Source organism: Musa acuminata, chromosome BXJ2-5, assembly GCF_036884655.1.
Source record: "Musa acuminata AAA Group cultivar baxijiao chromosome BXJ2-5, Cavendish_Baxijiao_AAA, whole genome shotgun sequence".
In the NCBI taxonomy this organism is placed as follows: domain Eukaryota; kingdom Viridiplantae; phylum Streptophyta; class Magnoliopsida; order Zingiberales; family Musaceae; genus Musa; species Musa acuminata.
The window spans coordinates 28,951,722-29,023,810 of NC_088342.1; the positions used below are offsets into that span (position 1 = coordinate 28,951,722).

The 72,089-nt window shown below is 38.7% G+C and overlaps 1 protein-coding gene across 1 annotated transcript; it reads right to left on the minus strand.

Moving 5' to 3' along the window:
* Positions 1 to 27,878: 27,878 nt before the first annotated feature.
* LOC135611743 (galactolipase DONGLE, chloroplastic-like) lies at positions 27,879 to 29,254 on the minus strand. The gene has a single exon (XM_065107388.1). It carries the CDS (start codon positions 29,252 to 29,254, stop codon positions 27,932 to 27,934), a length of 1,323 nt encoding a protein of 440 aa, XP_064963460.1. The 3' UTR covers positions 27,879 to 27,931.
* Positions 29,255 to 72,089: the final 42,835 nt, after the last annotated feature.

Sequence of the window (72,089 nt, forward strand, 5' to 3'; positions counted from 1 at the left end):
ACTATGGTTATGCCAGGATCGTCTCATCCTCTAGGAAATTCAAGCCTCAGTTGCTGGATCCCTTGCCCCGCTCATATCTTCATGTGACACTACTATCGAAGCCTGGTGCAAGTTGCAAACTACCTTGGCAAATAGTTCACGCACTCGCATGCTTAGTCTTCTATCCAGTCTCATGACAACTAGACAAGAGAGAAGTCGTGTTACTGATTATCTACACAACATAAAGGTTATCATCGATAACTTAGCCTTGATAGGTCATTCTCTCAGTGATGAAGAAATCACTATTCATATCCTCAACGGCCTTGGCAACAAGTACAAGGAATTGACAGTAGCAATACGGGCACGTGACTCACCAGTGTCTTTCGAAGAACTCTACGACAAGTTGACTGACTATGAGATATATCTAAAGCGTGAAGATAAATTGTCAATACCATCCATCATAGCTCAAGTCAGTCAAAAATCTATGACGAGGGGCAATCTGTATAATAAGACTGTCAACCAAGGTGGCTACTTCACTCCTTAGCAGCTCACCACCAACAAAAAATTGTATGCCAACTATGTGACAAAGTCGGTTACTTTGCAAAAGTCTGTCGATCTCGACCCAGACTCCCTGCTCAATCACATTGGCCTCAAGCAAATCTCACAACTACTCCAAACACTAGTGATCAAAATTGGATCGTGGACTCTAGCGCATCCCATTACATCACCTATGATCTATAGAACTTGTCCATCTACAATAATTACAGTGGAAATAAAGACATCATCATCGATGATAGTAAAGGAATTCCTATTACTCATATTGGTTCTATAATGCTTAATTCACCTACCATAATTTTTACACTCGATGATGTTTTGTGTGCACCTCACATTAAACGAAATCTCATTTTCGTTTCTTAATTTTGCAAACAAAATAATACCTCCATTGAATTCTTTCCTAACTCTTTTCTTGTCAAAGATTTGAGCACGGGGGCATCCTTGGTCCAAGGCCAGAGTAAAGATAATGTTTATGAATGGCCATCAATTTTATAAATAAAACAGCCCACTGTCTACTCCTTAGTTGCAGCTCCAATTGATGTGCATCATCACCTCAGTCATCCCTCACTCTCTATCCAAAATAAATTATTTTCTCATTGTTCTCTTCCAACTCTTAAAAATATAAGTATTATCACTCATTATGATACTTGTCTCGGTAATAAAAGTCATAGACTTCCTTTTGGCACTTCTTCCATATCATGTTCTACACCATTTGAAATTATTTATACTAATGTCTAGGGCCCTGCTCCTATCACCTCCTTTGATAAGTTTAGATTTTATGTCATTTTTATAGACTATTTTACTAAGTACACATGGACATATCCTATCTATCATAAATCAGAAGTTTTAACAATCTTTGCCAACTTTAAAAAGTTGGTCGAAAACTTCTTCTAGTCTACCATTAAAATAGTTACTCTGATGGTGGCAGTGAATATCGAGCCCTCACATCCTACCTCTCAACCTGTGGCATCCAACACCTTAAGTCACCTCCACACACTCCTTAACTAGTTGGCTCTACTGAATGCAAACATCGACATATCGTAAAAACTAGTCTCACTCTTCTACATCAAGCCTCCATGCCAGCCACTTTTTGGTCTGCAGCTTTTCAAATTGTCGTCTATCTTATTAATCGTATGCTCACTCTAGTCCTCAAATATCAATCACCATTTGAAAAACTATTTTCTAAATCCCTTAATCTTCACAAACTCAGAATATTTGGTTGTTTATGTTATCCATGGCTACGTCTCTATACACCACATAAGATCACACCAAGATCTAAGCCTTGCATTTTTATAAGATATTCTCTTGAACATAATGCCTTTCGATGCTATGATCCTAAAACTCAGAAAGTCTTTGTCTCCCACCATGTTATTTTTGTGGAGTCTGCCTTTCTATTTCAAAATCATGAGTCTCCTACCATGCAAGCTACTCCAACAAATATATATCACTGGAGTATACTATCAATCCCCTCAAACGAACCTCTCACCACACCATCCAGTCCCTTTCCTCAAGATACACACTCTTTTATTCTCCCGGTTCAATAGCTCCTCACTCCCTCCATTACTTCTCCTCTTCCTTCTTCACAAATATCACCCACTTCTGGTGTCATATCCTCAGAAACACAATAACCTTCTTTACCTAGTGCCACTATCTCAACCTAACCCAACCCATGTTAATGCCTCTCCACCACCCATACCAATACCACAACCTACAGCTCCTGGACATCCAATGACAACTCACTCAAAAAGTGGTATCTTTAAATCACGTCAGGTTTTTGACCTACATGCTCTCACACAATCCTCTCCTGAGACTAGTGAACCTACCACAATCACTCAAGCCCAAAAATCTCCATACTGGCGTAAAGCCATATGTGAAAAATATGATGCCCTACTCCATAACTCTACATGGACTCTTATGTCATTTCATCATACACAAAACATCATCAGGTGTAAATGGGTCTTTCAAATTAAGCGGAACCTAGACGGGTCTGTTGTTAGATACAAAGCTCGTTTAGTTGCCAAAGGGTTTCATCGACGACCTGGAGTTGACTTCACAAAGACTTTTAGCCCTGTAATTAAACCTATAATAATTCAACTTATACTAAGTTTGGCCATCTCCAGGAGCTGGCACTTATGCCAACTGGACGTTAATAATGCCTTTTTATAGGGGACTCTAACTGAATATGTCTTTATGTAGCAACCCCTTGGTTTCGTTCATCACCAATATCCGAGGTATGTCTGCAAACTACAAAAAGTCATTTATAGACTCCGTCAGGCTCCAAGAGCTTGGTATACTGAACTTGGATTGTTTCTGATATCAATTGGCTTCATCAACTCCAAGTCCGATACCTCTTTATTCTTACGATAACAAAATAGGAATATAATATATCTTCTAGTGTATGTAGATGATATTATTGTCACAGGCAATGATACCTTGGAGATTCAGACATTTTTAAAGCAATTAGCTGATCGATTCTCCTCAAAGATTTAGGACCCCTAAGCTATTTTTTGGGAATGGAAGCAACATTTACATCCTCAGGTCTTCTCCTATCACAAAGAAAGTATATTCAAGACTTATTATCAAAGACAAATATGCAAGATGCAAAGGAGGTTGTAACTCCTCTCTCTACTAGTGCATCACTCAAAATATGTGATAGCAGCACTCCTATAGACTCAACTCAATACCGCTAAGTACTTGGCTCTCACTAGTTCAGATATCTCATTTGTAGTCAATAAACTATCTCAATACATGCACCAGTCTTTTGCTATGCATTGGTCTGCGGTTAAACGAATTTTGTGGTATCTTAAAGGGACCCTCAATCATGGTCTCTTTCTCAGCAAACACACTCCACTTCATCTCCATGCCTTTGCGAATGCTGATTGGGTGGGAAACTTTGATGATCACACCTCCACCTCAGGGTATATCGTCTTTCTTGGGTCTAATCCAATCAGTTAGAGTTCTAAGAAGCAAAAGACAGTCATCCGGTCTACAACTGAAGCTGAATATCGTGTCATCGCTACCGCTACTACTGAACTCAATTGGGTTACAAATCCCCTCAAGGAACTCAAAGTCAGCTCTACCCTTACTCTTACAATATATTATGACAATGTTGGAGCTACCTACTGTTGGGAAATCTTGGGGGAGACATCACATGCGCAGCGGAAGAACAAGAAAATAAAATTCCCGATTCCCAAAAAGATGTTCATCGTCGTGCGAAGATTGGTGCGCAAAAATCCGTGAAACATGAAACTGCGTATAGAGTAGATTGTGTTACCTAGGGAGATCGTATATCCCTATTTCTTTGTAGATACTTAGGAGAGGGTAAAGGAGGTCAAACGTCCTCCTCTCTAGTAGTGATCCACACAACAGGGTTGCGACGACGCTCCTCAAAACTCCAGGCCTGATCTGAGGTGGAGAGGAAGACGAGAATAAGAAAGGCAAGCAAAGGCTCTAGCCTATGAGGCTTTGAATCCCTCCTATTTATAGAGGTCCCCTGTCAAACCCTAATGGGTCCTCCCCTAGTGGGTATTGGATCTGCATCCAATAAGACAAGGGCTCCGTCGGATATCTCATATCCGAACCTCTACTCATCGCAATCCCTACCATATGTGTGTGACCCTCTAGGCCCAATATCGAGCTGGCCGTGAGTCATACCTGTCAGAACTCCTTCTAACTCAGTGAATTATTATCTCTGTAATAATTCACTCGACTCATCGACTACAAACGTACTAGGCCACTACGCCGTAGTCTCCAGACAATACAGGGAAATCTAATCCATTGGACCTGTCTGTCCTCAATTACCATGTACCTATAGTCCCTCATCCATCTAATATCCTAGAGACCGTATATCGAGCATGGTGCTGTCAGACCCATACGGTTTCTACTCGAGTCTCGCTCTAATCGGATTCTCCCGGAGAACTCTTTCTCTCTCAACCCGAATGACTTTGGCTAGGGATTTGTCTGAGCAAGAACACATGGGATATTCCTCTCATGACGCCGAGAGTGGATGATCCTCTATCGACACTCAATAGCCCTCGTAAGGTCGACTACCACTCCCAATGACCAGCTGTACTAGATCTGGGACAACCAAACATATAAGTCTGGTATCAAAGAGTGGAGCACTCATATAGGACAATAAGGCATCATCAACCATCCAGCATTCCATAAGCGGATCAATTAGTGAACTCATTCTCCAATGAGCACCTGTACTGTATCCCTAGTGTCCCTACACGAGCAGCTATGAGACCAACTGCATCCATCATATGGACGGGTATACAGCACACCAGTCTATCCGGTTATCACGATGTCCCTCTCAAGTAACCTATGACCGGGATTATTTAGGATATGTGTTTAAAGGTGAATCGATCTCATTATCGTGATCTCATCACGATCCGATTCTCATTGCACAAATCCAAGGACATCACAATATATGTATGCATTTATGCAATAGTTATAAATTGATATACGCCAAAATATAATAAGCAAAAAGATTCTGTATCAAGTCACACGTACCATCACTCACGTGATTGGCTTGCTGGGCACCTATGACTAGCAATCTCCCACTTGACCTAAAGCCAATCACCTATGTGTCTGATCCCCATCAGACCCCTGTGACTCTCAAAGACAAAATGAGACAATGGCTTTGTCAGTGGATCTATAATGTTATCTTCGGATGGAACTCTTTCCACTGCTACATCTCCTCGGGTTACAATCTCTCTGATAAGCTGGAACCTCCTCAGAACACTTCTGATAAGACTCGGGTTCCCTTATTTGAGTAATCGCCCCGTTGTTGTCGCAATATAAAGAGATCGGCTCCTCGCTACCCGGCACGACTCCTAAATCTGTGATGAACTTCTTCACCCAGACTTCCTCCTTTGCAACATCTAATGCAGCAATGTACTCCGCCTTTATGGTCGAGTCAGTAGTGGTATCTTGCTTGGAACTCTTCCAGCACACTGCTTCTTCATTCAAGGTGTACACATACCCTGAATTCGACTTGCTATCATCGACATCTGACTGAAAACTTGAGTCAGTGTAGCCTTCAACCTTAAGGCTATTACCTCCATATTCTAGTAAAAGATCCTTAGTCCTTCTCAAGTACATAAGGATACACTTTACTGCTTTCCAGTGCTCCAAGCCTGGATCCGCCTGATACTTGCTCGTGACACTCAGAGCATACGCTATATCAGGCCTAGTACATAGCATGGCATACATGATAGACCATATTGCTGAGGCATAAGGTATCATATCCATGTTCACCCTTTCTTGGAATTTTCAATGCCAAACATTTTGACAATGGTTTCTATGTACCTGGACTGGGACAAGCCAAGCATCCTCTTGGATCTATCTCTATAGATTCTAATCCCCAAGATATTGGATGCTTCCCCTAAGTCCTTCATGGAGAAGTGTCTAGATAACCAAGCCTTTACCGTGGATAGCATTCCTACGTCATTCCCAATGATCAGGATGTCATCCACATATAACACCAAAAAAGTGATAGCGCTCCCACTTACCTTCATGTACACACAAGGCTCATCTTCCTTCTTAACGAAGTCATAAGATCTGATTGCCTCATCAAATCTTATGTTCCAACTTCGGGAAGCTTGCTTTAGGCCATAAATGGATCTAAGCAACCTACACACCTTATCTGGGCAGTTCTTGGACACGAATCCCTCAGGTTGCATCAAATACACCTCCTCCTCGAGGTTCCCGTTGAGGAATGTGGTTTTCACATCCATCTACCATATCTCATAATCATAGTGTGCTACAATAGCCAATAGAATTCTGATGGATTTTAGCATTGCTACAGAAGGTTGCGTCGTAGTCAACACCTTGCCTTTGACGATACCCCTTAGCCACTAGCCTTGCTTTATAGGTCTCTACCTTTCCATCTACTCCGATCTTTTTCTTAAAGATCCACTTGCAACCGATGGGTACAATACCTTCGGGCGCATCAACTAGGTTCCAAACCTTATTGGAGTACATAGAATCCATCTCAGAATTCATGGCTTCTTGCCACTTCCCGGAGTCTATACTCATAATAGCCTCCTTGTAGGTCTGAGGATCAATATCCTCAACATCCTCTCCTCTAATATGTCCCACATATCCTTCAGGAGGATGGGATACTCTATCAGACCTGCGTAAAGTTGAAACTTGTGTATTAGGTACCTGAACAGACTCGGGCTGTAGAGTGGTGCTTGAGCTTGGTTCTCCAACTTCGCTCAACTCTATCATTCTCCCACTGTCTCCGCCAAGAATGTGTTCCTTCTCAAGGAACACTGCTCTCTTAGCTACAAAGACCTTTTGGTCCTCGAGATGATAGAAATAATACCCACAAATTTCCTTGGGGTATCCCACAAATTTGCATCGCTCTGTCCTTGATTCTAACTTATCGGGGTTATGTCTTTTAACGTGGGTAGGGCAGCCCCAAATCTTAACAACCTTAAGATCAGGATTCTTCCCTTTCTATATCTCATATGGTGTAGACACTACCGACTTAGTTGGAACTCTGTTCAGAAGGTAAGCTACGGTTTCTACGACATATCCCCAGAATGAGATGGGTAGGTCAGCGAAACTCATCATAGACCGTACCATATCTAATAACGTACGATTTCTCCTTTCAGAGACACCATTGAGCTGAGGTGTGTAAGGAGGTGTCGATTGGGATAATATCCCATGGTCCTTGAGGAACTGAGTAAACTCTGTACTTAAGTACTCACCTCCTCGATTTGATCGAAGAGTTTTGATACTCTTTTCAGTCTGGTTCTCCACCTCATTCTTATACTCTCTGAATTTCTCAAAGGCCTCGGACTTGTACTTCATTAAGTACACATATCCATACCTTGAGAAATCATCAGTATATGTAATGAAGTAGGGGTAATCTCCAATAGCATGAGTTGACATGGGTCCACATACATCACTATGTATGAGTTCCAACAACTCAGTGGCTCTCTCTCCAGTTCCACTAAATGGAGAGTTGGTCAGTTTTCCACGAATGCAAGGCTCACAAGTTATATATGACACATAGTCGAATGGATCTAGATATCCATCATTTAGTAACTTTTGAATCCTTCTTTCATGGATGTGACCTAGCCTACAATGCCACAGGTATGCACTGTTCACCTCATCTCGTTTCCTCTTAGACACATTTACATTCATGATATGTGGAGTAGTGTCTAACATAAATAAATCATTATGCAATGTTCCTTTCGTGATGATCTTATCATCTAATAATATCGAACAACCATTGTTCTCAAAAACAAATTTATATCCACTAACTGTTAAACATGAAATGGAGATAATGTTTTTGATAATAGAAGAAACAAAATAACATGCATCTAATGCAATAAAAGCTCCACTAGGCAGATGTAGGGAGACCTCGCCAACAGCTAATACAACAACTTTTGCTCCATTACCCATCTTGAGGTTCATCTCGCCTCTCTCTAGTCTCCTAGGCCTTGCTAGAACCTGCAACGAATTGCATATATGATAAGCACTACCGGTATCCAATACCCATGTGTTATCATAAGAGTCTGACAAATGGAGACTGATCATGAATGTACCTGAAGCTTCATCAAGCTTTTGTTTCGCCCTTTTTGCAAGGTACTCTTTGCAGTTCCTCTTCCAGTGCCCATCTTTACCATAGTGGAAGCATTGGCCTTTGTCCTTTACTGGTTCTTTCTTAGCAACCTTTGCTTTACCTGGTCTGCCCTTGCCCTTTCCCTTCTTAAGGGACCTTTCTGCTTTCCTTTTCTTTCTGGTCTCACTAGTGGGTCTCACTAGTGTAGAGAACAGGCTTCTCTTTCTTAATAGCACTCTCTGCCTCCCTCAACATATTGAGGAGCTCTGGGAGAGTCACCTCAAGCTTGTTCATATTAAAATTTATTATGAACTGTGAAAAGGAATCTGGTAGGGACTGAAGCACAATGTCCAAACACAAGTTATCCTCTAGGACCATTCCTAGACCTGTGAGTTTCTCTATCCACTCAATTATCTTTAGGACATGATTCTAAACCGGTGTCCCCTCAGTCATCCTAGCGCGGAAAAGGCTCTTGGATATCTCATATCGTTGAGTCCTTCCTTGTTCCTCAAACAATTTGCGGACATGTAGGAGAATGGATCTGGCATCTATCTTTTCATGTTGTCTCTGTAACTCAGGAGTCATAGAGCCCAACATAAAGCACTGAGCAAGAGTGGAGTCTCGAGAGACTCGACCAACTCAACCTACACCGGGAATCGGTTCCTACTCATAACGATGGAAGGCCACGTGGGTCAATTTAATTGCCTCACGTTTACCGACTTAATATTATTGAGAGATGTTTCTATGCTTTGGTCTCCTAATATGACATGTCACACATATACATATTTAATATATATCTACATCGCATGCAAATATATATACATATCTAGTATGTGTATAAGCAATCACACCAGATGATCATGGACCACAACCTAATATGATTAGGCCCGATCCAATAGGCCTAATCACTCACATCAAGATCTATATGTGCAACGGTGCATCTCCATGCCCTATGATCGTCCATCTCGTCCTCGTCGGTTCCGTCGACATCTTGATGCATCTCCATGCAACACGATCGTCCGTCTCGTGGGTCCCGCTATCACATCCACGCTCTCACTGCGCCTCCTCATGTGATTACAACTTAATCATAGGCACGCAGGCCCGACAATAAACAAGAAATATAATGGAGGCTCGCAGACCTCAATAATAATAATCACAAGTACACACATCACACGGTTCATATCATCCGTCCACACATCATACATCACATGTATAAATAATCATCATCATGTAGGACAATAGATAATAATAAAAATAATAATCAACTAAACCTTTTAATTAATTAATATTTTCTGAAATCAGGGACATGTAGGGAATTTCTGAATTTATAGGGGTATTTTCGTAATTTAGACAAAAGACAGAAACTGGAATTTCTCAAATTCGGAGGGGCAAAAATGTCTTTTGCCCAGAAAACCCTAATGCCCTTTCCCCCTTTCGCTGCTGCCGCCGCCGCCACCATGCCGGCGGCTACCTGTGCGGGCGGCACGCCCGCTGGCGGCGATGCCGCTGCGGGTGGGCGCCCCCTTCGGGCGCCGCTGCCTCCGCAGGCGGTGCTGTCCCGCCGGGCGGCCGCCCCTGTGGGGGGGTTTCGCCCGCGGGAGCAGCGGCGGCAGGCGCCGCTGCCCTGCGGCGGCAGGCGCTGCTTCCTTGGGCTGCCAGCCCCTGCCCGTGGGCTGCCAGCCTCTGCCCGTGGGCTGCCAGCCCCGCCGGCAGCAAGCCTGCTGCAAGCAGGCCGCCGGCCGGCTACTGCAGACGCAGCCCCTGTGCTGCCCGCCTTCGGTTGCGCTTCACGCACGCAGATCGAGGGCAGCAACTGTTACTGCCCTTTCTCGCTTTTGCGTCAACGATTTTGAGGTCAATATTCTTCCTAAACACAACATCAAAACCAATCATTCGCACGAACAACCTGGCTCTGATACCACTGTTGGGAAATCTTGGGGGCGACATCACATGCGCAGCGGAAGAACAAGAAAACAAAATCCTCGATTCCCAAAAAGATGTTCGTCGTCGTGCGAAGATTGGTGCGCAAAAATTCACGAAACATGAAATTGCATATAGAGTAGATTGTGTTACCTAGGGAGATCGTATATCCCTGTTTCCTTGCAGATCCTTAGGAGAGGGTAAAGGAGGTCAAACGTCCTCCTCTCTAGCGGTGATCCACACAGCAAGGTTGCGTCGACTCTAGGCCTGATCTGAGGTGGAGAGGAAGAGGAGAATAGGAAAGGCAAGCAAAGGCTGCTCTGAATCCCTCCTATTTATAGAGGTCCCCTGTCAAACCCTAATGGGTCCTCCCCTAGTGGGTATTGGATCTGCATCCAATAAGACAAGGACTCCGTCGGATATCTCATATCCGAACCTCTACTCATCGCAATCCCTACCATATGTGTGTGACTCTATAGGCCGAATATCGAGCTGGCCGTGAGTCATACTTGTCAGAACTCCTTCTAACTCAGTGAATTATTATCTCTGTAATAATTCACTCGACTCATCGACTACGGACGTACTAGGCCACTACGCCGTAGTCCCCAGACGATACAGGGGAATCAAATACATTGGACCTGTCTGTCCTCAGTTACCGTGTACCTATAGTCCCTCATCCATCTAATATCCCAGAGATCGTATATCGAGCATGGTGCTGTCAGACCTATACGGTTTCTACTCGAGTCTCGCTCTAATCGAATTCTCCCGGAGAACTCTTTCTCTCTCAACCCGAATGACCCTGGCTAGGGATTTGTCTGAGCAAGAACACATGGGATATTCCTCTCATGACGCCGAGAGTGGATGATCATCTATCGACACTCAATAGCCCTCGTAAGGTCAACTACCACTCCCAATGACCAGCTGTACTAGATCTGGGATAGCCAAACCTATAAGTCTGGTATCAAAGAGTGGAGCACTCATACAGGACATCCTTGGTGTCTCAAGTCTAAGGACCAGATACACCACTAGGACTACAGAATCGCTGTTTGACAATAAGGCATCATCAACCATCCAGCATTCCGTAAGCGGATCAATCAGTGAACTCATTCTCCAATGAGCACCTGTACTATATCCCTAGTGTCCCTACACGAGCAGCTATGAGACCAGCTGCATCCATCATATGGACGGGTATACAGCACACCAGTCTATCCGGTTATCACGATGTCCCTCTCGAGTAACCTATGACCGGGATTATTTAGGATATGTGTTTAAAGGTGAATCGATCTCATTATCGTGATCTCATCACGATCCGATTCTCATTGCACAAATCCAATGACATCACAATATATGTATGCATTTATGCAATAGTTATAAAGTGATATACGCCAAAATATAATAAGCAAAAAGATTCTGTATCAAGTCACACGTGCCATCACTCACGTGATTGGCTTGCTGGGCACCTATGACTAGCACCTACCTATGCGTCAATCTAGTGTTCCACTCATACATGAAATACATTGCTATCGACTTTCACTTCATGCGAGATCAAGTTGTCAGATGTCAACTTCATATCTTATGTTCATATGGTTGATCAACTAGCAGACTCACTCACGAAGCCTCTAGCCTGAAAACTATATTTGTTGCATCGGTCCAAGATCGGTCCAAGATCGATATCCTTCACAAGAGCTTGATCTTGCGGGGGCATGATAACAGAGAGATTTTCTCAACTGCATTGCAGATGAGAGATTTCGCTGCTTAGTTGAGAAAAATCCTCTCTTTCACTATATAAATAGACATTATATGTTACTAATTGAGATGTGTGTTCTCTTTATCTTTACGATTTCACTCTTCATTCTATATCTATAAGGTCTAATACTAAAGTCATAGAGCACATATTATCCTTATTCAAATCTGACTTAACACCAGCATTAGATTTCAACTTATCACTAATTCTAAGAGGATTGAAACACTGATTAATAATTGTATCATACAAACTCATCATCATCATCCATTGCTATAATATCACCATCTTCATCAATATAAGTAAGGTTAATTTTTAGATATATCATAATCTAGTCATTTCATAATCTATATTTCTATAAACATTGAACCGTTTTGAGTTCATTTTCCTACTTCACCTTAATTATAAAATCTCATTTATTTTGTATAGCATTGGTAGATTGACATGTAAAAAGTTAATTTTTAGATTTATCAACCCTTCGTACAAAATTAGCTTGCAGATGTTGTGTTCCTAAATAATAAAATCCTTTAATATGATCATACTTTTTATAATAATAACATTGAATATTCATCTTATAATAACTTTGACTATTATCTTGGATGTTTCTTTGATTTTGATCATCAAGTTTATTGTTTGATTACCTCTCGCATCATTTTTTTTTTCCTTCCTCCTTGAAAACATTTAATTTACTTTGCAAGACATGCTCAATATAAGAAATTTGAAATCTGTTCAATATATACTCATATGATTCTAAGAAACTAAGCATTTCACTAACATATAACTTAGATAAATTTTTTGATTCTTCAATAGCAACAACTGCATGATCATATCTATCCGAGAGACTTTTTTAAATTTTTAATATTTTTTTGATAAAAAAATTAATTCATCATATCTTTTCATCTCTTCATAACTCTTGAAAAATAAGCTTGCATAGTTTCACTTTCACTCGTAAATAAACTTTCAAAATTTCTTCAAAAAGTTTGGAGCTTAATAGTCAATACCTTAGAGTTGTCATTGATATTTTTGCTCCAAGACTCGTCAACTACTTGTGGAAGGGAATAAAGGACATGTACATCTTTTATTTGATCTGGTTCTAGTTACATCATAACTTTCTTCAATAATCTCTCGTAGATCTTGTCATCTAAATTAAATTTTCATCTTTGCACTCCAAATCAAATAATTATCTCCTCTAAATATTGGGACTGCTAAGGACAAATATCGCATGACAACACTTGTACTATTCCTTTAATCAGAAACAAAAAAAAATTATTATGGTTCTAATACTATTTATTGGGAATTAGGATAAAAAAAAAAGATGTGTTAAAAAGCCAAGCACCAATAGAAAAAAAAAATAACTAAAAACATAAAAAAAATTCACTAAAGAAACCTAATTACAATCCTAAACCTATACTTTTGCAGCTCATTTATTGCTCCCCCGATTTGGTACTCGTTAAAAAGAGATCACACTCCTATTTATAGTCTAGATTATATTTTAAAATATATCATAATCTTATCTAAAATATGTTAGGACTCTAGTTAGGAGAGTCCTAATTGAGAGGGACATTCATGTAAAACCTACCTAAGCCGACCCCTATTAAAGAGGTGAAGAGGCTGGCTAGGGTTAGGAGGTTGTTTCTTAAAGAAGAATAAGGAATTGTAAAGGAATAGGAGTCTTGAGTAGGAGTCCTATTAGGAGTTAGGGTTTAGAAGCCCTATAAATAGTCATGTATTCCTCCTCTTTTGATAAGCAATAGATTAATCTTTTCTGCAGCCTTTGAGTAGCAACTTGGAGGGAGGAACCCCTATAGAGTTCCAAGGAGGTTGATCCCCTAAAGAGATCAACCCCAAGTTTAGAATCTGTAAGGGTTCTAACACCTAGTATCAGAGCAGCATTCTTGGCATCTCACTGCCCTTCCACAGCCATCTATCAACCCTCCACAACCATCCAAAGCAATTCTCATAATTGCTTAAAAGATCGTCGCCGAATTCCGCCATCATCTCCACCACCACGGATCATCCTTTGATCTCCCCGTGAATTACAACAGGTTTTGGTTTCCTCCCTTACTGCTGCTGCAATTTAGTTATCCTTATTCAAAAATCAAAAAAAAAATAAAAATTATTCCTATATTGCTGCATAAACTTTTTGTCACAAAGTTTTCATCTCTATGACGAAAGATACATTGTAGAATTCCAACCGCATAGCATCATCTGTTTGATCTTGCTAGATTTCCCTTTGGTTTCATTAAAAAATTCTCAATATAAACTACTGATATTTTATGTCCAATCTGCTACACTTGAAAATCTATGCTATAGAAAATTTCAACCGCATATTATTGCCTTAACCCATCTATTTGTAATCTTTTTTGAATGAAATTTCTTATACACTTCATAGATCATCTTAGCTTCCATCTAAGATTAATTTATTAAGAAATTTATCTCTAAAAATGATTTTTTGTTGCTGCAAATTTTCATCGTATACTGCTAAAATTTTTCGACGAGAATTCTACAATCGCAACTTGCACCAATTTCCTTGCTGTTATACTGCCAAAATTTTCTTAATTAAATTAGACATCCATTCTGTCATATAAACTATAATTTTGCTATCAATTCCCTCCTCGATTCTCTCAAGTTTTTGGTAGAAATTATGTCGAGAAACCGTTATTTCTTCGACGACAATTCTACTCTTACAAGACAGCACATACTTGCTGCAACTTCCACTTATTTCTATCAAACCTTTGCTACCATCTACCATAGATCCAAAACTTTCATCCATAGCCCTAAAACTCTACTAAACCACACCCTCAAACTACACCCAAAATAGCCACAAAACAAGCCTAAACCGCAGCCTACATCTACCAATCCACCAACCCTTTTGACCATCACCTCTCTCAACCTATACACGCCTTTAACCCAATAACAAAAGAGAGATCATAACATCACATATTTGGAGGCATATACTATGGCATCTGAGGAGACAATCAATGCTAAATTCGAAGCCTTTGAGGCACGAATGGAGGATACGATTTGGACACTCTTTACTGAACTCAGATTGGGCCGACCACTAAGCCCGAAGAAATCACATCAAGGAGAGAGCTCTGCCCAATCGCACCAAGCCCGAAGAGATGACTTCCAAAAGAGGGGAGGTTCTATGATCGATCCCAACTATCCACGCATGAGGGTGGACTTCCCTAGATGGGAAGAAGGAGACCCGATTGGTTGGATTTCGCGTGCGGAGCGATATTTTTGGTACCACAAAACCGCGGACGCATCTAAGGTGAAAATTACAGCTATAAATCTTGAAAGGGATGCCATACAGTGGTTTGACTAGTTTGAATATACTTATGGAGTCCTTTCATGGCGACAATTCAAAGAAGGACTGCTGATCCGCTTCAAACCAACCGATTACGAGAATATTGACGGACAACTAGCAAAGATCCGACAAACCTCTACCATTCAGGAGTACCAAACTAGGTTTGAAAGGTTATCTAATCAAACTCATAATTAGTCTCAAAAACAGCTATTGAGGACCTTAATTGAGGGCTTGAAGCCAGAGATCCGAGGAGAAGTTAAAGCGCAACAACCATATGTTGGGAAATCTTGGGGGCAACATCATATGCGCAGCGGAAGAACAAGAAAATAAAATCCCCGATTCCCAAAGAAATGTTCGTCGTCGTGCGAAGATTGGTGCGCAAAATCCGCGAAACTTAAAACTACGTATAGAGTAGATTGTGTTACCTAGGGAGATCGTATATCCCTGTTTCCTTGCAGATCCTTAGGAGAGGGTGAAGGAGGTCAAGCGTCCTCCTCTCTAGAGGTGATCCACACAGCAGGGTTGCAATGACGCTCCTCAAAACTCCAGGCCTGCTCTGAGGTGGAGAGGGAGAGGAGAATAGGAAAGGCAAGCAAAGGCTCTAGCCTATGAGGCTCTGAATCCCTCCTATTTATAGAGGTCCCCTGTCAAACCCTAATGGGTATTGGATCTGCATCTAATAAGACAAGGGCTCCGTCGGATATCTCATATCTGAACCTCTACTCATCGCAATGCCTACCATATGTGTGTGACCCTCTAGGCCCAATATCGAGCTGGCTGTGAGTCATACCTGTCAGAACTCCTTCTAACTCAGTAAATTATTATCTCTGTAATAATTCACTTGACTCATCGACTACGGACGTACTAGGCCACTACGCCATAGTCCCCAGACGATACAGGGGAATCAAATCCATTGGACCTGTCTGTCCTCAGTTACCGTGTACCTATAGTCCCTCATCCATCTAATATCTCAGAGACCGTATATTGAGCATGGTGCTGTCAGACCCATACGGTTTCTACTCGAGTCTCGCTCTAATCGGATTCTCCCGGAGAACTCTTTCTCTCTCAACCCGAATGACCCTGGCCATGGATTTGTCTGAGCAAGAACACATGGGATATTCCTCTCATGACGCCGAGAGTGGATGATCCTCTATCGATACTCAATAGCCCTCGTAAGGTCGACTACCACTCCCAATGACCAGCTGTACAAGATCTGGGACAGCCAAACCTATAAGTCTGGTATCAAAGAGTGGAGCACTCATACAGGACATCCTTGGTGTCTCAAGTCTAAGGACCAGATATACCACTAGGACTACGGAATCGCTATCTCACAATAAGGCATCATCAACCATCCAGCATTCCATAAGCGGATTAATCAGTGAACTCATTCTCCAATGAGCACCTGTATTGTATCCCTAGTGTCCCTACACGAGCAGCTTTGAGACCAGCTGCATCCATCATATGGACGGGTATACAGCACACCAGTTTATCCAGTTATCACGATGTCCCTCTTGAGTAACCTATGACCGGGATTATTTAGGATATGTGTTTAAAGGTGAATTGATCTCATTATCGTGATCTCATCACGATCCGATTCCCATTGCACAAATCCAAGGACATCACAATATATATGCACATATGCAATAGTTATAAAGTGATATACGCCAAAATTTAATAAGCAAAAAGATTCTGTATCAAGTCACACATGCCATCACTCACGTGATTGGCTTTCTAGGCACCTATGACTAGCAATCTCCCACTTGACCTAAAGCCAATCACCTATGTGTCTGATCCTCATCAGACCCCTGTGACGCTCAAAGACAATCTGAGACAATGGCTTTGTCAATGGATCTGCAATGTTATCTTCGGATGGAACTCTTTCCACTACTACATCTCCTCGGGTTATGATCTCTTTGATAAGCTAGAACCTACTCAGAACACTTTTGATAAGACCCGGGTTCCCTTATTTGAGGAATTGCCCCATAGTTGTCGCAATATAAGGAAGTCGGCTCCTCGCTACTCGGCACGACTCTCAAATCTATGACGAACTTATTCACCCAGACTCCCTCCTTTGCTACATCTGATGCAGCAATGTACTCCGCCTCTGTGGTCGAGTCAGTAGTAGTATCTTGTTTGGAACTCTTCCAACACACTGCTCCTCCATTCAAGGTGTACAAATACCCTGAATTCGACTTGCTATAATCGACATGAGACTGAAAACTTGAGTCTGTGTAGCCTTCAACCTTAAGGCTATTACCTCCATATACTAGTAAAAAATCCTTAGTCCTTCTCAAGTACTTAAGGATACACTTTACTACTTTTCAGTGCTCCAAGCCTGGATTCGCTTGATACTTGCTCGTGACACTCAGAGCATGGGCTATATCAGGCCTAGTATATAGCATGACATACATGATAGACCCTATTGCTGAGGCATAAGGTATCATATCCATGTTCACCCTTTCTTCTGGAGTCTTTGGGGACATACTCGTAGAAAGCGATATCCCATGTCTCATTGGTATGAGACCTCTCTTGGAATTTTCCATGCCAAACCTTTTAACAATGGTTTCTATGTACCTGGACTGGGACAAGCCAAGCATCCTCTTGGATCTATCTCTATATATTCTAATCCCCAAGATATTGGATGCTTCCCCTAAGTCCTTCATGGAGAAGTGTCTAGATAACCAAGCCTTTACTGTGGATAGCATTCCTACGTCATTCCCAATGATTAGGATGTCATCCACATATAACACCAAAAAGGTGATAGTGCTCCCACTTACCTTCTTGTACACACAAGGCTCATCTTCGTTCTTAACGAAGTCATAAGATCTGATTGCCTCATTAAATCTTATGTTCCAACTTCGGGAAGCTTGCTTTAGTCAATAAATGGATCTAAGCAACCTACACACCTTATCTGGGCAATTCTTGGACACGAATCCCTCAGGTTGCATCATATACACCTTTTCCTCGAGGTTCCCATTGAGGAATGCGGTTTTCACATCCATCTGTCAGATCTTATAATCATAGTGTGCTGCAATAGCCAATAGAATTCTGATGGATTTTAGCATTGCTACGGGTGAGAAGGTTTCGTTGTAGTCAACACCTTGCCTTTGACGATACCCCTTAGCCACTAGCCTTGCTTTATAGGTCTCTACCTTTCCATCTACTCCGATCTTTTTCTTAAAGATCCACTTGCAACCGATGGGTACAATACCTTCGGGCACATCAATTAGGTTCCAAACCTTATTGGAGTACATAGAATCCATCTCAGAATTCATGACTTCTTGCCACTTTCCGGAGTCTATACTCATAATAGCCTCCTCGTAGGTCTAAGGATCAATATCCTCAACATCCTCTCCTCTAATATGTCCCACATATCTCTCAGGATGATGGGATACTCTATCAGACCTGCGTAAAGTTGAAACTTGTGTATTAGGTACCTGAACAGACTCGGGCTGTAGAGTGGTACTTGAGCTTGGTTCTCCAACCTCGCTCAACTCTATCATTCTCCCACTGTCTCCACCAAGAATGTGTTTTTTCTTAAGGAACATTGCTCTCTTAGCTACAAAGACTTTTGGTCCTCGAGATGATAGAAATAATACCCACAAGTTTCCTTGGGATATCCCACAAATTTGCATTGCTCTGTCCTTGATTCTAACTTATCGAGGTTGTATCTTTTAACGTGGGCAGGGCAGCCCCAAATCTTAACAACCTTAAGATCAGGCTTCTTCCCTTTCCATATCTCATATGGTGTAGACACTACCAACTTAGTTGAAACTCTGTTCAGAAGGTAAGCTGCGGTATCTAGGGCATATCCCTAGAATAAGATGGGTAGGTCAGCGAAACTCATCATGGACCGTACCATATCTAATAGCGTACGATTCCTCCTTCCAAAGACATCATTGAGCTGATATGTATAAGGAGGTGTCCATTGGGATAATATCCCATGGTCCTTGAGGAACTAAGTAAACTATGTACTTAAGTACTCACCTCCTCGATCTGATCGAAGAGTTTTGATACTCTTTCCAGTCTGGTTCTCCACCTCATTCTTATACTCTCTAAATTTCTCAAAGGCCTCGGACTTGTACTTCATTAAGTACATATATCCATACCTTGAGAAATCATCAGTAAATGTAATGAAGTAGGAGTAACCACCAATGGCATGAGTTGACATTGGTCCACATACATCACTATGTATGAGTTCCAACAGCTCAGTGGCTCTCTCTCCATTTCCACTAAATAAAGAATTGGTCAGTTTTCCACGAAGGCAAGGCTCACAAGTTGCATATGACACATAGTCGAATGGATCTAGAGATCCATCTTTTAGCAACTTTTGAATCCTTCTTTCATGGATGTGACCTAGCCTACAATGCCATAGGTATGCACTGTTCATCTCATCTCGTTTCCTCTTGGACATATTTACATTCATGAATGTACCTGAAGCTTTATCAAGCTTTTGTTTCGCCCTTTCTGCAAGGTACTCTTTGAAGTTTCTCTTCCAATGCCCATCTTTACCACAGTGAAAGCACTGTCCTTTGTCCTTTGCTAGGTCTTTCTTAGCAACCATTGCTTTACCCGGTTTGCCCTTGCCCTTTCCCTTCTTAAGAGACCTTTCTACTTTCCTTTTCTTTCTGGTCTCACCAGTGTAGAGAACTGGCTTCTCTTTCTTAATAGTACTCTCTGCCTCCCTCAACATATTGAGGAGCTCTGGGAGAGTCACTTCAAGCTTGTTTATATTAAAATTCATTATGAACTGTGAAAAGGAATCTGGTAGGGACTGAAGCACAATGTCCACACACAAGTTATCCTCTAGGATCATTCTTAGACTTGTGAGTTTCTCTATCCACTCAATCATCTTTAGGACATGGTTCTGAACCGGTGTCCCCTAAGTCATCCTAGCACGGAAGAGGCTCTTGGATATCTCATATCGCTGAGTCCTTCCCTGTTCCTCAAACAATTTGCGGACATGTAGGAGAATGAATCTGGCATCCATCTTTTCATGTTGTCTTTGTAACTCAAGAGTCATAGAGCCCAACATATAGCACTGAGCAAGATGGAGTCATCAATGTACTTCACGTAGCGAGCGATCTCATCCTCGCTTGCCCCTTCTTCGGGCGTAGGCATCACTGTATCAAGGACGTACACGATTTTCTCCGCTGTGAGAACAATTCTCAAGTTACGGAGCCAATCCGTATAATTTGGACCAGTGAGGCGGTTGACATCAAGTATGCCACGTAAGGGATTTGAAAGCGACATTTTCTGAAAATAAAGATGCAGCAGAAATGAATAACATGCAGATTTTGCAAGAAATAAACTATCAAGATATGGACTTCTATCTTAATATGCTCCCACTATTTTACTAACGAGTCACGCGACACCCTCAACACGTGAAACGGAAGTCTCCGGCAGACTTCTAGTGGGGATCAGGATCCAATCAGCGTCTTAGTATAACCTCGAGGGACTCGACCAATCACACTATGCCTAAAAGGTAGGCAACTCTTGCAGACCACAACTCCTTGTGATTCCCGTCCTGTTCGGCCTCCGAATCACTATGGCCTCGAGGGACTCGACCAACCATGATGCTCGGTTAAGTCAACACCTTCGTTACAAGATGAGTCTGATTTGATGATATACCCTCGAGGGACTGGACCAAGTATACCATGCCCTTAGGTCACCGGTGACATCTCTATGTCGTAAGCAAGATAGCGAATCGTGATATAGGTGAGTCTCGAGGGACTCGACCAACTCAACCTACACCGGGAATCGGTTCCTACTTATAACGATGGAAGGCCACGTGGGTCAATCTAATTGCCTCACGTTTACCGACTTAATATTATCGAGAGATGTTTCTATGATTTGGTCTCCTAATATGACATGTCACACATATACATATTTAATATATATCTACATCGCATGTAAATATATATACATATCTAGTATGTGTATAAGCAATCACACTAGATGATCATGGACCACAACCTAATATGATTAGGCCCAAGCCAGTAGGCCTAATCACTCACATCAAGATATATGTGTGCAACGGTGCATCTCCATGCCCTATGATCGTCCATCTCGTCCTCGTCGGTTCCGTCGACATCTTGATGCATCTTCATGCATCACGATCGTCCGTCTCGTGGGTCCCGCTATCGCATCCACACTCCCGCTGTGCCTCCTCATGTGATTATAACTTAATCATAGGCACGCAGGCCCGACAATAAATGAGAAATATAATGGAGGCTCGTAGACCTCAATAATAATAATCACAAGTACACACATAACACAGTTCATGATCATCCGTCCACACATCATACATCACATGTATAAATAATCATCATCATGTAGGACTACTAGATAATAATAAAAATAATAATCAACTAAACCTTTTAATTAATTAATATTTTCTGAAATCAGGGACATGTAGGGAATTTCCCAACTCCTAAGGGTATTTTCATAATTTGGACAAAAGACAGAAACTGAAATTTCTCAAATTCACAAAGGCAAAACTATCATTTTGCTCAAAACCCTAATTCCCTCTTACTGCTGCCGCCGCCGCCACCATATGCGCAGCGGAAGAACAAGAAAACAAAATCCCCGATTCCCAAAGAGATGTTCGTCGTCGTGCGAAGATTGGTGTGCAAAATCCACGAAACTTAAAACTGCGTATAAAGTAGATTGTGTTACCTAAGGAGATCGTATATCCTTGTTTCCTTGTAGATCTTTAGGAGAGGGTGAAGGAGGTCAAGCGTCCTCCTCTCTAGCGGTGATCCACACAGCAGGGTTGCGACGACGCTCCTCAAAACTCTAGGTCTGCTCTGAGGTAGAGAGGGAGAGGAGAATAGAAAAGGCAAGCAAAGGCTCTAGCCTATGAGGCTCTGAATCCCTCCTATTTATAGAGGTCCCCTGTCAAACCCTAATGGGTCCTCCCCTAGTGGGTATTGGATCTGCATCTAATAAGACAAGGGCTCCGTCGGATATCTTATATCCGAACCTCTACTTATCGCAATGCCTACCATATGTATGTGACCCTCTAGGCTCAATATCAAGCTGGTCGTAAGTCATACCTTTCAGAACTCCTTCTAACTCGGTGAATTATTATCTCTGTAATAATTCACTTGACTCATCGACTACGGACGTATTAGGCCACTACGTCGTAGTCCCTAGACGATACAGGGGAATCCCATCCATTGGACCTGTCTATCCTCAGTTACCGTGTACCTATAGTCCCTCATCCATCTAATATCCCAGAGACCGTATATCGAGCATGGTGCTGTCAGACCCATAGGTTTCTACTCGAGTCTCGCTCTAATCGGATTCTCCTGGAGAACTCTTTCTTTCTCAACCCGAATGACCCTGGCTAGGGATTTGTCTGAGCAAGAACACATATGATATTCCTCTCATGACGCTGAGAGTAGATGATCCTCTATCGACACTCAATAGCCCTCGTAAGGTCGACTACCACTCCCAATGACCAGTTGTACTAGATCTGGGACAGCCAAACCTATAAGTCTGGTATCAAAGAGTGGATCACTCATACAGGACATCCTTGGTGTCTCAAGTCTAAGGACCAGATATACCACTAGGACTACGGAATCGCTGTCTGACAATAAGGCATCATCAACCATCCAACATTCCATAAGCGGATCAATCAGTGAACTCATTCTCCAATGAGCACCTATACTGTATCCCTAGTGTCCCTACACGAGCAGCTATGAGACCAACTGCATCCATCATATGGATGGGTATACAGCACACCAGTCTGTCCAGTTATCACGATGTCCCTCTCGAGTAACCTATGACCGGGATTATTTAGGATATGTGTTTAAAGGTGAATCGATCTCATTATCGTGATCTCATCACGATCCGATTCCCTTTGTACAAATCCAAGGTCATCACAATATATATGCATATATGCAATAGTTATAAAGTGATATATGCCAAAATTTAATAAGCAAAAAGATTCTGTATCAAGTCACATGTGTCATCACTCACGTGATTGGCTTGCTAGGCACCTATGACTAGCACAATATACGCTTATGGCAGCCATCTCTTTCGCACGACATCAAGAGGAGCAATTGAACCATGAAGCTCAGAGGACTAGGGTCACTCCTCAACCAGTAATATTGAAGCCCTCAGCCCCCGCTACTGTCGATCGAGTCCCTGCACCAAAGAAGTTGACAAGAGAAGAGCTTCGGGAGCAATCTACGAAGCGGTTATATTGGCATTGCGACGAGCCGTGGAGTTACAAGCATTGTTGTAGAAAAGGGAGACTTCTTTTGATTGAACCAGTAGAAGAAGAGGTCATTGAGCATTTAAAAGAGAGCCTTAAACATAACGAAGAAGATGCGAAAGAAGAGCCACAATCGACCGACGTTACAGTACATACACTAGCTGGCTACTCAAACCCGCAAACGATGAAAGAGAGACTTCTAATGATTGAACCAATAAAAGAAGAGATCATTGAACATTTAGAAGAGAACCTTGAACATAAAGAATATGCGGAAGAAGAGCCACAACCGACTGACGTTATAATACACGCACTAGCCGGCTACTCAAACCCGCAAATGATGAAAGTTGGAGGCCTTCTCAAACAACAACCGATCACTGTTCTCATCGACACGGGCAGTACTACTAACTTCTTAAATAATAAGCTTGCTGTTCGGATAGCATTACCTATCAAGAATCGCTGCAGGTTTGATGTTAAGGTCATCGGCGGACGGATTTTGAATTGTGATCGTAAGCGCCCGTAGGAGAAACTATTGCTATAGGACCAAGAGATAATTACAGATTTCTTCCTTCTCCCTCTTAACAATCATGAGGTCATGCTCAGAATTAAATGGTTGACGACATTAGGTGATATTTCCTGGAATTTTATGAAACTAATTATGAAATTTTACATTAAGAAGAAATAGGTGACATTGCACAGGAAACGTGGGGGCGACATAACAACGATTTGCACACAACAAATGGAGAAGGTTTTGCATAAAGCATGCAGCGGCTTTTTGGTACAACTTGAGCAACAAACTAAGGGAGAACCAACATAATTTGAAGATCCAAATCTACTTCCTTTGCTTGCTGAATTTTCAAATATATTTGACGAACCGCGCAACCTACCTCTTACTCGTCGGCATGATCATTGTATAACGATCCTTCCAAGCAAATCTTTAGCAAATGCTCAGCCATATCAGTATCCACATCTCCAGAAGGATGAAATAGAAAGGATTGTAAAAGAAATGCTCGAAACAGGAGTTATTCGGTCAAGTTGCAACCTCTACTCTTCACCGGTGCTACTTGTACGCAAGAAGGACGGAACAAGGCAAATATGTATTGATTACCGAGCTCTCAATGGCATAACCATCAAGGACAAATACCTTATTCCAATAGTAGATGAATTGCTAGATGAAAGGGAGCACAAATCTTTACAAAGCTGGACCTTTGATCTGGGTATCATCAAATACGAGGGTGCGAAGAAGGCATACCGAAAACCACCTTTTGAACACACAACAACCACTATGAATTTTTGCTTTCTTCAACAGAAGGTGGAATATCTTGGGCATAACATATCAGAGGAAGGTGTACCAGTGGACCCCTTCAAAATTGGAGCAATGCAAAACTAGCCGACCCCGAGAAACATAAAATTGCTACATGGCTTTCTGGGTTTAATAGGCTACTACTGCAAGTTCATGAAAAACTATGAAAAGATCAATGCACCACTTACTTACTGGAAAAAGATGTCTTCCAATGGTTGGACAGAGCCTCCGCTTCCTTCGACAAACTTAAGGTAGCCATGATGACGACGCCGGTGCTAACACTACCAGATTTCAACCGACCCTTCATTATTGAGGCCGACGCATCTGGGTCGGAATTGGAGCCATTCTCATGCAAGATGGTCGACCATTCGCATACACTAGCAAGATATTATCTCCCTCATATCAAAATAAGTCAATATATGATAAGACGATGCTCGCCATTGTGCGCGCAGCAACGAGGTGGAGACCCTACTTGATTGGTCGATGATTTCAAATTAAAACCGACCATAAAAGCCTCAAGTACTTTGTGGAGTGAAAGATATCATCCCCTGAGTAGCAAAAATAGGTAACAAAACTTCTTGGATTTGATTATGAAATAACTTACAAAAAGGAGAAAGAGAATATTCTTGTAGATGCGCTTTCGCAGCTACCCGAGCAAGCTGAAGTTTCGACCATTTCACTTCCGACCAGCGACTTCCTTGAGGATATTAAGATGGAATGGCAGGAAGATTCAGAGACTAGTAAGATTATAAAAAATTTGGAGGAAGCACCAAGCTCCGTGGCTCATTATAATTGGGACTCAAAAAAATTACACTATAAGGGACGCATTGTGCTTATGATAAATTCTACTTGCATCTTCACGAGCAGATTTTGGATAAAATTATTCTATATGCAGGGTACTAAATTGAAAAGGAGTATGGCATATCACCCACAAATCGACGGCGAGACAGAAGTTGTAAATAAGTGCTTGGAGACAGCCCAAAGCCACCCGCCAAATATGACTATCCAAGGAGAACTCCAGACCCAACCAAGTACTAAAGTGCTAATACAGTGGGTGAACCTACCAACAGTGGGTGAACCTACCAACAGAAGATGCCACTTGAGAGAACTATGACGACTTGAAGATCAAATTCCCAAAATTCATGAATCGTCAGCCTCGAAGACAAGGCTGATTTGAAGAGGGCGGGTCTGTTAGGACTCTAGCTAGGAGAATCCTAATTAAGAGGGACATTCATGTAAAACCTACTTGAGCCGACTAGGGTTAGGAGGTTGTTTCTTAGAGAAGAATAAGGAGTTATAAAGGAATATGAGTCTTGAGTAGGAGTCCTATTAGGAGTTGATTAGAAGTAGGAGTATTGAGTAGGAGTCCTATTAGGAGTTAGGGTTTAGAAGCCCTATAAATAGTCATATATTCCTCCTCTTTTGATAAGCAATAGATGAATCTTTTCTATAGTCTTTGAGCAGCAACTTGGAGGGAGGAACCCCTACAGAGTTCCAAGGAGGTTGATCCCCTAAAGAGATCAATCCTAAGTTTAAAACCTGTAATGATTCTAACAAAATGATAAGAGAAGAATGATATCACATATTAGCATTATTTTAACACTCAAGCTCAAATTAGTCCTAGCGAATTCTCTAGCACAACACACGCTAAAGTATAGTTCGTACCGTCAAACGTATCCACGTGGTTAGATGTTCATTGCAATGACAAGAACTTATCAGTCTCACTTTATTTCCTAGTATAACCCATAATAATACTCTCAACGAAAACCCAAACTTATCTGCACCGCTACACGCATAGTGTTCTCTTCCGTATCCAATGCATCTAAAAGAAAAGGAAAAGGAAAAGGAAAAGGAAAAGGAAAAGGAAAAGAGGAGGAGGAGATCCTATATGGATTGCCAGATCAGACACTGGAGTTTCAACACCTCCTTTTTGCCACTGCAAAAAGTGCTGCGCTTTAATTAAGGCTTTCTTTAATAAAGCGGCGTGGGGTTTGACCTTCGTCCCAGTTTACTCGATACGCGACGCCACGACGCCAAGGACGTAAAACACGTCCTCGTCATCGTGTGATAGAACGGTCAACCCTGCCATTTCACGTGTTATTATTTTATGTGGTCGGTACCCACCGAACACACCCCTTACGGTCGCCATCTAACAGCACTACCGGTCCATTGAGAGATATCCTATTGGTGCACAGAGTGGTGGCCCAAACACTAGAATGTCCCCCAACGCGGCCGCAAAGATTGTATTGGCTAAAACCAAACCCAAACATGTGGAGTTTTGTCGTCAGCACCCTACTCGGAGATCGTTGAAGAACCTAAGTGAAGGAAACTACTGGGCGACAGTTGAGACTGTGTGTACTCAAGTGTGAATAAGATATATATATATATATATATATATATAGAGAGAGAGAGAGAGAGAGAGAGAGAGAGAGAGAGGGAAGAGTTCCCACTTATGAACAGGAAGACATGTTTCTGTTGGCAACATGAGTTGCATGCATGAGCATATTGGTCAGCAGAGAAAGTTGACAAAGCTAAGGATGCGTAGACTCAGAAGATGACCTGCGTGTTTTTGTGGGAAGAAGGTGTTAAGAAGCTCCATTACAGGACAATTTTAGCATTTAATACTGCTTATTCACTGTGTAGACAAAATCATGAGATTGGAGGATAGCAAGCAATAGAAGATTAAGAAAACCCTTGCCGTAAGGTTTTATGATACTTTCTTTCTTGGGATTTTCTGGAAATAATGTTTTTATCATGCATCCTTCACGTCCATTATCAGAATTAATAAATGAGAGTGTTGAACTCTTCACGTCTAATTTTAAAGAGAAAGATTCAAAAACATTAAACCAAAAGCCATGCTTATTTTATGTAAAGTTCTAAAGCTTAAGAATATTTTGGTGACAATTCAAAAGCTTAAGATTCAATATAGGTAATGGAAGACTTGTGGTATGAAAACACAGACCAGAAGTTTGATGGCGTGAACACTAATCCATCTTTTTCTCTTCTTTGCTGTGTAAAAGATCGACACTCAGGTTGAGTGCCGAGCAAGACAGTGATTTATACAGTTGAATGCACCAAATCCGATGAGAAGCTAGCTTGTTAATATGTGTTAGGAATTTGAGCTTGAACGAGAAGAATGCTGTTCGCTGAATTCATGTGAAGATACGGCATGCATGATATCCCATTCTGTCTATCAAAAAACTACAGAATATACAACATATCAAAGAATGTATATGTGTAATCTTATACGCCTCCTAATCCTATCAAATATTCTAGGGTTAGAGTGTCATCTTCTCTATATGGATTCATGGTCCCTCCAGGCCTCAGATTCTTAAGGATTGCACCAGGTTGCCCACCTGCATGGCTGCGTCCTGCCATCGCCATGTGTCGAAGCTTTGTTCGCTTAGAAACCGCCTTGCCTTGCTGAGGAGATCAGCGCCATTCTTCTTCACTTGCGCCACCTTTGGGCACTTCAACAGCCCTATGTAAGCATCCAAGTCATGGACGCACACAGGGTTCTTCATCTTGAAGAAGTCCAGTGCTAGCTCAACCCCTACATGAGCGTAACATGAGCTGCTCCATGGCAGCTCGTATCTCTCCGCCAACACCTTGAAGTTCTCGTTGAGAAACACTCCCGGGAGCTTGGTGACGGGGTCGTTGACGTTCACCACCCTCAGGACCTTCACCCCGAGCTCCTCGCACCGATCCTTGAATCCCGAGTTCCCCACCCTCGGGCCTCCGAAGGAGTACACCGTGATGGGCACCTCCTGCCGCAGTCCGTCCCGGTTCAGACCGAGCTCCGCGAGATCGTACCCAAGGAGGAGAGCCAGGGAGCTCCCCATGCTGTGCCCGGCCAATGTAATGCTCAGCTCCTCATCTTTGTACTTGTGGATGAGCCGCGAGACCTCGGAGAGCAGCTGCTCCCTGCAGCTGCCGCTGCTAAACTTGCTGCTGCTGTCGTCGGAGGTGTAGAGGCTGAGGAAGCCGGACTCGACCTTGACGTCGGGGCGGGGGTCGTGGGGGTCCAACCGCGCCTGGGTGAGCGAGCTCATGAAGTTAGCGATCCACTCGGTGTTGGTGACTGTCCCTCGGAAGGAGACCAGAATATCCCTTCGCCCCAGACGCCGCACCGCCTCGTCGGACGGCACTGCGACGTACCCGATCCACCGGCTGCAGCAGGTACCGCTCTGCGTCGGGATGCTGATGTCCGGCGTCGCATACACGTACTTGGTGATCTCATAGCCGGAATCCACCATGCCCACCTCCCGTAGCATGCTCCGCTTCCCGTACTTGCAGTTCAAGTAGCGCCGCGAGGCGGGGTCGAGGTCGAAGGCCTTGTAGCATGCGACGACGAGCTCTCCATACCGCACGATCTCGTCGCGCATCAAGGGATTGAGGGGCTCCACGAGGTCCTCCCAGTCGTCGGCGCCTTGGATCTCCCTCCACATACTAGCGAGCGCGGGCCTGCTGGGAGCGGCGGCGACCGCCGTGTGCTGCTTGATCCCAACGCTAGGCGCGGCCACGGCGCCTGCAGGCCGCATCGCCACGGTGGATGCGGCGACAGACTTGGCCGACACCCGACGCCGGCGCCCGCTAACGTCGTGTGACAAGAGACCAGGTCTCGGTGCCGGTAAGCTCGACGCCATGCCGTGATCGCAGCGCCGCGAGAGAGGGAGGGATGGAGGAGGAGATCAGGCTGAAGAAGAGCGGTTCGTTGTGGAGTAGGAGGTGGAAGGGGCGTACATATATATCCGGGACGCGGTTGTGGGAGGTGAGACAAACGAGTGAATTGGATCGCATGGTCTCCATTTGTCGCAAAAAAGCGTTGAATTCTGGCGAGTCTGCAATCAACTTTTCCTCATCCTTCTTTTCCTTGGAAGTGGTCGGTTTGCCTTCAAGATCTCGTGGTGTGCGGCTGATGGCACGAATCTTAAAGAAGAAAAAAAGAAAACGCAAATGTTTGCTGACACAAAATAATTGTTTCTCATAAACATATATACGTATGTGTATTGAAAACGCTGATTTGATTTCGACTTTTGATGACGATGATGATTGCTGATGTCTTTGTTACGGTGGTGTATTCAACACGGATAAAAAAGGCAAGGGAAGACTTCATTTAATTGAGGCCTTTGGATTGGATGTAAAACGTGGGACGTGGAACATTTGACGGTGGTCAGTGGGGTGGCCCTCCTCTCCCATGGTCTCCTCTCCGCCGTCCATACGTCCCTTTCGTCCCGACAATGGAGAAGCTATATAGTTTGTAATGGGAATGGTTATATTACAATGGGAAATCACCTTTTGATGTCTCGTCTCACAGCACCCTTGGCCTTTTTCCATTATTAAACGGAATAATAGCCAGGGAAAAGCCCCAAAAATAATTTAAAATATTTTATATGTAAAAATATCTCTAATATTAATTATAAGTGCAGATGTTTGGCTATTTGCATGTAATATATATATATATATATATATATATATATATATGTAGTACAGTGGGTAACGGATGAATATATCAGTTGCTTCAACGGTTAAAAGACTTTAACTCAGATTCTTGACAGTAAAATCTTAGAATTAATTTAAAAATAAAAAAAAACACATAGAAATTTAGTTGCATTCATAAATTTTGTAAATGAATGGCCTAGTTATAAAACATCTATAAGCAACTTATTTACATGCAACATACCCAAATGATATGACAGTGACCTAAGCATAATAATAATGATGAATCCAAACGAAAATATTTTACTCATATTATAAAATATATATATATATATTTAATCTAATCTATTATAAAATTTATTAATTTACTATTACCAATATCAGTTATTTACTATTCATCCATAACTTTACTTCAACACTCACCCCACTCTGTCTTTTTACGAATACCTGAACCATCTTCTCAACATCTTTAGACTCCTTCATATGTAGCCCAAAATCAAATCTGATAAAGACATTATCAACAATCATATCATCATAATCAAATTATTAAAAACATCATATTTAGGTTGCCATTTTTTAATGGGGCTAAAAAATATAGAGAGAGGTTAAAAAATAATTAAATTACAAGAAACATAATTAAAGTGGCATATATGTTTCAACAATAGATACAAAACCTAGATTTTGATGCAATTTTAATAGGTAAAAAGATTTAATATGCAAGTTACCCTCCAACAGGTTGTGTCATATGCCTTCGAGGCTAAAGAGATCGATCTAGCTCTAATGTATACTTACGTTTATTGGAATTTTTTTTTGCGAAAAAGTATTTTGTTTTTTTGTGTACATTGAGATAACTTATTTAAGAGTAGGGAGATAGCTCTAATGTATACTTACCTTTAGTATCAAAATCAGTTTCATATCTGCCTCAAAACAAATATCACTGCTGAATTTAAAATAATGCAAAATATTTATTCATTATTTACTTCCTATATTAAAGATATTTCTGTTATACGCAAACGAGTTCACGCGAAAGACTTAAAGATGAGAGGTCCATATCGAACCAAATGGAAGGCAAGCAAGTGTTGCTGTGGCGGTAGATTTTTGTTCACAAAGAAACCTGTTGATGTGAACAATGATGGAGAAAGAACGTTCTTTCAATCACTTGATGCAAAAAAAATTGCTATTAGTCTCTTCCTCATCAATAAATAAAATGTCCAAGGAAATCAATGTCAGAAGGACCGATAGGAACAATAAAATTCCAATGCAATGTTTTGTTGACAGATATATATATATATATATATATATAGTACTGAGGCATGATGAGTTCCACCCAAGAAGAAAAGTAACTGTGTTCCCGTTGCTCACTCTCACCAGCTGACATCTGAAATAACTCGGTTTCTTTGAACGCTGGTAGTCAACTGAACAAAACATGTCCCATGCTCGATTCAAACATATAAGTCTGGTCAACCTTAATACAAGAAATCTTTGTTTCCAACGTTGAAGCCACTCTTTACTGCCTTCTTTGGTCGGAGATAATTGAGTATGAATTCTCATCGAGCATCGTTGAGTCGCCGTCATTCTAATAGCTGAGTTGAAGAATGGTTAATCTCGTCACATGGCCTACAACAGGAGGACCCATGGTGCAAGGACTTGTAGAAAAGAGAGATGAGGGAACGATCATATGGAAAATCTAGAGGATTCCCATAGTTTTGTCAACGGATTTGAGTCTGTGGATAAAGATGACCAAGGAAGGTGCGTTTTATTGCGAAACAGTTCAAATTCTTCCTTTTGGTCGATGCTCGAAGATGGAGATTTGTTCACATATCAAGTCCAATTAACCCGCAAAGAATCGAGTGTGGGTTTTCACAAATGCACTCTTGTTTGCAGACACTATATTGTGAGAGAGAACAATCTTAGTTTGTCTTCTCGGGTGTGATTGAGAGGTACAGGTGGAAAACTCCGTTGCCACTCTTGTGGTGACATTTGCCGCTCGGACTTGACTGTGCTAACGTTTTGTTCATTTGCTGCTGCTACTCGTGGCTGCAGCAAAGTCTTCCAAGGGAGAAGGAAAACGCTGGCGTGGATTTGATGGGTGTGTGGGTGTGGCACCGAGGGATCATGCCGGAAGAAGAGGAAGAAGAAGAAGAAGAAGAATGACAAGAGAACGACACGAATCAGCTACATAATTTTCCCTGTCCAAATCTCGTTTCCTACATCTTTCTCGAGATGTCCATCGCAGTCTGGTCGTCGATGAGGGGCGTTTCTTGACAACTTGGCTTCCACAAGGAGGGAATGTGTGTAATTCACATCTCTCTCTGGTCGCTATTTCTATCACAAAATCTTCGCCATGTATGGATAAAAGGTTCAATTTGCATGGATCACATGCTATCATATCATATCTGTCGTATCTGAACATTTGGAAGTACATATAAAAGACATATAAGACGGAGGGAGGAACAGTTGGAAGTTGGCAACGCGTGCGGGGATTTAGGAAGAGACGGCGCTGGTTCGTGGTCGGCGTAACCGGCCACGGCCGCAGGGTCGCCTGTCTCGGAGGAGCCAGGGAACAGGGAATGCCTCCCGGGACCATTCCGGAACCTACGATTATAGTTGACGGTGGGCCATAGAGGCAAATTGCATGTATTCATGCACATAAATTATTTTCATATTTGCCTTTCTAAAGCATGTCTATCATTATGGTTAATCTTTAGCAAGCCACAATTAAAATTTTTAATGACATTCATCATACCTTTAAATATATAGTTCATGGGTTTTTTTTTAATTGTGTGTGTGTGTGTGTGTATTCTTAATTGTAAATATGTAATTTATAAACTTTAAAAATTTAACATTGTAAATAACTTTGTATCCTATTATAATGAATAATGAATTCAATTAGTCATTTTAAAATTTCATTCTAATGATATAATAAAAAAATTACATATTCAAGGATCACATCATCATCATCATCATCAATCTAATCAAAAATTATAAAATTAAGATATGACGTCAACGCATGATGATTTTTTACTTCATAGAACATATATGTTTTGGTAAAAGTATCAATTATAGAATATCTATCCACGAAATATTGATAATTAAATAAATCACCTATATAGAGATCCCAAATATGTTCATTAAGCTCTCTAGCACTAGCTCATACTTCGCCATCCAATATGTTGTGCATGAATGCTGTCGGTGAAGGTATAAATTAATTTAATCAGTAAAATTTTTTGATAATTTATCGTAAGATTGTGAATTTAGTATTGTTTTCGTTATTTAAAAAAAAAGAAAATTCGAGTCCATCATCATCATCAAAAGTGTGAATCATGAGAAGCATTGTTCGAGGAAAGTAAAAGTACACGAAACATAGTAGTGGTTCGCACGTGTCGGAACAGTGAATGATCCATTGTCACGTACGTAATCGAAAAGGCCAAATTGCGGCACTCAAAAGTAAGATTCCCAGTTGGGAAGGTTGTTTGCAGCCGCCGCTCCTTTACTTCGCTTGCCAAAACCCATAATCTCAATTATTTTATTCAGTCTCTTTTTATCCATCATGATTTGAGCTAATTAAAATGCTACAAAATAACGCCAAATGATCGTTTACGTTTTGTTTTGATTATTTTAGCAATAATTTCTTAAATTTTGAATGTGTGTTTTTCTCTTTTTTTCCTTTAAATTTACTGTAATTTCATCATTTGAATGTAGCATTATATTATCCAGCAAAATAGTTTGACTTCAATATCCATTTGCAACTCCTCCTCCAAAACAAAAAAAATGATGATAGAGCAATTTTTTCTAAATAAATATCTTTTTATTTTTTGATTTTTCTAAATAAATATCTTTCTAAATGGTGACATATCGTGAGCAATGATAAGATCCAATGAGAGGAAGAAAAAGGAAACGATCACAATAGGATACATGTGATGGGATTGAATAGCGACGAAGTAAAAGACTATAGATTTTGGATAGAAATAATAAAGGATGAAGAGTACATTGATAAGAGAGCCGTACAAAATAACGACGAAGTAAAAGACTGGATTTTGAATAAAAATGATAAAGGATGAAGAATACATCGATATGAGAGCCGTATAGACAATAAATATTGAGAGACATATAATGATGTCCAAGGAGAGGGTGGCAATCAAGAATGTTATTATCACGACAAATGAAGAAAAAGATATAACAACGAGGAATACTTAGGGTATTAAAGAAAACTAAAATTATCAAATAAAAAAATCTAAAAAAATGAAGGGTATCATTTGGAAAAAACCCAAAAGCAAGAATGTTTTGATGAAAATTATCTTATATATATATATATATATATATATATATATATATATATATATATATATAAACGGATGATGTCTCACGTGTTAGTCGTGGACTGGGTGGGGCTACGAGTGTGGTAGACACGCCATGGTCACGGGTTTCACGTGATGCTATGGGTTCCCGTTTCCGACCATGCTGACGACACAGAACATTTGGTTGCTGTCATTTAAACAAGGAAACGTTGGGGAGCTTATCACAAGAAAACAAGCGCAGATGGAGCTAATTGAATGACTCCGGTATCAACCCAAAAGTGCATCCTGCCGAGGAAAAGATGACACCCGGAAGAGACAAAGGTTGATTTTGAGCTGGTCATGCGTTGGGTTAGCCTGGGCTGCTGTAACATTGGTGATACTGTCCTATTGGATCGGGTCGGATCACACAGATCCATTAGCCACCTGGAGGCCCACATAAATTGAAGGATTATTTATATTTTCTTTGGAAGAAAATAAGAGTATTTATTTATATTGATGGGTTTCCCACTGGATATAGATCGTTCATCCATATAGATATGCATAAAGCCAAATGAATTTATAATGGAAGAGATGAATTTTTGAATAATATCCTTTTACTATTTTCTTTGTATGCATTTCTCTCATTGGGGTGAAGGTTTTTTTTTTTTTTGGTGTTAGAAGTCTTTTTTTTATAAGGAGGTAAGTGAATTAGGTGTTAAAAGAGTCGTAGAGTACGATCTGAGGAGATTCTCAACAGTCATTTTCATTACCTTTATACGATTCATTTCATTTCGATTTGAAGCAATCCTCGATGATAAAATGGATCTACAATAGGAAAAGAATGACCAAATTCCTTCAAGATCATGAGCCTAAGCTAGCAAGATTCTATTACTAATATATATGTATATATATATATATATATATATATATATATATATATATATATTAATAGATCATGAGGGATTACTGTTAGATTATATGATTTTATTTAATTAATAATATATATATATATATATATATATATATATATATATATATAAAATAGATCATGAGGGGTTACCGTTAGATTATATGATTTTATTTAATTAATAATATATATATATTAATTGAATTTTCATGAAAGTTATAATCAATAAAATGAAAGTTTATATTAAGGTAGTATTCCTTAACATATGCCATTGACGAGAGGAATTCTTTTAATTACTTATCCTAATTATTGAGAGATTATGATTCCTCTCTCACCCTCCTTATCTCATTCCCTAATCCATCAATCAAAGTGATTTTGTAAAAAGATAAAAAACGAGAAAAAGGAGAGTCTACTTCTCCTTGCATATCGATAGAGGTTTTCGAATCTGAAGATGGTGCCCTTTTAGATCTCATAAAGTTCTTTCCAAATTACATTGAAAGGTACATGTCGTAAATTTGATTTATTGTTATTTGATTTTAGTCATAACATAAAAGTTTTTTCATATTACATATAGCATAACATAAAAGTTTTTGAGCCTAGATTCTTGAGATTAAATACCTTAGATATGTTATTTTTGTTTATGGTGTTTTAATAATTCGTATATTTTATCGATCTAAATTTCTTTCCAGTCCGTCTTCTCGTTTACGAGTGATATTAGATTTGCTTTTTGTATCGTAATCTTCAATGATCGTATAGCGATGATGGTGGCTGTGCAGCACTACAACTGCACTGATTATGGTAGACGGTTACATAGGGCAACATGCGTACTGCAACAACAACATTGGTCGCTGGCGGCCACAAGGAGGTGAGTCGTGCGCTACGATTGACCACGCTTCACTAGACCACGGTGACGATGGCTCGGGCTGAGCGCTAGGTTGGTCGCACAAGTAGTGTGCAAACGACAGCCACATAGGAGACAATGCACACATGCGATGACCGCATAGCGATGACACCGCATGGGCAGAGGTCGTGTCCAAGCAATGCCAATACGTGGGTAAAGGCATATTACATTTTAACCTTTTTTTGAGATTAGAGTTTCTTTAATCAAATTATAGTTATTACCTTATGACTTGTATTAATTTCATTTTAACTTTTTCTATAGTTTTGCCCTTTATAAATGTCATAATTTCACCTTACATCCTTTAGCAAAATTATAGTTTTATCCTTATGCAAATGAGAAATTTTAATTTATATCCTCAATTATAAAATTGATCAACATGATTTATTTTAATTATAATTAAATATAATCATTATTATATTTTGATTATTTGATTAGATTTAGTTTTGATCAAATGTGTGGGAAAAATTAAAATTTTGATCAATTTTTATTTTTTGACTTGCTTAATTAGGCTAATGTTTAGCCCAATTATGGGTTTACCCAATCAAATAAAATTGATTTATTTAATTTAAGATTTTATGTGAAAATAAAAAAAATAAATTATGATATTCTTTTATAGTTTTCTCGTATGACTTATTGATTATATTTTACATATGGTAAATAAAATCTAATTATTATTTTTGGATATTTATTTAGTTATTCACATGTATATGTTTGTAGTTATGAAATAATATTTTATCTTTCACATAAAGGCATGATTTATATTTCATCATGATTATAATTATCATATGAGTAATTTTTTTACTGATTAAAGTTTAATAATTATTATAGTTATTATTTTATTATTAAACTATTTTAACATAAATTAGAATGAAAAATTTTGATAAATATTATTTATAACTTATCTCCCTATGTTTTATTTGACTCGTAGTTGCCAAAGTGACATGGATGATGGCTTATGAGATTTAAATTATAATAAAGTCTTATCATTTATATGATATTTTAAATTATATTTTATATTATTATATTGATCTTGCAGCCACTAAACTAACCTAGACCAATAATTTATAAAATGACATTAAGGAATTAGTCTTAAATAACATCAAGGAAATAATATTCATAATGACATACATCATTAAGAGATTTATATAATCTCAAAGGAGAATCTACTTTAAATAATTATGTGATGGGGTATGATCATACTATTTTAGATTTTCTTGTAGTTTATGGTTGTATACTCAAATGTAATAATACTATTCCATAAGGATGGTATCAGTCCTCTATAGATAATCTTGAGTGAACACTATATATGTTAATATTTCACCCAAAGGTGAAATATGAAAAAATCAATAGTTCATCGTATCTTAGAAACTTAAAGCATTAATGTTATTTTATATGTTATAATAGTACTTCCTTCTATACATTTTCATGCTTCCAATGTCCCTACACTCTCTAGATCAAATTATTTAGAATAGTTATAGCATGTGTAATTTACAAGATCTTGACATAGGATTACACGATAAAAGGCCCATAGACTTGATTGATGAAAGTACTATAGAATAGATTAATAAAATGAATGCTTGAGAAAGATTTAATAGACTTAGTTTAATATTTATAAAAATGACAATTGCAAATAATATAAAGACTTTATTATTAACTATAACTAGCGCATGAGAATATTTAAGGACTATTGAATATAGATTTAAATCTATTGATAAGTCATTGACTAGTACATTAATAAAAGAACTAATTACAGTTCGGTATGATGACACTCGAGGGATTCAGAATCACATCATCAACATGGCTGACAAAGCTGCAAAACTTAAAACATTAGGTTATGAATGTTGATGTGTCTTTCCTCGTGCAGTTTATTCTTAATTCTCTTTCTCATCAATTTTGCTTATTCAAGATTCACTATAATATAAATAAGGATAAGTGAGACTTGAATAAATTAACTAGTATATATGTTCAGGAAGAATTAAGATTAAGATAGGAAAGTGTTAGGATCAAGAGCGGTACTAAGAGGGGGGTGAATTAGTATAGCGAAAAATTCTTTGATTTTTGTATAAAATATTTCATACGTTCGATGAGAACTGAATAGGAAGGATAGCAACTTGAAACGTATGAGAGCGTAAGCAAGATGAGGAGGAGAAGCAGTTTGCTATAAAATAAATTGCAGTTAAAGTAAATTGCACTAATGAAAAGCAAACCATAATTTAGAGTGGTTCGGTCAACGTGACCTACATTCACTTTCGGATTCCTCCTCCGACGAGGTTTCCGGCATCTGCTAAAGGCCTTCCTTTAATAGGTGAAGACCGAACACCTCTTTACAGCACTTTCTTCTTTTCCCGAGTTTAGAAGATGAACCCTTATAAGTCTCACTCCTCTTTCTTGGATGGTTACAAGGCTAAGAGATGAAGGAGGAGATCTCTAACTTTTACAATACTTTAAGACTCAAGAACTCAAGATTATGCCAATAGGTTTCGTGCCCTTTCATGCAGAAAAGGGTGAAGTTTTTATAGGCCCTAATGACTTCAAAAATTGAGCCAAAAAGTTTCTAATCTCGGATTTTCGGGGTCCTGGCGGTACCACCGCCATTATTGGGTGGTACCACTGCTTGACACCTGACATTGGGAGATACTACCGCTTAGTCTAGGCGGTACCACCGCTTGACAGAGCTCGGAGACCGAGCTCTGGCGGTACCACCGCCTGATAGGGGTGGTACCACTGCTGGCAGCAATAACTGCCGGTGGTACCACCGTCTAGACCACCTGGGAGACTGGGTCTTCTAAGCCGTGCCACCGTCGGCCATGTTTTCAGGGGCTGATTGGGCTATTCAATCCGGCCCAAATCAACCTTGTTAAGGCCCTAGTTGGCCCCTAATTAAGTTAATGGGATTACCTCCCAATCTTAACTTAATTTATACTTTAATTATGATAATTAAGATATGATCATAGCTCTTCTTGTTCTGGTGTGTCAATTACTCTTCCAACGAGCTTCCAGCGTACTTCCGGCGAACATCCGATGAACTCTCGGTAATACTCCGGTGGACTCCCGGCAAGCTCCTGGACTTCATGATGATCTTCTTGGCAAGTTCCGATGAGCTTCTATGGCAAGCTCCTAGGCTTCTCGGTTGGTTCCGACAGAACTTCCGACGAATGTTTGGACTTTCGACGAACTCTCGAACTCCCAATGTGATCTCGATCTTGACTCCGACACAACACCTGCTTTATGTCTTACTGCTATAGTAGTTAATCTTGCACACTTTTCTCAACATATAGATTAGATCAAACAAATTACAATTGACTTCATCATTAAAATTTGAGATTCAATAATCTCCCCCTTTTTATGATGACAATCAATTGATGACGGAGTTAACCTTAACTCCCCCTATCTATATACCATACTTGAGAAAAGACATTCTTGAATTCAAGAAACAAATTAATAAGTTAAGTTCATTTAAACTTATCAATACACACTTCATGATTCCTATCATGATCTAACATTCTCAAAATGATGTCAAGGCATGACATCAATTTTCAAGTATGATATTTCAAATATGAAAGATGACAAAGATAGCAATTCATCATTCTATGGTAAGATATCAATTTGTAAAAATAGCAAGTTAAGCTCTAGATATCTTATGAAAGAAATTTATGAAGCAAACATTTCAAGTATCTACGATGAAATACATTACATACATTTGTCATCAATTTACCACATTTTGGTATTATTTCTCCCCCTTTGTCATCAACAAAAAGGAGAACAATTCAACAATGCAAGTTTGATAAAAATTCATGCCATATTTTAATTTATATACCAATCATATTTCAAGCATTCATGACATGGTATCATTCAAAATTTCTCACATTAAAAGTTATAAATATTAAAGAGATAGCTTCCATCAACTTCTCCCTTTTTATTTTTTATCAAAACTTCGCATGAAGGAGAGTAAAGAGGAAAATCCATTGAGAACCAACTTTGTGAAATGATTTGAATCAAGTCAAAAATGATAAAAGAGTTTCATTAAATTATGCTTCGATTTTCACAAGGATCAAGATATTCATGTGAAATCAAATCCTCACTCTTGCAAGTGTTCATCTCATACTAAAAAAAATTCATAAAAGTTCTTCCTTCGTTAAGAAAGAATTCATGTGAAAGAATCATTATATGAAGGATAAAAGAAATTCCATGAATAAACCTTCATAATGAGAGGAGCATCATATCAAATCCATTTCTCAATAAAAATTCACAAGAGATAAATCCGAGAGATACATTTGTCAATGAAATCCATGAAGTGATTGAGTGTATCAAACATCATTAAGTGATGGAGCAAGGGTATGAAGTGAACTTGATATGGCATAAACTCATGAAAGCTCCATTCAAGAAGATAGTTCGAAAAAAAAATTTAACAACTCATGCATTCGGACAAATTAATATTCCTAACTCCGCAAATGATCATAATACATCAAGTCATAGATACCAACAGTTAAATATATCAAGGAATTTATTCATTCAAAAGATATATCAAGTCTAATTCTTAGAGTGATATATTCATTAAAGTAAGCTTAGAATTTAACCATCAAAGTAGTTAGTGCAGAATTTTACTATGAAAGTAAGTAGCATTTTAGGCATCAAAGCATAACATTATGATTATCAAAGTAAGTAGCATTTTAAGTTTGCAACATTAAGGTAAACAACATATGATTACAACATAACAAAGAGAAATTATATCCACTTCTCCTCAAATACATACACAGCTTATTCAAGTGGTGGAAAGTTCAAATGTCTAAACAAAGTTTTAAACTGTTAATGAACTTGCTGCAACTTAATTAAGATTTGATCTTGGCATTGTTCAAGTCGATCTTGTCGTTGTTCAAAACGATCCATCCGAGTCTTTATGTTGTCGATAGATGAGGGAGGTGCTTGTTCTACTGGATGTGATTCCTCAAAGGGACCAGTTTGTCACGGACAAACTTCTAAACAAGATGTTTGATGTAATGCTTATGTATGTCCGTGTCTTTTGGTATGTTCATGCTTTGTACAGCATGTAGAGGGACGGCCGAAAGCTTAATAGTCCCATTTTAGTTAGGTTGGTAGCCGCTTTAGGCTTGTAAATAAATGTTGTGTCATGTGGACACGTGTGAGAGATTTTCGGTCTATAATGGACCATTTTACCCTTTGTTGTGCAACTGTTCAGAGCTTGTAAAGTCTGTTTGTAATTTGCTTTGTCTATGAAGTGTTTTTGGAAATGTTTGCTTGTGGATCCCGAATGAGGTATTTTCTCTAACCCGTTCTCTCTTTTGTGGGTCTTGAGGGACATGGGAGGCTTCGGGGAGGCTGACATTTGCGGACGGACACGCAAGTATGCCGCACGACTTAAGCAAAACCAACTAAGTCCGTGACAGATGGTATCAGAGCGGGACAAGCACTCATAGAAACACTTAGCATGCAAACGTGGGGGACCTAGCGGGGCTGCGTTGAGGGCAGTCACCACACGAGCGACCGTTTGGGGGAAAACGGGCATGGAGATGTAGGGAAAAAGAGTCGCTCGGAGGAGCGGGCATCTGAGATTGGCATTCAGAGGAATGGCTAACCCTTCGCGCAAGAGGCACCACGAGAACAGATAAGCTTGGAAGAATGCAGAGCGCACAAAGGTTGGGATGGCTGAGTTTGAGCTACGACTCAACGTTGACAACCATACTTGATGGTGCTCAAGGCAAGCGAGGCGCTTGGTAAAGGGATGAGACCATGTAAGGTGGAATGAGTTGCTCAACGACCGAAAGAGTTATGCAAAGCTCACAGAGGTGAGGAGAATTGCTAACTCGAAGAATTTGGTACTCATGCATGGGCTTGTATGTGGGCGATGGAATGTTTGTGGCCATCCCAAGGCGATCGAAACTCAGCGCCATGGAGCATTGAAACTTTCTCTTCGGCATGTGAAGGATACGTCCGTAGGAGGCTGAAGTATGCAACGAGTTCAGCATGTTGCTAGGCCTTGAGTGGTGCAGCGGGGGCTGTATTGACGTGGAGTCGTAATCTAGCAAGTTCGTTTGCAGGAGGCAGAACAATGCACAATTTGTTCAGCGGATCGGAGTAGTCCAAGGGGATGGTGGTCTCCGAAACGAAGAGAGATGTTGCTCCAACGGGACAATTATCCAGGAGGGATAAGTCCCGGCTCTCCATAGGGAGAATCATATGGGACGAACCTCACAAGTTGAGGAGGAGTACCTCAACAAATAACAACTCCATGAAGCTCAAGGGACCGAGCAAGCGGCGAGGAGTTGTCGTATGATCTCGCTCGAGAGAATGCATTGATGGATGCATTGCAAGATCAAGTGGGGGAGCGACCCAAAGTAACACAAATAAAGGCACATTTTGAGTCGATATGGAGATCAGACTCAAGGGAGGGCTACCCGTGGAATGGTGGGCGCGAGGGCCACCATCAACTTAATGCAAAAATGAGAAGCGGAGCAACTTGGGTGTAACTTGGCGAAGTACCCAAGCCGCATGAAGGGAGCCAGTATAGAAGATGGAACATGGAGCGGAGGCATAGTGCTTTCCTTGGACAGAGGTCAAGGACATGAACTCTTGCAGAGGCAAGAGCAGGATCATGTTGTTCTATGGGTCATTCATTCTGATGGAGCGAACTCATCTTGTGTCACGCCCCCCGAATTTAATTCTCATTTAGGAGGTGTGAACCTAATTCAAGATTGATAATATTTAATTCAACAAATAATCCAGGATCCAATCACACCTTTGAGGTCACTAAGAAAAACATTCAAGTCATTCACCTCTACAATCCACAATTCACAAAACCTGTGCAGTTTATAATCATACATCATGTCACTAGATGATTCTTAAAATCCAAAAGCAACTTAACTAAACCATAACTATATCATAAATTCATAAGCGCGGTAATTAACGCAATCACAAAACCAACATGTACTACATGTTTATATCAGTACACAGTTTAGACTTAACATTTCCAAAATCCTGACGTAAGAGGTACTTTTCAAATATTTACAAGATACATCAATCTAGATTTGTCATTGATATTTCATTACACCCAAAAAGAACTTATACAACATCAACCTATCAAGTACAAAATATTTGCCCCAAAATCTTCTAGTCTTCCATTGCCTCAACCCAATTTACACATTTTAGTGAGCGATAAGCTATCCTGAAAAATTTATATAGCAACGGGGTGAGCATATAAAGCTCAGCAAATGACTAACATATCCATAGCAAAGAGAACAGTTTTCAAACAAATGAGGTATCAAAATACAAAGCAGAGATACAAGATGAAACAGTAGCATGTTTTGTTTGAATGCAGAATTACAATATCATATCGTTCGAAGCACATTTTATTCATATAATCGAGGAAAGGTAATTGGAGCATATCATTAGCATAAGGAGCATATCGATGACATATGGTAATTTCAAGGCATAACAAAGACGTAAGGAGCATTTTGGATACCATGAATGCAGAATTACGATGTCATTTCGTTCGAAGCACGTTTTGTTTATACAATCGAGGAAAGATAATTGGAGCATATCATTGGAATAAGGAGCATATGATGACATATGGTAGTTTTCAAGGTATAACAAAGTCTTATAACATTTCGGATATATATCAAAGAACAAAACATGAATAGAAGCTCAAATGTCACATAACGATGCATTCATTTCATTCTTATCCAAAGCATGCATAGAAACATAGCCAAAGCTTTGGATATCATATCAAACACATAGAAGGTGAAGTGGGATCATAACATAATATGGTCCATCCATTTCTGAATGACCAACAAACATAAGTCTCCCACGTCTGGGAGCTCCATCCACCCACGTCTGAGTGAAGTCATAGGGGGCCGACAGAGCATCGCGGGCTCTAAGCATAACTCCCTTTACCATTTCTGGCAAAGGTTCACATTTATCCCACAAACACCAGAGTATAAAGGGACAGTATGAATAATGAAATTAGCATATATTGGAAGCACATGCGGAACAACGAAATATACATATGCCTTTCGAGTCAATACGATACAAACATAATCTTTCACAATGTATTCAGATTTGAAAGGAAACAAAAGCAAGAGTATACAAGGATTTCAAGAAATCACATATGACTCAATTGAAATAAAAAAGTTAAATGAATTCAATGTCCAAAGAAATAAAACTGGAAAAGGCACATATCGAAAGCAAATGCGGAACAATGGGATGCATGCGCCGAATCATCACGATGCAAACATGAACTTTAGATGATAGCTGCAGATGTACAAATAAATAAAGGACAAAAGTATACAGGAATTTAAGGTAATAATGTAAAGCTTAACTGAAGAGTGTTTGCCGAAATCGATTTCCAAAGAGAAGAAACAAGGAAAGCCGAAATCGACCAAAGCTCGATTCTGGCAGAATTTGATAGGAACATTGTATGAACTATTTGGATAACCAATTATGCTCCAATTTATACAAAATAGGTGTCATTGGAAAGCTTTGTCAATCTAGTTTTAGGCAAATCAAGTTTTACAAGATTTGAAATTTACAGCAGGGAGTTACAGATACTTTCGTAGTGAAAGGTCTGAAAATATTAGCTCTGTTTTACTGAATCCATAGGGTCGATGAAAGCAGATGTTTTAGTTACAAATTCTAATCCAAAAATTTCAAATCAGGTATATACAGAAAGCATTTTGAGTCTATCTTCGAATAAATAATACGTTGTATGAATCTGAGTTCACAGCAGAAAGTTATAAGTAGTTAAGCAACAAGAGGTCAGAAATTTCAGTCTGTGTTTTGCAGAATCTGTAGGGTTAATTTAGACAGAAGTCTTAGTAGGCATTTAAATTCCAAATCATTCGATCTTTATATCAAAATAAAGATTTTCTTGTCTACTTTCAAATGGAATAGGTTTTGTCTAAATCATAGTTTATTACAAAATGTTATGATCGAAACATTGCATAGAGGTCAGATTACCGAAAAATTACAGATTCATAGCTTTATATCAAAACGAAAGAAGGTCTGGTTCTCAGTTGAAATCTTTCAAATTTTACAGAATAAAAATGGAAACAGAGATTAAGGTTACTGTGGGATTGGGTTAGAACACTTGCCTTAAAATTATTTGAATCCCAAAGGTGAGAAAATTGGTGAAAAACCTCAAGCTCTTCTTCTTCTTCTTCTTCTTCCCTTCTCTTCTCAAACTCACGTTGGCTGCAACTCTTCAAGTTTGTTTTCTTTAACCTTTCATCTAATTATTTAGGTTTTGGTTAATGCAAAAGTTGCAAGGTGTCATGCATGCATGAAAGGGGCTAGGTGTCATCTTTAGAGCAAAGATAAGTGGCACTCTTAGGTTAGCTAGTGACACATGTCCACTATATATATATATATATATATATATATATATATATATATATATATATATATATATATATATATAAACTTAAATCTGAATCTTTCATAAATTATATCAAACTTCTAATATTTACTCTTAGGTCCCTAGTCATAAACTTTTAATATAATATCATTTAATATAAAATAATTATTAAACAATCCTTATTTTTACAAACAAACTTTTTACTAAATTTTCAAAAATGGGGGATGTTACACTCTCCCCTCTTTAAAGAAAAATTTAGTCCTCTAAATTTATCATACCTCATTCAACGAAAAGATGAGGATAAGCTTTCATCATTTTTTCGTAAGCTCCCAAGTTGTTTCCTCTTCAGAATGATATCTCTAGATCACTTTAACTAGAGGGATGACCCGATTCCTCAAGATATATATATATATTTTTTATCAATAATCTGAGTGGGCTCTTCCACATAAGACAAGTCTTTATCAATCATCATCGGCTCATACTTAATGATATGAGAGGGATCAGGTATATACTTTCTGATCATTGAAACATGAAATATATCATGGATATGGCACAATGATGGTGGCAAGGCAATCCTGTAAGCGACAGAACCAACCCTCTCAAGAATCTCAAAAGGTCCAATAAATCTTGGGCTTAACTTTCCTTTCTTCCCAAATCTTACAATACCTTTAGAAGGGGAGACCTTCAGGAATACAAAATCCCCGATTTAAAACTCAATATTTCACCTTCTCTTATCAGCATAACTCTTTTGACGACTCTGAGCAGTCTTTAACCTTTTTCTTATAAGTTGAATTTTCTCAGTAGTCTCTTGTACTTTTTCTGGTGCTAATAACTTTCTGTCGCCAATTTCTTCCCAACATATAGGCGTCCTGCACTTTCGCCCATATAAAGCTTCATAAGGAGCCATATGAATACTTGAATGATAACTATTATTGTAAGTGAACTCAATAAGAGAGATATCTTTATCCCATTCACCTTTCCAATCCATAACATAGGCTCGAAGCAAATCCTCAAGTGTTTGAATGGTTCTTTCTGATTGACCATCAGTTTGAGGGTGATAAGCAGTGCTAAACTTGACTTTAGTGCCAATAGATTCCTGTAACCTTCTCCAAAATCTAGATAGAAATCTGGAGTCTCTGTCAGAGATTATCTCCTTTGGAACACCATGAAGTCTTACTATTTCATTTATATATAAATCTGCAAGCCTATCAAGAGAATAAGTCATATTGATCGGTAGAAAATGTGCAGATTTCGTTAACCTATCAATGATAACCCAAATAGCATCATGCTTTCTAGAAGTTCGGGGTAGTCCTGAAATAAAGTCCATGGTAATACATTCCCATTTCCATTCAGGAATATCTAAAGGTTGCAACAAATCTCTAGGTCTTTGATGTTCTGCTTTGATTTGCTAACAAGTCAAACACTTTGAAACATATATTGCAATCTCCTTCTTCATGCCTTCCCACCAATAATGGCTTCGGAGATCTCTATACATATTAGTGCTACTAGGATGCATGGTGTACTTTGAATTATGACATTCCCTCAGGATTTGATTTTTTTGATGTCATTGTCATTTGGAACCCATATTCTATCTCCAAATCTTAATAGGCCATCCTCTAAAACTCAAAAATTCAGTTTCAATCCCTTTTCTACTTTATTCCTTAAGCAGATCAAGCGTCGATCTCGTAGTTGTCCTTCTTTAATTTGTTGAATGAGATCAGATTGCACTTGGATGGAGGCCATTAATATCATTGAGTCTTGCCCTTTTCTCATAACATTCAAATCATAATTCTCTTCTAATAACTTTCATTGCTTCATAACCAAAGTCGCCATAAAACTTGTAGATTTTCTACTAGGGCATCTGCTACAACATTAGCTTTACCCGGGTGATAACGAATGGTACAATCATAATCTTTTAGAAGTTCTATCCATCTTCTTAACTAACACCGGAGCACCCCATGATGAAACACTAGCACCGGAGCACCCTTATCTAATAGTCATTGTAGTTGCTTTTTTTTTTTTTTTTTCAATTCCACTTACTCAAATGGTGTCATTCTATAAAGAGGCTTAGATATTGGAATTGTCCCAAGGACCAAATCAAAAGCAAATTCATCCTCTCTATCTAGAGATAATCTAGGCAAGTCATTTGGAAATACATCAAGCAAGGAGGTAAATCTTGCCCAATACTCTCAAAATAAAAGATGGGATGATCTACTATGCAAAAAGCAATCATTTTGTATAACAATCTATACTGGTATGATTGGAAGATAGTCAATCCATACTTAGTATAATATCAAAACTCTAAATATCTAGGAGAACCAAATCAGCAAGAAGTTCGTGTTCTCCGATAGAAATCAAACAAGATGACCAAATCGAGTTTGTTATCAAACAATCCCCAATAGCAGTATTTACGTATAGCATATAATCCAGTGGCTTAGGTTGAATACCCATGTGATACGCAAAATATTGCGAATCAAATCATAAATGAGACACATGGTCAAACAAATATTTGCATTCTTTCAGAAACATGAATAGTACCTTCGACCACTAATTCAGAAGTTTTAGAATCATATTCCGTGATAACATACACTCTGGCATGGGCTGATGATTTATGAGGCAGTGATTCTTTCTTCTTGTCCAAAGGGCAGTCTTTTATTTTATGATCCAAATTTCCACAAGCAAAATAGGCTCCAGTCACCTACAAATACAAACTTATTTCATAATTTAACTCACATCGTACACAGGATTGAATCTTTTGTGGTGACTTCCCTTGTTAAATCGATGATGTCTTGACCCTCTTGTTATCACAATCTAATTCATTTCTAATATATATATATTTTTTTGTTAGTAAACTTGTCCTTGCTATTCCTGTTCTTGATCTCTAGAAATTCTTTTGATCATCAGAACAATTTCGTACATCAAATATCTTCTCCAATCGCATCATCTATTTTTTTCTGCTACAAATGTATTAGGTTCACCACGCTTTTATTGCGCCACTCTAATTTAATATCCCCGATCAACCCTTTTATCGCACTTAATTAATCAAAATAGATAAAGTAGGAGGACTAAATGTCCTCGTCATCCTAGATTCCTAAAATGCATCAAAGAAAATTTACACCAATCACTATAGTTCACTAGACCTCAATATATTTTACACGTCAACATATCAAATATTTCAGTGATCCTAAAACCATGCTCTGATACCACTCTGTCACGCCCCCCGAATTTAATTCTCATTTAGGAGGAGTGAACCTAATTCAAGATTGATAATATTTAATTCAACAAACAATCCAGGATCCAATCACACCTTTGAGGTCACTAAGAAAAACATTCAAGTCATTCACCTCTACAATCCACAATTCACAAAACCTATGCAGTTTATAATCATACATCATGTCACTAGATGATTCTTAAAATCCAAAAGCAACTTAACTAAACCATAACTATATCATAAATCCATAAGCGCGGTAATTAACGCAATCACAAAACCAACATGTACTACATGTTTATATCAGTACACAGTTTAGACTTAACATTTCCAAAATTCTGACGTAAGAGGTACTTTTCAAATATTTACAAGATACATCAATCTAGATTTGTCATTGATATTTCATTACACCCAAAAAGAACTTATACAACATCAACCTATCAAGTACAAAATATTTGCCCCAAAATCTTCTAGTCTTCCACTGCCTCAACCCAATTTACACATTTTAGTGAGCGATAAGCTATCCTGAAAAATTTATATAGCAACGGGGTGAGTATATAAAGCTCAGCAAATGACTAACATATCCATAGCAAAGAGAACAGTTTTCAAACAAATGAGATATCAAAATACAAAGCAGAGATACAAGATGAAACAGTAGCATGTTTTGTTTGAATGCAGAATTACAATATCATATCGTTCGAAGCACGTTTTATTCATATAATCGAGGAAAGGTAATTGGAGCATATCATTGGCATAAGGAGTATATCGATGACATATGGTAATTTCAAGGCATAACAAAGACGTAAGGAGCATTTTGGATACCATGAATGCAGAATTACGATGTCATTTCGTTCGAAGCACGTTTTGTTTATACAATCGAGGAAAGATAATTGGAGCATATCATTGGCATAAGGAGCATACAATGACATATAGTAGCTTTCAAGGTATAATAGAGTCTTATAACATTTCGGAAATATATCAAAGAACAAAACATGAATAGAAGCTCAAATATCACATAACGATGCATTCATTTCATTCTTATCCAAAGCATGCATAGTAACATAGCCAAAGCTTTGGATATCATATCAAACACATAGAAGGTGAAGTGGGATCATAACATAATATGGCCCATCCATTTCTGAATGACCAACAAACATAAGTCTCCCACGTTTGGGAGCTCCATCCACCCACGTCTGAGTGAAGTCATAGGGGGCCGGCAGAGCATCGCGGGCTCTAAGCATAACTCCCTTTACCATTTCTGGCAAAGGTTCACATTTATCCCACAAACACCAGAGTACAAAGGGACAGTATGAATAATGAAATTAGCATATATTGGAAGCACATGCGGAACAACGAAATATACATATGCCTTTCGAGTCAATACGATACAAACATAATCTTTCACAATGTATTCAGATTTGAAAGGAAACAAAAGCAAGAGTATACAAGGATTTCAAGAAATCACATATGGCTCAATTGAAATAAAAAAGTTAGATGAATTCAATGTCCAAAGAAATAAAACTGGAAGAGGCACATATCGAAAGCAAATGCGGAACAATGGGATGCATGTGCCGAATCATTACGATGCAAACATGAACTTTAGATGATAGCTGCAGATGTACAAATAAATAAAGGACAAAAGTATAGAGGAATTTAAGGTAATAATGTAAAGCTTAACTGAAGAGTGTTTGCCGAAATCGATTTCCAAAGAGAAGAAACAAGGAAAGCCGAAATCGACCAAAGCTCGATTCTGGCAGAATTTGATAGGAACATTGTATAAACTATTTGGATAATCAATTATGCTCCAATTTATACAAAATAGGTGTCATTAGAAAGCTTTGTCAATCTAGTTTTAGGCAAATCAAGTTTTACAAGATTTGGAATTTACAACAGGGAGTTACAGATAATTTCGTAGTGAAAGGTCTGAAAATATTAGCTCTGTTTTACTGAATCCATAGGGTCGATGAAAGCAGATGTTTTAGTTAGCAATTCTAATCCAAAAATTTCAAATCAGGTATATACAGAAAGCATTTTGAGTCTATCTTCGAATAAATCATACTTTGTATGAATCTGAGTTCACAGCAGAAAGTTATAAGTTGTTAAGCAACAAGAGGTCAGAAATTTCAGTCCCTGTTTTACAGAATCTGTAGGGTTAATTTATACAGAAGTCTTAGTAGCATTTAAACTCCAAATCATTCGATCTTTATATCAAAATAAATATTTTCTTGTCTACTTTCAAATGGAATAGGTTTTGTCTAAATCAGAGTTTATTACAAAATGTTATAATCGAAACATTGCATAGAGGTCAGATTACCGAAAAATTACAGATTCATAGCTTTATATCAAAACGAAAGAAGGTCTGGTTCTCAGTTGAAATCTTTCAAATTTTGCAGAATAAAAATGGAAACAGAGATTAAGGTTACTGTGGGATTGGGTTAGAACACTTGCCTTAAAATTATTTGAATCCCAAAGGTGAGAAAATTGGTGAAAAACCTCAAGCTCTTCTTCTTCTTCTTCTTCTTCTTCTTCTTCTTCTTCTTCTTCTTCTTCCCTTCTCTTCTCAAACTCACGTTGGCTGCAACTCTTCATGTTTGTTTTCTTTAACCTTTCATCTAATTATTTGGGTTTTGGCTAATGCAAAAGTTGCAAGGTGTCATGCATGCATGAAAGGGGCTAGGTGTCATCTTTAGAGCAAAGATAAGTGGCACTCTTAGGTTAGCTAGTGACACATGTCCACTATATATATATATATATATATATATATATATATATATATATATATATATATATATATATATATATATATATATATATAAACTTAAATCTGAATCTTTCATAAATTATATCAAACTTCTAATATTTACTCTTAGGTCCCTAGTCATAAACTTTTAATATAATATCATTTAATATAAAATAATTATTAAACAATCCTTATTTTTACAAACAAACTTTTTACTAAATTTTTAAAAATGGGGGATGTTACATCTTGCATGGTGCCAAAGACGAAGGGAGCTTCTGGGCACATGCATCTTATCTCGGAGGAGCATTTGATGGAGGAACTAAGGCGACTCAATTTACGGAGGCGAAGTTGGGTTCAGAAGGCCTTAACACGGGGTAAGAGGATGCAGAGGCAGGTACTCTTGAAGAATATACCCCAGTGTTGCCATTCGAGTTACTATGAAGGAAGCGGTGCGCAGCGAAGATTGTGCTGGTAGGGGTAGAGGCCCAGGATCCAAACAATGGTGCTCTAATTGCAGTGAAGTCGAGGGACTTCGGGAGCTACTAGGCGATGGACTGTCCTAGAGCGGTGCTTCATCTAGGTGTGACCCAAGAGTGGGTGGATAAAGGTCGATTGCCAAAGGAGCGAATAAAATCGAAGGTAGAAGAGACCCTGCGATGTATTGGCAGAGGCCACACATGAAGGGTTCACAATTCGAGTTCATCCCACAAGGATCAGAATGCAATAGAGATGTCACCAGGAGGCGACATAGTGCAGCGGATCGTGGTGGAACAGTTCGTGGCAATGCGATACACACAACCTAGTCCCATGAGGGACTAGATCATATAGAGGTATGATCGGAAGCTACTGGAAGCTCCACTTCGGTGAACAACACGACATCAGAAAGGGCTATGGATTCAAGGATTGAAGGCCATGGTACCGCGGAGGCGGGTCTTCCGTGCGTGCATCGAATTTTGCATCGGATGAAAACCTTGGTCATCAGCATATGGGGGTTGTGTTCCACCAAGGGAAAAGTTCGAATACAAGTACCAGTGAGTCCCATGGGAGGGACTTGATCATGCAGATGTATGATCGAAGCAGCTGGAGAGTTGGACTGCTCTATAGCTCATATTCGCTTAAGGGAGCCCGGCAAGTCAGAGGACAAGGTCGAGTAAGCGAACGTTGCTACCAAGGAAGCTAAGGAGAATAGAATCGGTGCAAACCCTACAACGTGATGGCAGAGGCCATGCATGGGAGTTGTAGTCTGTCTTTCTATCGACCAAAAGGGAGCTGCTTGGAGAACACAGAGGTGTTGAAGCAAGGGGTCGAAATGGGTGAGGAAGCGACGACGAGTCCAGAGGGACTTAGCTACCCAAAGTCAAGCATCAGTTAGAATGGATGTGGACTTGGAGAAGTGCCATAGAGGCATATCTACTGATTGTGAAGAAAAGGGATGCAGATGCGAGGCGACGGATAGTAGTGCCATGGGCATGGCCACGCCATGGTACCGTAGAGGTGGGACTTCCGTGAAAGTCATTGATCCCTTGCTCTCATGGAGGGAGAGCGTTTGGTCGTGAAAGGGGCCGAGGAGGTAGAGCATGCAGAGGCAAACTCCAAGTACCATGAGAAGGCTGAAGGGCAGAGGCCAAGGAACTTCGTAAGACTGGTTTCAACGAGTTTCTCATCAAGATAGCCGAAAGTGAAGGACTTCGGGTCATGCAAGAGTGCACGACCAAGGAACGAAGCAGGCAGTACGCGGTGCTGTACCTTCGCTACTCAGGGGAGTAGGCGGCAGGGTTGATGGAGAAGACGGTACAATCCCAAAGGCGACCAAATCTATTAGAGAATTACTCCAAGTTGGGGTGAAAACTTCTTGCATTCCAGAAGTTCGATGGCATTGAGAAGGTGAATCACAATAGCTAACTCAACACAAGGAGTACAAACACTTCAAATGCTTCAGAAGTGTGAGCAAAGAGCAAGCGAATGCTAGTAACCATCTCGATGCATAGAGGAGAACCTCGAGGAGGCGGGTGAAGTCAAGTAACCTTTGCCTTCTCAACTCTTAAGAGAATGGGCGAAACCGAGTACCCCAATTCTGTTATCTATCCAGTAGAGGAGCTCTGCATATGTTCAAAGACCCTTCGAAGATAATGGAAGATAATAGTTGTCAAATCCTCACCAACGGTGATCAGTACTACTGAGAGTAGATTGTCCGCTTCATTTCCTAATGAAATATCAATCGAAAGCGGGGGTGATGCGAACCTACTTAGAAGTGACAACTAAGTGAAAGAAGAGTCAATGGGCAAATTTTATGGAGGAAGGACCCAAAACTTCAGAAGTTTGCGAGACGATGCTCGTTAAAAGCTCCAACAAGCATCCACCCAGTTCAAACAACATGAGGCATTTGAGAGACTAGCGTAGTAAGGATGGTCTTTTCCTTCATTTAGAGGATCCGTGGGAATCAACAAGGATCAACACAACTCAGCCAACCCCACACCAGAGTCAGAGTCATTGGCGAGTTGAAGCAGCATGGCGGATCAAAGGTTCGACTACTCAAAAATAGCAGCGGAAAGCAACTAGGAGCCAAGAGGTGCATTGCAGCTAGAGCAGAAGATTAAAGACTCAGAAAAGGCGAGAAGTTGTAGTGTCGACAAAGGCTTCGACGAGGACGTTGAAGGAATAAGTGGGGGAGAATATCACGGACAAACTTCTAAACAAGATGTTCGATGTAATGCTTATGTATGTCCGTGTCTTTTGGTATGTTCATGCTTTGTACAACATGTAGAGGGACGGCCGAAGGCTTAATAGTCCCATTTTAGTTAGATTGGTAGCCGCTTTAGGCTTGTAAATAAAGGTTGTGTCATGTGGACACGTGTGAGAGAGTTTCGATCTGTAATGGACCATTTTACCCTTTGTTGTGCAACTGTTCAGAGCTTGTAAAGTCTGTTTGTAATTTGCTTTGTCTATAAAGTGTTTTTGGAAATATTTGCTTATGGATCCCGAATGAGGCATTTTCTCTAACCCGTTCTCTCTTTTGTGGGTTCTGAGGGACATGGGAAGCTTCGGGGAGGCTAACCTTTGCGGACGGACACGCAAGGGTGCCGCACGACTTAGGCAAAACCAGCTAAGTCCGTGACAAGTTGGAGGAGATAGATTACCCCTAAAAATTGGTGTTTTAGGTTTTGGTTCAGGTTAGAGGGGATCAATCCTTCTAGGGAGTCTAGTCCATATACCATTTCTGAATGTACATCTTATCCGTCGAAGTAGATTTTTATTGATGATACCAAATTTGTCTAATTTTATAACTTCTTCGTCGGGTGGAATGGCAATATCATAGGCATGGAGTAGTCTTGTGATTAAGCCACCATATAGAAGCATCATGTCCTTTTTTGATATTTCAATCATGTTTTGTTGGATTAGGTAACCAAAACAATTGTTATGTCCCTTCATAATCCAATACATGGTACCTAGTTCCATTTGACTTACTTCATCATGATGATATTGCTTAGAGAGAATTATACTTATCAAGATGTGATGAAGTATTTTGGTGCTTAAAGCTAGTAAATGTTCACAGCTTTTTGGAAGAATCGTTAAGTTAGGATTGCCAAAAATTGTTCCTAAGGCATCAACATAAGTAGTCCCAACTGTTTCATTATCCCATTGTCCTCTAAAATAACACCCTCTTTCTTTTACCGGAATTCCCATAATGTTGCAAATGGTTCTATCCATAATGAGTATATGATGTCCTAATAGATAGGTATATACTCTTTCATCTTCATCTACATGTAAATTATTGTAAAATAGCCTAACAAATCTAGGGTAGATAGGTTCACTTATTTGAAGGATTAGGAGAATGTCTAGATTAGCAAACCATTGAAAAGGTTCTAAATCACTTAATTCATCTAAATCAACATATTTACTCTTATGAACAATGCTAGACTCTATTGAAGAAAATTTTAAGACATGTTGATTAGTATCGAAAAATAGGGAGTCATAATTTGTATCTAATCTCCTCTTCCTTTTGTCCCTAGAGTATCTTCTAGAAGCCATGAGTCTAAACACATAAATGATACCAAGAACTATATATAAGATGCAAGATCTATTAATAAATTGAGAGAAGAGGTTTGATAATTACCCTTGCAGTAATCTTCTTGAAAGGTTGAGATTGATCCTTGAATTTGAAGAAGAGGAGGGTTTCCTTGAGTTTCTAAAGGAGGATCAAGGAGAATGAGGGGTGGAGAGGTGTTTAGAGGTGTTTGGAGGAATGTAGGAGGGCTTGGGATCGGTTATATTGCCGGCCCCAAGTGCCTTTTTATAGGGCAGAGGTTACGGGCGATGGCACCACTAGCTGGGCGGTGCTACCGCCTACCACCCGAGACAACTAGGCAGTGTTACCGCTTGCCACCCGAGACAATTGGCGGTGCTACCGCCAATTGGGCGGTGCCACCGCCTACGGGCAGTGAGCATTGCTCACATTGGTGTGTAGTGCTATCACAAGTGACTCCAATTTTACAAGATTTTTATTGTTGTGAATCATATAACCTTATTTACTTCATAATGTAAAAATTCGCATCATAAGAGAAGAAAATTCGTATTGAAGACTCTACGTTCATGATTCATTATATAAAATGCACACTATACTCAAACATTATATTGAACTCGTATTGTAAAATGCATACCATAAGTTCATCATATAAAATTTGTACGCAAGCATCGTAAAAATTCGTATGGAAAAATGCATATAGTTCATTGCGCACACTATAAGATCATGATTCAAGTGAGTGATCAAGAAAGTCTGAAAACTAAAATTAACAAATTCATGCATTCGGATAGTTTAACATCCTTAATTCCCTTCTTGTAATGAAAGATAGTAGCAAATGAAGACTCATTTTTCAAATGTCAAGAAATCCAAAAATCCGAAAACTATGAGAAAGGAATTCATGCATAAAAATTCTCATGTTTCAGATATTGAGAGATCATGATCAAGTGTTTATCACTTAATATTTCAAATAATGATTGCATCATCAAGTTATCAAACATGATCTTATTTTAATTCTAATGATCTTCTCTTTGTGTTTTCTTTTTTTGGCTAGAGAGCTTTATGAGTTACTTTGGATCTCCGGTCGTAAGCATCCACTATCAATGTACCATCTCTTACTCCTAGCTTGTGATGGTAAATATTTCTACAAAAAAGGATGATTTTTATGTATCCATTTGACCTTGGGTGCCTCAAAAATCGATCTACATTGCTTATCATATTGCATTGAGTTATTTGAGGTTCTTTTAGAAATCAAAATCAATTTATGTGGACCACATTTCTTAAATGGACAATGATAAGCTATATACGTAAATTTACAACAAAAGTTACATTTCTTTCGGGGTGAAACATGCAAAATAGGACCTTTAACAAAGGTGGTTGGATTTTGGTGAGAGCTACTCACAAATCCAATTCCGCCTTTTCTATGAACGTGACCCTTGTTAGCAAGGATTATGTTTAAGGACTTGCTACCAACCTCAAATTTTCTTAAGGTTTCCTTTAGTAACAAATTTTCTTTTTGAAGTATTTCTAGTTCATCACATTTCATACATGGAGCTAAACTATCATTGTACTTAACTTTTAATCTATCGAAATCACTAACAAGAGAAGCATGCTCCTTTTTTAATAATTTATATTTTCTATTAATTAATTTACATTCATCAAATAGATCATTAAAAGCATTTAATAGTTCATCAAAGGATAAATTTACGTCAAATGAACTTATTACCTCATCTCCAATGGCCATTAGTGCATAGTGAGTAACTTGCTCAATGATGGTAGGCTCCTCTTCTTCGGATGCACTTGAGTCGTCCCATGTAACTTTGAGAGCCTTCTTCCTTGGTTGCCTCATCTTTGGTTGTGGACATTCACTCTTGAAGTGTCCTGACTTCTTGCATTCATAACTTATTACTTGTTCTTTCTTAAGTTCAAATTTATTTTTAGTATCATTTTTAAATTTATTTCTTTTTATGAATCTTTTGAACTTCATTGTTAAGAGTGTCAAGTCATCATCAAAGTCCTCATTACTTGAGTTTTCTTTCAAGTGGTCTTCTTGTGTTCTCAGTGCTATGTCCTTCCTGTTATTTGGAAGGGTGTTCTCAAGCTCTTCATGAGCTTTACATGTCATTTCATAGGTCATTAGTGATCCAATTAGTTCTTCAAGAGGAAAATTATTTAAATCTTTGGCCTATTGAATGACCATGACTTTAGGGTCCCAACACTTTAGAAGGGATCTTAAAACTTTATTAACGAGTTCAAGATCTGAGAAACCTTTACCAAGTCCTTTTAGACCATTAATGACATCCGTAAATCGGGTGTACATGTCTCCAATGGTCTCACTCGGTTTCATCTGAAATAACTCATAAGTGTGTACTAAAAGATTAATTTTTGACTTCTTTACTCTACTAGTACCTTCATCAGTCACTTCGAGTATGTGCCAAATATCAAAAGCTGTTTCACAAATCGACACTCGATTAAACTCATTTTTATCTAATGCACAAAACAAGGCATTCATAGCCTTAGTATTTAAAGTGAAAGTCTTCTTCTCCAACTCATTCCAATCGTTTATTGAAAGAGAAGACATTTGAAAACCGTTTTCGACAACGTTCCAAAGCTCAAAATCTATAGAAATTAGGAAAATCTTCATTCTAGTCTTCCAATATGTATAATCCGTTCCATTAAATATGGGTGGACGCGTAATTGAATGACTCTCTAGGTTGCTGGCAAATGCCATCTCTCTTAGGTTTAAAACCAAATGAGAGTGAACCTTGCTCTGATACCAATCGTTAGGATCAAGAGTGGCACTAAGAGGGGGGGGGGGAGGGGTGAATTAGTACAGCAAAAAATTCTTTGATTTTTGTATAAAATATTTCGTACATTTGATGAAAATCGAATCAGAAGGATGGCAACTTGAAACATACGAGAGCGTAAGCAAGATAAGGAGGAGAAGCAGTTTGCTATGAAATAAATTATAGTTAAAGAAAAGTGCACTAATGAAAAGCAAACCAGAATTTAGAGTGGTTCGGTCAACGTGACCTACATCCACTTTCGGATTCCTCCTCCGATGAGGTCTCCGGCATCCACTAAAGGCCTTCCTTCAATAGGTGAAGACCGAACACCTCTTTACAGCACTTTCTCCTTTTCCCGGGTTTAGGAGATGAACCCTTACAAGTCTCACTCCTCTTTCTTGGATGGTTACAAGGCTAAGAGATGAAGGAAGAGAACTCTAACTTTTACAATACTTTGAGACTCAAGAACTTAAGATTATGCCAATAGGTTTCATGCCCTTTCATGCAGAAAAGGGTGGGGTTTTTATAAGCCCTAATGACTTCAAAAATGGGCAGTACCACTGCTTGACACCTGACATTAGATTGTACTACCGCTCAGTCTGGGTGGTACCACCGCCTGACAAAGCTCAGAGACCAAGCTCTGGCAGAACCACCGCCTGACAAGGGTGGTACCACCGTTGGCAGTAATAACTATTGGTGGTACCACTGCCCAGACCACTTGGGAGACTGAGTCTTCTAGGTGGTGCCACCACTGGCCATGTTTTCATGGGCTAATTGGGCTATTTAATCCAGCCCAAATCAGCCCTATTAAGGGCCTAGTTGGCTCCTAATTAAGTTAGTGGGATTACCTCCCAATCCTCACTTAATTTATGTTCTAACTACGATAATTAAGACATGATCACAGCTCTTCTTGTTTCTGTATGTCAATTGCTCTTCCGACGAGCTTCCAGCGTACTTCCGACGAACATCCGATGAACTCTCGATAATGCTTCGGCGGACTCCCAACAAACTCCTGGACTTTACGACAATCTTCTTGGCAAGTTCTAATGAGCTTCTTTGGCAAGCTCCTGGACTTATCGGTTGCTTCCGGTAGAACTTCCGACGAACGTTTGGACTTCTGACGAACTCTCGAACTCCCAACGTGATCTCAATCTTGACTCTGGCACAACACCTGCTTTATGTCTTACTGCTATCGTAGTTAATCCTGCACACTTTTCTCAACATATAGATTAGATCAAACAAATTACAATTGACTTCATCATCAAAATCTAAGATTCAACAGAAAGTTCTCATAATATTATAATTACTACTCAAGGAGCTAGTAACAAGAAAAAAAAGTTGAAGAGTCATCCATAAAAACAAATTTGTTGGATTTGAAAATATTAAACAAACAAATGAAAAAAAAAAGCTTGCATAATAAAATGCTTCTTTTGTGGTAAGAAAGGATATTTGAAGAAGGACTGCATTAAATGCAAGACTTTGTTCGGAAAGAGTATACACTTGACCTTTGTATGTTTTGAATAAAACATTATAGAAGTTCCTTCTACTACTTAATAGATTGATTATAGTGCTTCAACTTATGTTACCAATAATATATATAGATTTTTTTAACTTAAAAATCAAAAGAATATAAAAGATTCATCATTATGAGAAATGATCTCAAAGCGAAAGTGATATTAGTGGGAACTTATCGCCTATGCCTAAAGATGGTCATCTGATGGATTTTGCTAACACAAGTTATGTTCCTACTATTTCTTGAAATTTAATTTCTCTATCTACAAATTGTGAGTTAGAATATTATCTTTCTTTTGGTAATGGTAAACTCAATATATTTTATAATTTAATAAAAATTAGTTTTAAAATTTTATATGATGGTTTTTATAAAATTAATTTGTATCTTATGTTTGCACAAACACTATTGACCCTGCAATCAAATATTGGATTGAAATATAGTTTTAATAATAAAAGATCTTCTATATTGTGGTATAAATAATTGAGGTATATCTTCACGGAAAAAATTAAAAGATTAGTGAAGGATAATATTTTGAAAGATTTAGACTTCACTAATTTTGATATTTGTATAGATTAAATTAAGGAAAAGCAAACTAAGCATACAAATAAAATATATAAGAAGTAAAGAACTTCTTAAGATTATTCATACTGATATCTTCGGACCACTCCATATTTTCTATTTCAGTGGAGAAAGGTATTTCATCATATTTATAGATATGTATATCTTAGGATTGCTATGTATATCTTAAATAGGGTTCCTAATAAATCAGTTTTATTAACTCCATTTGAGTTATGGACCGGTAGAAAACTTAAGTTGAGACATTTGGGAGGTATCCTGTAGAGATAAAAGTCTTTAATCCATATGAAAAGAAATTGGATCCAAGAACTGTTTCTGGATATTTTATTGGTTATCTAAAAAAATTAGGGGATACAAATTTTATTACACTAATTATAGTATGAGGATAGTAGAATATAGTAATACAATATTCCTATAAAATGACGAAATGAAGTAAAAAATCTCAAAGGATTAATTTTGATATTGAGGAAATACAAGTTTATTCTCCTTTATCATATTTTATTTGAGATGTTGTAGTTCCTCAAATCACTGAGAGAATTGATGAGAGTAAATAACAAAATAACATTGATAAACTCTTACATGATATTGATGTCATCGTAAATGATCTTTTAGAACAATCATAATCCATAGTTTTAAGAATATGTCAAAGGAATAAGAGACATACTATTTCTGATGATTATGTGATATATCTACAAGAATCAGATTATGACATATGAATGAAAAGGGACCCCTTATCATTTTCACAAGCCATAGAAATAATAATTTTAAAAAGTGGTCTGATGCCATGGAAAAAGAGTTAAAATTGATAGACCAGAATAGTGTTTGGGAACTCATTGAATTGTCCAACAATTATAAATGAGTCAGTTATAAATGAGTCTTTAAGATAAAACATAACTCAATGTGTTATATCAAATAATATAAAGCTAAACTTATGGCTAAAGATTTTTCTCAAAAGGAAGACATCGACTACAATGAGACATTTTCTCTAGTTTTTAAAAAAGACTCGTTAAGGATCGTCATGACATTAGTAGCTTATTATAATCTTGAGTTACATCAAATGGATGTGAAAATAATATTTCTGAATGAGGATCTAGATGAGGAAATATATATGGACCAACCTAAAGGATTCATAGATAAGGGAAGGAAAAGTTAACTTACGAACTTAGGAAATATATTTATGGCCTTAAACAAGCTTCAAGACAATTGTATATAAAGTTTCATGATATAATTACTTCCTTTGAATTTAAAGTAAATACTATTGATTAATGAATATATGTGAAGGTTAGTGAGAGTAAGTTTATTATAGTGGGAGTAAGGTTAATGGCCAGTATTAATCTTGGCTTATTGCATAAAACTAAGATGTTTCTCAATAAAATTTTTAAGATGATTGATATGGATGAGACAACCTATATTATTGGCATTGAGATATTTAGAGATAGATTCCAAGGATTAGTAGGAGTATCTTAGAAAGGATATATTGATCGAGTCTTGGAGAAATTTAATATGCAGCTTTATTCAACCAATGATACACCTATTACTAGAGGTAAAAAATTTAGTCAAAACCAGTGTCTAAAAAATAACTCAGAAAAGAATCAAATGAAGGATATTTCTTATGCTTGCATAGTTTTACAATTGTAATACTAGGTAGATATCAGAGCAACCCAAAAATGAAATATTGAAAGTCGCAAAGAAAGTAATAAGATATCCATAGGGGATAAAAGATTATATCCTTACATATAGGAGATCATATCAGCTTGAAGTGATAAGATATTCAGATGTTGATTTTATAAATTACCTCGACAGTAGGAAGTCAACTTCAGGATTTATATTCATGTTAGCTAGAGAGTCAATTTCTTAAAAAAATGTAACACGATCACTTGTTGCATCATCAATAATGGAAGCTGAATTTGTGGCATGCTTTGAGGCCATAAATCATGCTTTCTGGCTGCGAAATTTCATCTCAGGTTTGGTGTAGTCGACTCAATTGTCAAATCGCTAAAGATATTTTATGATAATACCATAATAGTTTTCTTCTCTAAGAATGACAAGTACTCTAATGGTTCCAAACATATCGAGATAAAGCACTTCATAGTTAGAGAAAGAGTCTAAGTGTTAATTGAGAACTTAAGCACTACCATAATGATTGCTAATCTACTTACTAAAGTTTTACAGTCTAAAATATTTAAAGAACATGTTCTTAGAATAGGGCTTATGAGCAAGTAAAAAAAGATTGGGACAGGATTCCATAGTCTTTGAGGAATTGGATAAACTATGTACTTAAGTACTCACCTTCTTAATCTGATCGAAGAGTTTTGATACTATTTCCAGTCTGGTTTTCTACCTCATTCTTATATTCCCTAAATTTCTTAAGACCTTGGGCTTTTACTTCATCAAGTACATAAGTCCAAACCTAGAGAAGTCATCAATTAATGTAATGAAGTAAGAATAATTGCCTATGGCTTGAGTTAATATATGACCACATATATCACTATGTATGAGTTGTAGTAACTCAGTGGTTCACTCTCTAGTTCCACTAAATGAAGAGTTGATCAATTTCCCTTAAAGGCAAGACTCGCAGATTGCATATGATTTATAATAAAATAGATTTAAGTATCCATCCTTTATCAATATTTAAATTATTCTTTCATGGCTATGACCCAGCTTACAATGTCATATATATGCATTGCTTATCTCATCTCGCTTCTTCTTAGATATACTTACATTTATGATATATGGAGCATCATCTAATATGAAGAAACCATTATTTAATGTTCCTCTACCGATAATCTCATCATCTAAAATCAATGAACAACTATTATTTTTAAAACTAATATATATCCATTATTTGTTAAATAAAAAATAAAAATAATATTTTTGATAATTGAAGGAATAAAATAGCAAGCATCTAATTTAAAGGGCCCTACTAGGCAACTGTAGTGTGACCTCCCTAATGGCAACAACGACAACCTTTATGCCATTCTTTATCCTGAGGTCCATCTCGCATCTTGCTAATCACATAGGTTTTGCTAGAACCTACAACAAATTACATATATGAGATATACTGTTGGTATTCAATACCCATACACTATCATAATTTTACGACAAATGGAGATCAATCATGAATGTACCCGAAGCTTCTCTAACTTCTGTTTTATCTTTTTCTACAATAAACTCTTTGTAGTTTTTTTTTCCAATGCTTGAATTTACCGTAGTAGATGTTGAATCCTGAATTTTGATGATGAAATCAATTGATGAGTTTATGAACTAATGAGCACTTGAGATAAGTGACACAAGAGAAACTTTGATCATGAAAAGACAAATCATTGAAGTAGGAGAATCAGTCGTCAGGCCGAAGTGCATCATATAAAAGATCGAGCATCGAGCTAGAAGGATCGGGTATTACGCTAAGAAGATTGGATGTTGCAAGAGGCCAATATGTTGATGGATTGGGCAATACACTGAAGGAGAGGACGATGCAAAGGAAGTTTGGACGAAGTACAGGATGAACTGATGATATGCCAGACAATGTAGGCTTCATGATTGTAGTTGTTTGAGTCTTGATCGAAGTAGTTTAAGTGTCTAATTGAGTTGGTTTGGGTGTAACCATGCTAACTTGATTAAGAGTCCATTGGGCCTAAATCAGGATTAAATTGGGCCTATTGGAAGTCCAATTTAGTAACTTGAGGTTGGGCTAGGCGGTGGTACTACTTGTCACTTGGAAAATATGAATTATACTTTTTTTGGAAAATCCGACCATAGTATAGTTAGGGTCACTGGTAGTACCGCCCAATATCAAGCAATGGTACCACCTAGATTAGCGGTGGTACCACCAGAACACAGTCTCCCAAACTATGTTAGGCGGTGGTACCGCTAGTGCCCAAGATGTCAGGTGGTGGTACCACCCAATGCAGGTAGTGATACTGCTAGTATCCCAAAAACCCAAGGATTTAAATTTTTAGCTCTATTTCTAAAGTCATTTGGGGTATATAATTATCTCTCTCATACTTGCTTGACAAAGCAATGAAAAATTTTAAGTTTAAAGTGTTATAAACTCTTGAAAAGTGTTGAGTCTCTTCCTCCTTGAATCTAGAAGTTATTCTAAGGGAGGTGAGAGGTCTTTCGCAAAGGAGAGGTGTAAGGGTTCTCTCTTAAACCTATGAAAAGAAGAAAGAGTTATAACAAATGTAGTTGATCTTTGCCCATTAAAAGAAGATCGGTAGTAAAGGCCGGTGGCCTCGAAGGAAGAGGAATCAGGAGTGGACATAGGTCGGGACGACTAAACCACTATAAATTTGGTTTGTATTTCTCTTTATGCTTCTACTTCCTATTACTAACTGATTTAGTTGTTTACTACATTTACTCACATTCTAAGTTAAATGTATTTCCTATATGGGTTTCATCGATTGAAACTTTCAAACCAAAATTTTTTTTAAAGCACTAATTTACAAACCCCCCCCCTAGTGCTTTTACAATCCTGACAATTGGTATCACAGCCAAGTTCTCTTAGTTGATTTAACACCCAAGAGAGATTAAATGACTTTTTCTGACAATCAAGAGGGTTACTCTGTCACTCATCCTCTTATGTTTAGTGGGACGAACTATACTTATTGGAAGATATGAATACATATTTTCTTGATTTCTATGGATTTTGATTTATGGAATGTTATTGAATGTGATTTTCAAAAATCCTCCAGACCAATGAATGAATGAAAAATATTTTCTTTAAATGCTAAAGTCATAAATGCTTTATTTTATATTTTAGACAAATATAAGTTTAATCATGTTTCTACATGTGAAACTGTATATGATATTTGACACATACTTGAAGTTACTCATAAAGGCACAATCATAATAAAAGAATCTAATATTAATCTCTTGGTGCATAGTTATGAATTATTTAGAAATAAGATAAGTGAAATCATTGGTGACATATACAATCATTTGATAGATGTTGTCAATGATTTGAAAGCTCTTGGTAAATGTTATACTAATATTGAATTGGTTAATAAAATTTTAAGATCTCTTCTAAAACGTTGGGATCCAAAAGTAATTGTAATTGAAGAAGCAAAGGACTTAAAAAACTTTCCTCTTGAAGAACTCATAGGATTATTAATGATTTATGAAATGAATTGTAATGCACATGAAGAAGAAAATCTTCCAAAAAATAGAAAAGATATTACACCTAGAACCAAAAAAGACTACTTGAGTGAAAGCTTAAGCTTAGCACTCCTCTTAAGAAAATTTAAAATGTTCATGAAAAGGAACAAAACAAACTTTGTAAAACAAAAATCTACGAATGAAAATAAATTTAAAAAGGATATAATAATCTGCTATGTATGCCAAATACCAGGGTACTTAAAAAATGAGTGTCTATAACTAAAGAAGAAGGTACTAGCATAAAAGAAAAAGAAAGCACTCGAAATAATATGGGGTGAATCAAGTATATCAGAAGACGAAGAATAAACCCAATGAAGGCGAAGTAGCAAACTACTCGTATATAGCTTTCAGCAATAAGATTCATGACTCAATTGAAATATCTTTACCTTATAATGAATTACTTGATGCATTTCATAATTTGTATGATGAACTTAAAATAGTTGGTAAGAAATATAAATTACTAAAAAAGGATCATATATCTCTCTCTAATGAATTTGGTAAATTAAAAAATAAATATGATAAATGCTTGCTAAAATCTTATACTAAATGTAAAGAGTTAGATTCATTCAAAAACGAAAATATGTTATTACAACAAATATTAAAAAAATTTAAAATTAGTAACAAATCATTAAATATGATTTTTGCTAATAAAGGTTATGCATATAAAAAAGAAGGAATCATCTTCGTGAGTAGAAGACACTCAACAAAAGCCAACCATATTTGTTAAATGACCCACATTACATGTTTCCTCTAAAGTTAAATATAATTTCTGTGGTAGATGTGGTCATTATGCTTATATATATTCGTTTAAAAAATATAGCTCATATAAATTAGTTTGAGTTCCTAAATGAACTATAAATGACTTAATACTAAAAGTCAAGATAGGTAGATCTAACCATGAGGGACCCAAAGCTAAATGGGTACCTAAAGCAAACCCTTATTTCTTGTAAATACATCTACAATCGAAAGCTAGGAGCAAGAGATAGTATCTTGATAATGGATACTCAAGGTACATGACCGGAGATCTAACACATTTTTTTAAACTCACTAGTCAAGACGAATAATATGTTACATTTGAAGACAACAATAAAGAAAAAATTATTTGCAAAGAAAATATAGGTAACAAATCAAACCTCTTGATTGAAGATGTTCTGTTAGTAGATGATTTAGAAATAACTTACTAAGTATTAGTCTCTGTTATTAGATGATTTAGAAATAACTTACTAAGTATTAATCAATTGTCTGCTAAAGGCTTCATGAGTAGTTAAGTTTTGATTGAAGTAGCTTGGAGTCTAATTAAATTGGTTTTGGACTGTAACTATGCAAACTTAATTAAAAATCCATTGAGCCTGAACCAGAGCTGAATTGGGCCTGTTGAAAGGCCAATTCAGTGACTTGGGATTGGGGTGGGTGGTGGTACCACCAAGCCCAAGCGATGGTGCCACCTATGAGCTGAAAAGCACAGACTGTGCTTTTTCGAGAATCCCGATGGTAATACTGCCAGTGTCAGTGATAATACCCCTAGGTCCATGGTAGTATCACCCAGCCAAGAGGTGGTGTCACTAGAGCCTAGGTTTACAGGCTTTGTCAAGCGAGAGTACTACTAGTACCCTAAAAATCTGGGGATTTAAATTTTTAGCTTCATTTTTTAAGCCATTTAGGGTCTATAAATACCCCATTAATGTTTGCTTGATAAAGTAAGAAAAGAGTAAAAATTCTGAAGGATAAAAGTGTTGTAAACTCTCTTGAAAAGTTTTAGGTCTCTTCCTCCGTAAGTTTAGAGGTCATTCTAAGGGAGGTGTGAGGTTTCTTGTAAAAGAGATGTGTAAAGGTTCTCTCTTAAACTTGTGAAAGGGAAAAAGGGTTGTAACAAGGGTGGTTGATCTTCGCCCATTGAAAAGAAGATTAGTAGTAAAAGCCAGTGGCCTCGAGGGAAGAGGAATCGGGAGTGGACGTAGGTCGGGATGATCGAACCATTATAAATCGGTTTATATTTCTCTTTATACTTTTTCTTACTATTACTAATTGATTTAGTTGCCACTACCCTTACTCACATTTTAAGTTAAATATATTTTCGATGTAGTTTATCGATCAAACTTTCAAATTAGAACTTTATTTCAAAAGCACTAATTTACACACCCCCCCAGTGCCTTTACGATCCTCAACCAAGGCATTGCAAGTAGCCTTTGGCCATGGAGGATCTCAGGTTAGATGGTTGCAAGTAGTTAGATGTCTTAACCAGAGGGCTGCAAGCAGCCCTCTCGGCCAGCTTTGATGTCGTACCCTTTTGAAGGCATATTTGCACAGTGCAACCTATTACAGTTGAATTGTGGGCAGCAACCCTTGCTGCCCTTTCATAATTCCTCATCAAATCTAATGTCAACAAGACTTTGGACGTCTAAACAGTTCATACACCAAAAACTATGTTGTTCTAATCTAAAATTGATGAGAAATGTAACTAGTTTACATAGAAATCGATTCTATACAGCATGCAATAACACACAGTTTATAACTAATCATCGGACGATGAATTTGGCCCTGATATCATTATTGGGAAACATTGGAAAAGCATCACATACATAGTTGAAAACAAAAAACAAAACCGATTTTCCTAAAAAACGATATAGGATCTTCATGCGACAATTGAGAGCAAAAAACTCATAAAATCAAAAGCTAAGATTCATGAGATGCTCTTACTTAGGGGAGATCATATATCTCCAAAATTATATATCTAAGTCCATGGATAAAGGAGCTCTTGTAAGATCCTCTCTAGTTGTGATCCATATGATGGATGAAGCGACGACACACCTCCTCACATAAGGCATTCTTTTGTCACTTCTGCACACCACCACACAAACAGGGGTAGCACCAAAGGGGCAGCTCTCTTGTTTTCCTCTCACGCCAAAGAGGGGATAGATCACTGGAGGAAGAAGGGGGGAGGTTAGGGAGGTGGCAGCTAAAGGGGTTCAGTCTTATAACTCATTTAGTATCATATCCCTTTTATAGAGAGACTTGTTGCTAACCTTAATGGATCTTGCCTTATTAGGTATTGGATCTCTATCCAATTACCCTAGCATATTAGATAATGGATCTCCATTCAATTATCCATAGTTTAATAGAAATTAGATCTCTATCCAATTATCTACTATAAGCTCCTATTGGATCTCACCCAATGGATGAAATAAAACAGGGGCTTATTAAATATCATATATCCAATCCTCTATTCATTGTGTCATCCACCATATGTGTGTAACCCTCTAGGCCTAATACTGAGCTGGTCGTGAGTTGCACCAATTAGAACTCTTAATTCAATGAATTATTATCCTATAATAATTCACTCAACTCGTCGACTATGAACATACTACGACACTACACCATAGTCCATAAATGATACAGGGGGGGATCTAATCCATTGGACATGTCTGCCCTTAGTTACCATGTATATATATTCTTTCATCTATCTAATATCCCAGAGACTATATACCTAGCATGGTGTTGTCAGACCCATACAGAATCTACTCGAGTCTCGCTTTAATTGGATTCTTTCGGAAAACTCCTTATCTCTTAATCCAAATGACTCTAGCCAAGAATTTGCTTGATCGAGAATACACGGACATTCCTCTCATGATATTGAGAGCGAATAATCTCTATTGATACTCAATTGCTCTCGTAAGATTGGCTACCACTCCCAATGACTCGCTATGCTAGATCTAGAACTTCTAGACCTATAAGTCCGGTATCAAAGAATGGGGTATTCATATAAGACATCTTTAATGTTCAAGTCTAAGGACTAAACACACAACTAAGACTATGGAATAACTGTTTGATGATGAGGTATCATTAACCAACCAGCATTCCGTGAGCAAATCATTCAGTAAACTCATTCTATAATAAGCATCTGCATTGTATCCCCACTTGTTGAATCTCGTATTTTGATGATTAAACCAATTGATAAATATTTATGTTTTAATCTACGTTTTGAGTGATGCAGGATGCTTCGATCAGGATGAGACAATTAAAGCAGGAAAAATCATGTTGTGCCGGAGGAAAACATGTTAGAAGATTGAACGTCGGGCCGAAGGAACGGTCGACGTATCGACAAAAGGCTTCGGGCCATGGATTCGGGCAACGGGCCAAGAAGAGCGGATATTGCACCAAGGATATCAGAGTTGCAGAGTCAACTAGCCTATTAGGAAATAGGCCGCAATAGAGGACGATGCCCCGAAGAATCAGACAAAGCGTCGAGGGACCAATGACATGCCGGACGACATGATTAATGCTTGGTATTAATTATCTAGATCGAAGTATGTTTTTACATATGTAGGATTAACTACGATAGCAAGGCATGAAGCAAAATGAAGTCCCGAAGTCAAGGACGCGACTTCGTTGGGAGTTCGAGAGTTCGTCGGAAGTCCGGACGTTCGTCGGAAGTTCTAGCGAAACCAGTCGAGAAGTCTTGGAGCTAGCTAGAGAAGCTCATCGGAACTTGCCAAGAAGATCATCGTGAAGGCCAGGAGCCTGCCGGAACATTGCCGAGAGATCATCGGAAGTACATCGGAAGATCGTCGAAAGCTCATCGGAAAAATAGACTTACGGACTTATTTAGCTCAGATTATGTATTAGATTTCGTAGTTAGCAAGTAATTGGGTTTGGATTTGGGCCAACCCAATTAGGGGTCAGGTAGGCCCATGTAAGAACTGTGTTAGGCCCAATAAAATGCCCAAACAGTGCCCCAAGAAATCTCAGCGTCGTGGCACAATCTTCGAGACTGTGTCAGGCAGTGGTACCACCAGTCTGGGTGGTTGTATCGCCCCTAGCAGCGTGCCAGGCAGTGGTACCGCTAGTTTGGGCAGTGGTACCGCTAGTCTAGGCGGTGGTACCGGCCAGCACTACCCCCCAAGCGGTGGTACCGCCAGACCTGGGTGGTGGTACCGCCCAGGGAAGTGTCAGTGTAAGACTGACACTAGGCGGTGGTACCGTCCGTGCCCGGGGAACCCGGGATGGAAAAGTTTTAGGCTCCAAGTTTGAATCAACTTGAAGCCTATAAATACCCCTCTCATCCCTGATTAAAGCACACAAGCACAGAGTATTCAAAAGTGAGAAAACGCTGCTGCAATCTCTTTAAAAATTTCCTCCTCCACTCTAAGTTTAGAGTTCTGTAAGAGGAGTATGAGTGCTTGTAAGGGTTGTCTCCTAAACCTGTGAAAAGGAGAAGAGGGGTGTAAAAGGTGGTTAATCTTCGCCTATTGAAGGAAGACCTCTAGTGGACGTCGGTGACCTCGTCAGAGGAGGAAGCCGAAAGTGGATGTAGGTCACGTTGATCGAACCACTCTAAAATCTGGTTTGCATTTCTATTTAGCAATTTACCTTACTGCAAACCTCTTTAATTGCTTACTACCTTCAATTCATTTATGAATGTATTTCAAGTGAAGTTTTCATCGGAATTGGTTTTCAACATACGAAGGTTTTTAAAGACGTGATTTTTCCGCTGCACTAAGTCACCCCCCCCCTCTTAGTGCCGACCTCTTGATCCTAACAATTAAAATGAAGTCCCGGACTCAATGACACGACTTTGTTGGGAATTCAAGAGTTCGTCGGAACTCCGAATGTTCATTGGAAGTTCTGGCGGAACCAACCGAGAAATCTCGGAGCTTGCTAGAGAAGCTCGTCGGAACTCGCCAAGAAGATCGTCGTGAAGTCCAGGAGCTTGCCGGGAGTCTGCCGGAATATTGCCAAGAGATCATCGAAAGTTCATCGGAAGATCGTCGGAAGCTCGCCGGAAGAATAGACTTACGGACTTGTTTAGCTCAGATTATGTCTTAGATTTCATAGTTAGCACGTAATTGGGTTTGAATTTGGGCCAACCCAACTAGGGGTCAGGTAGGCCCATGTGAAAACTATGTTGGGCCCAAAAAGAGGCCCAAACAGTGCCCCAAGAAGTCTTACCATTATGGCACAGTCTTCAAGACTATGTCAGGCGGTGGTACTGCCAGTCTGTGCTAGTCATAGGTGCCCAGCAAGCCAATCACGTGAGTGATGGCAAGTGTGACTTAATACAGAATATTTTTACTTATTATATTTTGACATATATTTCTTTATAACTATTGTATATATGCATATATATATTGTAATGTCCTTGGATTTGTGCAATGGGAATCAGATCGTGATGAGATCACGATAATGAGATCGATTCACCTTTAAACACAGATCCTAAATAATCCGGATCACAGGTTACTCGAGAGGGACATCGTGATAACCGGACAGACTGGTGTGTTGTATACTCATTCATATGATGGATGTAGCTGGTCTCATAGCTGCTCGTGTAGGGACACTAGGGATACAGTACAGGTGCTCATTGGAGAATGAGTTCACTGATTGATCCGCTTACGGAATGCTGGATGGTTGATGATGCCTTATTGTCAAACAGCGATTCCTTAGTCTTAGTGGTGTATCTGGTCCTTAGACTTGAGACACCAAGGATGTTCTGTATGAGTGCTCCACTCTTTTGTTGAATCTCGGATTTTGATGATGAAGTCAATTGACAATTGTTTGACTAATCAGTGTGTTGAGATAAGTGTGCAGGATTAACTAC

Bases quoted from the DNA above. Each gene is read 5' to 3' on its own strand.
- LOC135611743 (XM_065107388.1), bottom strand. From the start codon at position 29,254: ATGGCGTCGAGCTTACCGGCACCGAGACCTGGTCTCTTGTCACACGAC.